We start from the raw sequence: 72,089 nt of genomic DNA, 5'->3' as shown, positions 1-72,089 counted from the left end.
TGGCAAATCAAAGCCTGGTTTAGAAAGTATAGTGTCCTCAGTAGGTGATAGTCTGAAGATGCTGATAGTCATTCTATGATCCACTGGAAAACTTTAATGAGATGTGCATATCCAGTCATTATGTTTCAATTTATCACGAAAGGTACAAATCCCTATCTTCTCTATTATGCCTTCTGCTTTTATGAGCAGGTACTGTAATTTTCCTGAAATTAAGGGGAATGTTCAAAGGAAGATGTGACTCAAACTGGAAACACCTAGATTTACCACCTCAGTATACTGATAATAAGTTTTCGTTATAATTTGTGCATTGCAAATTTCTAACAGAGGTCCTCAATAAAAATGCATGCCAACCTCTGAGGTTCCACTTTCCCTGAAACAGCTGGGTCTCCCATTTAAGCTAAGATCAGTCTTAGAGATTGTATAATTCACAACCCCCTCCGTTTAGTAAATCTTCACCTTGCTAAATCCTACGGTAAGCAGTTTCTTCAGATTAATCAAATGCGATTTCCTTTTATTAACTGATCCCCATGCTATTGAATGTAGCAAAGAGAGTCTGGAAACCTTCTGAGATAGGTAGGCACCAATAAGGAGAATGCTCAAACTACCCAAGACCTTATGCTCTTTGCAGTATTGATTGCCTAGCCTTGCAGAGGGAACATTTCCAATTCCCCCCATGCCAAATAATTAAAGTATAATATTTTACAGCCTGATAAAATTTACAGGGACCCTTGGCATGTAATTATAGTGCTTCTTTAAAAGAGACCCCATAAAAGATACATGATTAGAAAGTTAAGGATCTGGATAGAATTACAACAATGTGACAAATAATTTACAAGTGATAAACCATTGAAGGGTGGAGGAGAAAGTAGGACCACTTAAAATAACTGGCGATGAAGTCCTTCAATTAACGGAATGCTTTCGCCTCCATCTTCCTTTCTGTATAAGGCACAGTGGTTTTCAACAAAATAACTGTGCTTTTCAGAATATTCTGGGCATACTGTCCAACGGACAGCCAGTTTATGCTTGAATGCTAGCTAGAGTTACTGAAATTTGTTGTGTTGTGTGAACTGAGTGTACAATTTCCTGTGACTGCAGAATCTAGTTAAGAAGAAGATGGTTAATGGTGGGCAAGCTGTCTTTTAGGGAAGTTTTCTGCCCTTTCTGAGGGCAGAGGATAAATTTCAAAAGAAATACAAGCTTTCCTCTACAAACAATTTGAATAATGCCAGCCTAAGTACTTGTCATGAAATGTCTCTGATGCTGACGAAGAAAAAACCCATCATTTTTACTAAGAAATTGTTAAAGTCATGCAAGCAAAAAAACAACAACAAAAAACCCCTCACAAAAAAGTTTTTGTTCATGTTTTTATTTTGTTTTAATGTATCTGTAGGCTAGGTATTCCACACAGGTGTTGTGTAATATTTACGATAGCTGAGATCACAAATCAGAATCTACTTACACAAATTTGATCTGTCCCAAAATTTGAACAAGAAGAAAATTTATAGAATGCATATCCTGGAACAGCAGTAGGGATGGGGGAGGAATCTAAAGGCAAAGCTACCTAATTCTCACATTCTGAAACAAGGTATGGACTGAAACAAAGCCATCCTACTAAATTTGATCTTCTCCCAATTTTGGAATGCAGTTTTCCATCCAAGTGATGTGTAAAATAATAATAATCACATACTACGGTAAAGTGTGCATAAAAATGCATATATTAGTAAAACAAATGCATGAAAATGCATTATATTGGGAGAAATTTCTTTGCAAAAATGTATGCTTTAGGCAAAAGTTCATACCAAATTGTGCATATTGGGAGAGTTTCCAATATGAAAAAAGTTTGCAATACAAGAGTCTCCATTATGAAAAAACTTAATGTAAGGTTGCATAAATAAGAAACTGAGAGGAACTCAAATAGACACTTTCCCCCATCTCTAAGGCATGGAAGTTTGCCATGCATCTCACCCCTGCCCTTATACAATGGAAGAGCCCATTCATCCATCCCTAGCAAGCAGGTTCAGAAATTAAAATTGATGAGACATATCCCATCCATGCCTTTCATATATCTAGAGAAGGTTCAGGCCTCAAATCAGGTCTGTCATCCTTGCCCACCAGGCCCACGTCTACTAAAAATGGCATTAGCTGAATAACAGCTGTTTGCAAAATTGCATAATAACTTTGCTGAAATGTTCGTTGTTTGATTCTCTGAATGTAACTTCAGATTTCTTGAGGATATGGTGCGTAGAAATATTGCAACAACTGCATGAAGTCTCCATGAAAGGAAAGAGCTTCAAGTCATAACAGTTGGCCCTAATGATGATCTTAATAAGGGAGGGAATTGGTACTGTGACCACCAAAAACCTTTCTAATCCATTGCTGTCTACTTTGCTAGAGCTACACAGGAATCAAATCCTATTCCAACAGAAGAATAAAAATATGTGTAAGCAGACCTGTTGGCTCAAAAGGTACATTGCCATCACTTCTAGGATGCCACACACCCACATCCACAAAAAAACCCTTCTCTTTGGGCTCCATGTTAGTGCATTAATAGTAATCGCTTACATAACCCAGATCATGTTGTTTGTTTCCCCCACTGACCAGGCAACTGTTTCTGTGACTGTTAACCCTGGCATGGGAACAGCCAGAAGTAACTCAATGGGTGAGGTAGAGCTACTATGCTAGCTTCCCAGGAGGTGTCTCACTGTTGCTTGCCAAGAGGGGAGAAGCAGAAGGGAGACTGGTGTGGTGCAAATGTACTGGCAGAGCCAATCCTGCACTCATAGAGTTGCTTTTGCAACACACCAACCCTCATTTCACCTTGCATCTCCCATGTAATGGTGTTGGGATCAGCCTAAACTCAAGAATAAGAGACTTAGGTAAAGGTAAAGGGACCCCTGACAGTAGGTCCAGTCGTGACTGACTCTGGGGTTGCGGCGCTCATCTTGCTTTATCGGCCGAGGGAGCCGGCGTACAGTTTCCGGGTCATGTGGCCAGCATGACTAAGCCGCTTCTGGCGAACCAGACAGCGCATGGAAATGCCGTTTACCTTCCCGCTGGAGCTTTCAAACTGCTAGGTTGGCAGGAGCAGGGACCGAGCAACAGGAGCTCACCCCGTCGTGGGGATTCGAACTACTGACCTTCTGATCGGCAAGTCCTAGGCTCTGTGGTTTAACCCACAGCACCACCCACGTCAGACTTATTTCTGAATAAATTTAGATATGTACATAATTGCACCTTTTTTTTCAGAGCCAGCCCTCCTGTTAGGCAGAGTGAGGCAATGTCTGCAGGCAGCAGATGCTCAGAGCCCACTGGTCATTCCCCACTGCTGAAGATCAGAACTATCATATATCCTGAAAGCTAGCCTGATGCCCTCAGGTAAAATGGAGGATTCTATCCCATTGTCAGAATTGAAGTAACATTCAACTGCCAGTACAACCAGTACATTGAATTGCAGGTGGTGATGTCTTGCATTTTGCCTCAGGCAGCAAAATATCTTGAGCTGACCCTGATTCTTCTGATGTTGTACCACTTGTAGCATTCACAGTTCTGTGGTTATTATATTTATTAAATATTGTATCCAATCTAAGTCATGTATTGAGTAGACCCATAGGATTTTGTGGTCATCATGAACTTAAGTCCATGAATTTCAGTGGGTCAGCACTGAGGGGAACTTAGTTAGACATGACACTGATATTTATCCTTCAGTTGGGTAGTTTTCCATCTCAGTTCATTAATGCTTGTAGACGGAGGAAGGGGGTCTTTCACCATCTGTAGGTTTTGAAAACTTAAGACTGGAATAATCCTCCATATCTTTTTTCCCCCTACCTTCACAAACATGAATCCTGTGGGCGTAGTACCTTGTGAAGATGAAATGTAAGAATGAGTCAAAGGATTTAGTTGTCACTTGCAATATCAATCAGAACTGCCTTCTCTGTTGCCTGTGTGTAGTGGAGTAGATGAACACCATCCTGAGTATGTAGGCAGAGCCTCTTGGAAAGATGTCCCAAAGAAACATTTCTTCCCCCTTCCTGCATTCTAGCCCTAGGATTCTGATGTTGTAACCTTCTGCTGTGTTCTTATGGTTTGTTAAGTGGAAAATGCACATGTGTTGAAACAGCTGTATTGTTTGGGGCTCGGTCCTAAACACAGTGCAGCATCTGTAGGGCATGACGCACAGGTGTCAACTGAAGTGCATAAACCTCATGATTATGATATGGTGTTGAGTGTTGCCAAAGACGTCTGTTAGAATAAAGGTGTCTCGCGGCAGATTTGTGCACAGTTTGACATTCTCCAGCTGTACGCGTAAAGAAACGTTTACAGTCGGATTTTTATTCAAGTCCCTTAGCAGACAAAAACAGCATTTACCATGATCAAATTCTGTCCATTGGCCTTTGCATCTGAGAAGCCAAGTCATAACACAACTTACGTTTGGAGTCGTGGTTTTAGAGACGGTGATGCCTGTGCGTGGATTTGTTGAATGTGTGTAGATCAGTGCACACTGACCAATGCACAATTTTCACAGTAAGGCTCTGTTCTGATGGCATGAATAGTCATGACGACCGGTAAATTCTTATCTGCTGCAGCCTTCATCTGCCTTCACAGCCATTGTAACACACCCAGGGCCGTCTTACCCATAGGTGCTAGGGGTGCAGGGCACCCGGGCACTGGGCTCTCAGGAGCACCAGGTCAAGAGTCCAGGGCCCAAGAGTTGGGTCCGGGGAAGAGCCCGCCCATCAGTAGGAGTGCCGTGGTGGGCTCTTCTGCTGCAGGTGGCTCTACACAGCAAGTTCAGGGGCGATCGAGCCAGTGAGACACTGAGGCGGCTGGCTGGCTCCACCCTCCTGCACGCCTGGGACTGGGCAACATGGAGGGGGCACCGGACGGATCTTTGCACCCTGGCACCGCATATGCTTAAGACAGCTCTGAACATCCACCTGTTCTGCTGTTGAGGACTTCTTGAATCATTCTTTGTCTGGCTCCTTCCCTTTGACCTTACTGCCTTGGGTGACCCTGCTGGGATTATGAGATTCCTGATGGCTTCACTCACAAGGGTCTTAGGAACATGCAAGCCCACTCATCCCGACAAGGTGATGATCCAGCGAGTGTGTCGTGGTTTTAGCAACTATGGCAGGGCACAATTGAATTTTAGAGTGCCACCCCTCAGATAGCTTATTTCCCCCCTCCCCTCAAGACACAGAAAGAGAACTCATGCTCTCCCTCTCACACATCACTTTTCCAAGTAATCTGAGTAAAAGTTGGATCCAGTAGTATTAATCTAGCCTTAAAATCATATAGAGCTGAAAAAGGAAGTGAGAAAGATTGTCTCTCCCAACTTCTTCATTCAGTATGATGAACTATGAAAGGAGGGAAAGGCAACCATCTTGAATGCTTCATGGCCAAGGGAGCGTAGAAGAAGATGGAGCTCAGAGGCTTCACAGGTGCCAGAGGACAACCTTAAGGTTGCCATTGTGTACCACATTGGTGACTCTTGTATTAAAGCTTCTACGTTTCGATTCTCTCCTTCTCTAAGGATATCATTGGTGAAATAGATTAGATTGCCCACTGAGCTTCTTTGACTATTAGATCAGGGCTTTTTTTCAGCCAGAACTTGCCAGAACTCAGTTCCAGCACCCCTCAGATGGGCCCCACTGCCATTATAAGGTTTCAGCACTTATTTTTCTAGAAAAATTGTTGCTGTTGTTTAGTCGTTTAGTCATGTCTGACTCTTCATGACCCCATGAACCCCATGAATTAAAGGAATGTTTGGTTTATAAAGGGCTCACAAACCTTCAGAAGGAACCACAGAAAAGCAGCTCTTGAATTAATATATTTGTTCTAAGTTTTTTCCTATGATTCTCCCTTTGGGAATATTTTCTCACCAGGTACTCTGATGATCCCTCCTGATTAACTTCCTGTTGAAACCAAAACAAGGGTTTAGTTTGAATTAGAGATGGGATTAAGGCAGAACTTGGATCTTAACTTTCTTAGAAATGGTGAAATGCAAGTCTAAACTTGGTTCACACCTATTACCTTTATTGAACAGTTTGAAAAATGTTCTGGGAACCAAGCACTTGTGGAATACCAGGTGTATTGGATGATATCCCATGTTACTCATACTTAGAGTAGACGCGTTGAAATCAATGGGCGTAAGTGACTTAAGCACATTAATTTCAATGGGCCTACTCTAACATTGAATCTCACACATGAAATCATTTTATCTCTGGTGGCTGCAAACCAAGGGCACCAACTTGCTGCCCACATTGGGGGGGGTGCATCACATGATGCATCCCGCCCCCGCCACTGAGATGCAGCATTGACCGGGGAGAAGGAGGCAGCAGAACACGATGTGAGCTCCCTGCTCAGCTTCCTTCTCCATGCGGCATGAGCCAGGCAGGGGTGGGATGTGCAGAAGGAGATCTTTGCTCTCACTCGTTCCAGCCCCTTCCCAGCTCCTGGGTGGGGGCCAGGGTGTGTGGAGGGCACCCGGCAGTGGCGGAGAATGTCAGCCCCCTCAATATGGGGGCTGGGCCCCCTGATTCAAAATGGACATGAAGTCATGTCCATATGGCATGATGTGTGCAAAGGCTATGTGGGAAAATTCCCTCTGCCCTTGGCCAAAACTCATTCAATAGGGCTCCTGTCCACATAGTTATTCATTTAGCAGCCGAAGAACAGGAGCTTGGCTGTATAGTTCAAGCTTTGGTGGCTTTAGGAACTAGATTACTGCTAGCCGCTCTTTGTGAGGCTTCCATTTCTCTTGACCTAGAAGCTGAAGCACAGTTGCCAACAGGAGTGAGACCCTGTCAGCACACAGCACCATATTCAAGATGTTACTATTAGTATGTAAAGCACTTAACATATTGGGACCAGATTGCTTGTGAGATCGTCTTACCCCATATGTGCCCACTAACAGATCTGCAGAACTGGCATTGCCATTTGTGCCACATAATACTTGTTCCACAACTGTAAGAAATCAACCTTTAGAGAGCTAGTGTGGTGTAATGGTTAGAGTGCCAGACTAGGACCTGGGAGACCAGGGTTCAAATCCCAACTCAGCCATGAAGCTCACTGGGTAACCCTGGGCCAGTCACAGTCTCTCCGCCTAACCTACCTCACAGGGTTGTTGTAAGCATAAAATGGGGGGGTGGGGACCTTGTACACCACCTTGAGCTCCTTGGAGGAAAGGTGAGATATAAATGCAATAAAATAAGTGAAATAAACAAATAATGGAGTGGCAGTATTTACAATTTGAAACTGTCAGCCTGTTAACATAAGACAGGCTCATTTGCTGTACTCCACTGGCACCTGCCAAATACATTTTTGTTTAGGCAAACCTATCCACATGCACAGACGTTGACATGTTTGAATCTCCTCTCCTGTTAATTTTAATTAACTTCATATGTTTTTAATTGCTTTAGTTGCTTTAATTAATAGCACTAATCTTTCTATTAAATTGCCTAGAGGTTTCAGGACAATCACAGAGCACAGGGGTGAGATTCTGCCCAAGTGACATGTCAAGCCACCTCATTTTGCAGTAGCTGCAGCTATTGAGTCGTCTCTGAAGGCAGGATATAAATCAAAATCAACATAAATAACAAAAAGTGCTCAGCGGGCACAGAGGGCTTGGAAGCCAGGCGAGGCTTTGGATCCTTTGGGTCCACACCCGACCCGACCATAGTAGCCAGCTCCTAGGGGCTGAGGGGTCTTTGCCCCCCCAATAAAATATTTGAGGGGGCCGGGATCCCCCAAAGTTCATGGGCATTGCCATTCAAATGGTGTGCGTGCACTGCATCATGTGATCGATTATATGGTGCAGGGCTTACCTCTTGCCCCCCCATTTTTTATTCAAGTTGGCACCCCTGCACCCCACTTTTTAACTTTACTGACAACACAGTGCAAATGATGGTAGGGCTAGGTCTATGAAAGTTTCTGGAGCAACCAGAGAGAGGGGAACCTGACATCAATTTTTCCTCTCTCTGACATTGTCTCTCCCTTTCTCTGACCTCCAGGAGCAGATCCAAACTTTCCTCTGCCCTCTGGAATGCCCTCCCAGGGATCATAGAATTGCAGCCTAAACATGGCAATTTTACTCACCAGGAAGGTATGGAAGGAAAAACAGCCCCCCCCCTTTCCATTTAAAAGTATTACTGTTCCTGGGAGAATGAATGAAGATAAAATGTGGTGTTCCTCGCAGCTCCTCACACTGAGGTCATTCGGCCACAAATAGTTGAGGCAGCAGGTAGAGGGATTCTCAAGCAAGGGAGCAAACCCTTGAAAACACACAAGACAAGTTAAAAGTGAAGATGCTGCCCTTTGATGAAGGCTCTTTCCCTCACACACTTCCCGCCTAGCAAATATTCCTGTCTGCTGTGGTTTTTGTTTCACATGACTCCTCGAAGAGGAAACTGAGGACATTACTTAGAAGAAACAGAACAGCCATGTCCCCTCTGGGTGAATCATGTAACTTGGAAATGACCTTGTTCACAAGATTTTCCATTCACTGCAGATGATGTAAATGCAAAAGAAAGAAAAAAAGAAATAGAATGGGGAGAGAAAACTGTGGGATTTCATCTTGAGATTTCAGTCTTTCTTACAGCTGGACTTGGGTAAAGTTTTCCATTTTGGGGGCAGCTCAGATCATGGACTCAGACACGGGCTACCAACAGTTTGAGACCTGTCGGCACATTTGCAAGCTGGTCCCCTTCCACACACACACAACCATGCACACAACCACTTAACCCCCCACTTTCCTCACCTCACCAGCAATTGAATAAAATGTTTTTGTTGATTTTCTCCAAGCATAACTTTGGGGGGGAATGGGTTATCTTCTTAGAGACTGCAGCTGAGGAGGCAAGATTTAGTCTTCCTGCCCCAACTGCAATCTGCAAAAGGTCACCACCGCTCCCCACAACAGTTGGCACTGAAAGATGGCTTTAAAAGAGGATTATATCAATTTGTAATGGATAAGGCTATCAACATTTTGACCTAACATTTTGACCTACCCCATCACTTGACCTACTTCCTGTTGGCCAGTTGGCCAACTTCCTGTTTGTGAACCCCTTTCTTTTCTTGATTTCCCTTTGGCTCAAGAGAAAGCAAGAGCAGAGGTGGCTTTAATGGATGGCATGTTCCATTTGGCAGCGATGAAGACATGCCAAGGGAATCCTTGCAGCAAAGTATGTTTCTGAGCACAATTCAAAGTGTTGGTGTTCACCTTTAAAGCCCTAAACGGTCTCGGTCCAGTATACTTGAAGGAGTGTCTCCACCCCCATCACTCTGCCCGGACACTGAGGTCCAGTGCCAAGGACCTTCTGGCAGTTCTGGCAGTTCCCTCACTGCGAGAAGCAAAGCTACAGGGAACCAGGCAGAGGGCACCCGCCCTGTGGAACACCCTCCCATCAGATGTCAAAGAGATAAACAACTACCTGACATTTAGAAAACATCTGAAGGCAGCCCTGTTCATGGAAGTTTTTAATGTGTGACATTTTGATGTATTTTTAAACTTTGTTGGAAGCCACCCAGAGTAGCTGGGGAGACCCAGCCAGATGGGTGGGGTACAAATAATAAATTATTATTATTATTATTATTATTATTATTATTATTATTATTACTACGTCTCAGTGGAAGTTTCATGAGAGAAGGAGCATCATGGATACAAGGCCTCAGCACACAATGAAAGGCCAGTTTGCACTCCTGTCCCTCCCCAGAGGTCCAGCCCATGATTTCCAGTAATAGGGGAAGGGCCATAGCTCAGTGGTACAGCATCTGCTTCGCCTGCAGAAGTTCCCATCTTCAATCCCATGAGTCCTCAAGCTGGGCCAAGAATTAACCCTGCATGAAATGCTGGAGAGCTGCTACCAGCCAGCATGGACAATACCAGGCTTGACAGTCCAATGGGCTCACTCAGGATAAAGCAGCCTCCTAGGTTTCTTTTATGCCAAGAGGACTGAGGCTTAGGCCAACAAAAACAATCTAAAAGTTATACAAGCATCTTCATTGGTGCCGAAAATCCAATTGTGGAAGAAAGAACCCCTTACATTCGAGTTCCTGCCTTTGTTTAGCTTGGTTTCAGTGGTTCACTTAGCTGCTGTGACTCAATTTCTGTATATATAAAAAAGCCCGTAACTTCCAAGAACAGTGGGAGTCTCATAGCTGGCACCCAACCAGGTCTAAAGTGCCAGCCATGGCCAAGACACTCTCTTTATGGCTTATTATACTCAGTTGCACATGGGTGGGCCAGACGGGGGCAGACATTTTTTCCTCTGTCTTTAATTCATTTGATATTTGTTATTATTATATAACTTTGTTTTGGGTTTCCAGCATTGCTGGCATTCAGCTAAGTCACAGCAGTCCACGGATAGGCAAAGGAGTGTATTATTGGCTTGTGTGCTTCATTTGTGTTCTGGTTTTTCAACTTCTCTTTTATTATAAGAGCTCCACTGTGAGTGAGAGAGATGGGACTGAACCAAATTTACATGTTTTCAGCTGATCTTGTTATTTTAATTGCACTAATTTACTGCTTTGCTGTAGGCTGCCCGGGGATGAAGGGAGGATAGAAATTTAATCAATCAATTAATCAAGTATCCATGGGGGGGATTGGTTCAATCTGCACCGCCCTGCCATTGAAACTGGCACATCGCCTGTTACAACTGCTCTGTTCCCTCTCCAAAAAAAGAGGAAGTCTTTTTTCACTGTGCATACACTAAAATCCATTTTAAATCCACTGTGCATGCCCTAAAAATCAAGGTGAATTCTCATTTTGTCCTCTTCCTTACCAAATATCAAGCCAGATTGCTCGAATGTAGTAGTAGAGTTTACAATATAGCTGCTAGAGGGCCATGAACACACATCTTGACTCTAGCCACCTACTGTGCTGGTAGTCATTAATTGCAGATGTTTGGGGGAAATCACAGATTTCAGGACAGTCCCTGGCTGAACAAATTCTACCTAGCCTTGCGTATTTTAGTCTCCTGTCTTCCCTCCAGGACCTTGCCCAATTCCTTCCTCTCTGGTTCCTGTTTTTAACTTCCTGGATGGTCCAGCTGGTTGTATGCTTTGCTATTCTGGTTTCCTTGTTCTGATTCTTCTTTTGAATCAGCAACTGCATCCACGTTGTTTATCTAGTCCTGGAGTCTGGCTGCTTCTGAACTCATCTCAGAGTGCCCTTTGTGCTTGTTGCTCTGCTTTCATGGTTCTTGACTCTAACTTCCATTGATCAGTTTGTGCACTTCACTTAACCCCGTGGAAATCAAATCCTGCAAATACTTTTGCTGAGCTTTTACATGACACTAGCCCACATGCAACAGGGGGAATCAAGGGGCCAGCAAAGGGATGGCAGAAAGATATGCAAAACTCTATTCAACATAGGTTGAATAGCATTGAGGGCTGATGGGAGTTATAGTCCAAAACATTCTTTGTGTGTCCCCTGCAGGGGGTTGGACTCGATGGCCCTTGTGGTCTCTTCCAACTCTATGATTCTATGATTCTATGATACATAAGAGGCCAAGAGTGTGGCAATATGAGAATGGGCCTTTTCTGTGGTGGTTCCCTATCTGTGGAATGCTCTCCCCAGAAAGGTTTGCCTGGAGTCTTCATTAAATACAGTAGTACCTCGGGTTAAGTACTTTATTCGTTCCAGAGCTCCGTTCTTAACCTGAAACTGTTCTTAACCTGAAGCACCACTTTAGCTAATGGGGCCTCCTGCTGCCGCCGCACTGCCGGAGCACAATTTCTGTTCTCATCCTGAAGCAAAGTTCTTAACCTGAAGCACTATTTCTGGATAAAAAAAATCCTTCCAGTAGCACCTTAAAGACCAACTAAGTTAGTTCTTGGTATGAGCTTTTTTTATTTTGACTATGGCAGACCAACATGGCTACCTATCTGTCACTATTTCTGGGTTAGCGGAGTCTGTAACCTGAAGCGTATGTAACCCAAGGTACCACTGTATCTTCAAGTGCCAGGCAAACCCATTCCTTTTCTCCCAGGCCTTTGGCTGATTAAACAATTTATGGCCTTTTAATCTGTGGGTATGTGGGTATTATTGTTTTGTTTGTTATTATGTTATGTATTTTTGTGTTTTTATATTGTTAACCGCCCTGGGCAGTATAGAAATTTAATCAATAAGTCAATCTGGAGGGCACTAGGTTGGGGTAGACTGAGACTCCCAAATTATGGATAAAGAAGAAGAAGAGTTTGGATTTGATATCCCACTTTGAGGAGTCTCAAAGCGGCTAACATTCTCCTTTCCCTTCCTCCCCCACAACAAACACTCTGTGAGGTGAGTGGGGCTGAGAGACTTCAAGAAGTGTGACTGGCCCAAGGTCGCCCAGCAGCTGCATGTGGAGGAGCAGAGACGCGAACCCGGTTCCCCAGATTATGAGTCTACCACTCTTAACCACTACACCACCCTGGCTCTCATAAAGGTGCCAAGTATGTTGTTAACAGATATAGAGGTCTCCAGGGATAATGAAGATACCTATTAGCAAAATTATATTTTAAAGACACAGATAGTAACAAGAAGGGTGAAACATCAGTTATAGACTTCATTTATTTGCATTGTGTAACAGTTGCCATTCTTTCCCATTTGAATGCAGGTAATTTGTAGATTCTTATTCATCAGTATTTTATAAAGGTGTTTGTTGGCTGGAGTTCCACTAAAAATCAAAGATAATCGCCCCTTTGCTTGGTGGAGCCTTTCAGGGCCAATTCATGCCCGATGCATGCCCTACAAAGATGCAGCTTTTATGGAGGAAATCAAATGCACATGTGTCTATTTCAGGTTAAGCACACTTGGATGAGAAGCCATGTTTAGCAGCAAATTCCCAAAGCATGTACATGTGGCAAATACACTCATAACACATGTGACTTGATGCCGTTTCCTACATGAACATGATGTTGAGATTTCCATTCCACATTACGGAGCAGACATGGAACTGTTGCATGTCACATGTCTGTTTACATTCCAGCACAGTCTGCTGGGAACTTCTGCTGTGTATAGCTTTTGCTTTTCTCTACCTTTCTAAGAAAACAAAGAGAGAGACGACATGTTTCTTTGTCCTGATTTATGATTAATAAATCCGTATTTGCAGTATTCTTTCACAAGCCTCCCGCCTATTCTGTGTGTGCAGTTCACTCTGCTTATACAGTGTGCCCTGGTTTTGAAGCCCGGGTTGCTGATTTACATTGGACCGGAGGCCAATGGGACTTCGCAGCAGGGCAGCTGGAAGGAGTTGGCCCAGCTGGGGCTAGCCAGCTGGCCTTGTGGCCCTCTGCATGCCGACACGTGATACCCATGTTAAAAATTTGTCATTTGTGATGCTGCACCAGCTTCAAATTCAAGGACATACTTTTCACCCATGCCAGGCATGTTTATGTGTACATGTTTGTGTACAAAAGCCTCTTACATACCTCATTCATATATTCTGCATGAATATCTACAATTGTATCTCAAAAGTACCGAGTTCTTTTTATTTAGAAAACAAAACAGAAAGATGAATCAATTAGATTAACACAATTTGCAATTAACTGTTAAAAGTTAGTTTTTTAGTTGGTTTCTCCCTCTTCCCTTAAAATCCTATGGTGTGATGCCTAGCTACTATTTAGGTCCAGCTGTTGCACATGACAATCTAAGCTGCATGGGCATAACATTAGGAGGTCACTGTGGTCAAAAAAGGGGGGGGGGATCACAGCCATAACCACACCCTGCTGCTATGTTCCTCCTTCTCTTTTGCTGACAGTCGAAGCTGACTGACTGCACATGACTCTCTCTCTCTTACCCCCACCCGCCATTGGTTTCTGGTGTTGCACAATCGAAACCCATTGCATGGCCCAAACCTGTCACTTGTGGTAACAGAGCCTCGGTGTGGAGGAGAAGAAAAAAAAGCATGTGTTTCCCCTTTTCCTCCCATTACATTTGGAAAGAGTGCCGAGACAGGCAGCCCTCGTGTGTCGTGTCCCCACACGAGTTATACACTGTCACTGGCATAGTTAAAGGCAATTTGCTAAAATAAGAGGCCTCAAAGTGGCTTTGATTTTGCATCCTGGGCGTGAGCAGCTAAGCAAAAAAAGATGTGCATCTTTGGGTGCTAAAGTGAGATGATTTGTATGTTTTTAATATATTGGCGAGGAAATGAAATGTCTCTTTGGAGGGGAGAAAGGAAATCTTCTCATTGCAAAGCAAACCAACAGTCGCGCTTCTGAGGAAGAAACACCAACTCACATCTCTCTGCTAACTCACTCCTAACGGGTTCATTAACTACTACTAAATAATGATATAAAACATATGGGTGCACAGGTGGCCGCTCAACAAATACCAAATGAATTCAACATGATCACCATTAACACAATTAATACCCAGCCAGTCTACAATGATGGAACTATTAAAATTAAGCACCACTCTAGTTCCCTCGGTCCCGTGGCAATTTTACAATGGAAACCAACAAAAGGCAAGAATTAACTTTTTTTATTACAGTTATTTTATTTACTTACAGGCAGTTATTTAGTCTTTCATATGCCCTCCCTCACATGCAGCCTTGATGAGAAGGAACTGAAACAATTTCCACCAAAGAAATCAATTGAGGGATAGCAATAAAGGATTTTAAAAAAAATGTTTGGAGTTAAGAGTCTATTTTCACCAAAAAAAGAGAGCCCCCAAAAACAATTTCCAGCAAATTTGGGGGTTGGCTTTGAGGGCCTTCTGGATTACACATATGGCTATAAAAAGCAATGAATAGATAAGATTGTCATAACTGCTCATTTTATCATCTTCTCTATAAGTTCATTGTGCATTCTGAATAGTCCCATAAGGAGACAGGGGATTGCTGCTTGATCAATATTGTGTTCCAGCTTTCCCATGTCTCATGTCATGGCATTCTTTCACAGCATCACTTGATGCGTAGAAATTATCTATAGAGACAGGTCTTTTGTTGTTGTTTAGTCGTTTAGTCGTGTCCGACTCTTCGTGACCCCATGGACCAGAGCACGAATTATATAAATTCCACTGCCTCCTGCAGTTTGGTCAAACTCATGCTGGTAGCTTTGAGAACACTGTCCAACCATTTCGTCCTCTGTCGCCCCCTTCTCCTTGTGCCCTCCATCTTTCCCAACATCAGGGTCTTTTCCAGGGAGTCTTCTCTTCTCATGAGGTGGCCAAAGTATTGGAGCCTCAGCTTCAGGATCTGTCCTTCCAGTGAGCACTCAGGGCTGATTTCCTTAAGAATGGATAGGTTTGATCTTCTTGCAGTCCATGGGACTCTCAAGAGTCTCCTCCAGCACCAGAATTCAAAAGCATCAATTCTTCGGCAATCAGCCTTCTTTATGGTCCAGCTCTCACTTCCATACATCACTACTGGGAAAACCATAGCTTTAACTATATGGACCTTTGTTGGCAAGGTGATGCTTTTTAAGATGCTGCCTAGATTTCTTTAAAAGCAGAGACATCACCTTGCCAACAAAGGTCCGTATAGTTAAAGCTATGGTTTTCCCAGAGACAGGACTAGGGTTGCCCTACTTCAAAAAGTAAAAACCAGGACACCCCACAGGTTTTTGACTTTTTTAAAGACAAACTCCAAAGTTGTTGACTAGGCAGCCTTAGTCAGGGCCCTCGGTCCAATTCAAATTAATTGTGAAACCATGGCTGTGACAGATTCTCCGAGGCAAGCAAATTGCACAGTTTACCTATGTGATACCTGAGGATGTATTTCGGTTCATCTCTCCTGAAACTCCTGTCAGTCAGCTTCATCAGATGACTCTGAGTTCCTGTATTATGAGAATGGGAAAGTGTCTCCCAATCCTATCCTGTCGCCCCTTACTCACTGTTTTTTTTTCCTAAGTATAAATCCCCAAATGTTATAACTGTTCCTCATCATTGTTCCAGCATTCTTATCATTTGGGGATCCCTTTTCTGCACCTTTCCCAGCAGTGACCACACCTATATCCCAAGTGTTTACACACTATTCCTAGTGCCTAATGGTATCATGCTATTGGCAATTACGTTTTATTTTGGCTATTTATTTTTAGAAACTCTGGCCCATCTTTTTTTAATTATATGGCACAGGAGTACCATTTTAGAATTATTTAAAGCTTTTTCACAGATGCTATAATTTATGGCCTTATCAGTTTGTACTGTGTTTTACATATTTTTATATAAATTATATATTATTATAATTTTGCATTAAAAGTAAAAATTTAATGTATCATTAAAGATGCTATGAATTAATTATGCACTAAAGTGAAATATTTATTTTATCTATTAGATATGTTAACAGCTTTCCAGTGTGTGTGCATCTGTATTCTTATAAATCTTTTTTAAAAAACAAAGAATACCCCACCCCATTAGTTCCCTCCTGACGCCCTTAAGGTAAGGTTCCAAGAGCTCAGTGTGTGACTGATGAAGATAATAATAATAAAACTGATGAAGTTAATAATAATAATAATAATAATAATAATAATAATAATAATAATAATGTCATAGAAAAAGTGAAAGCACAAGAAGGATGCAAGAGAAAAAGGAATTGATGGCAGGTCATGAAAGGATCACCACCCACTTATTCCAGTTTCCCCAATATTGCATGTATGTCATTTTCCAAATGAAAACTATGGAATTGTACATAATTAGTCTTTTACACTTATGTTGTGCTAAACAGCATCCATATTTTTAGTCTTGCATTTATTTATTTATTTCCTTCCTGTCTTCCTTTTAAACAGCCTTTCAGTCCTATTCCCAGGACATATTCCTACTTTACGAAGAAAAAAATAAAACTTATTATTATTATTATTATTTTACAGAAGTAAAACAATCCAAAAATGCTTCTTAATCACTTCTCACTTTTTCCATTTCTCAATCGCTAACCAAATATCCATGTTACTCAGAGGCAACTCATAAATTGCTTCCTTTTTGCTTCCTTCCTTCCTTCAAATCTTGTGTAATGGGTGAAGCACTGGGGCATGGCCTTACATTAAGATCCCAGATGACACCCCCACATACACAGAACTTGCCTGACATATTTACATGCCCTTGGACACTTTAAGAAACTTCATCAAAGCAAAATGTGTGCCGTGATCAAGGGGCATAGCGAGGAAAGCCGTGACAATTCATATAGAAAACTCATTGCATTTTGTCTACGAGAATGTAACGTAGGCCAGCTTAAGTGGGCCCTAGGCCAACCTTAGACAACTTGGTGCCCCCAGATGTTTCAGCCTAAAAGTCCCAACAACAACAGCTGTGCCACCTTGGATGGATGAGAGTTATACTCCAAAACATCTAGAAGGCAACAGTTTGGCAAAGGCTGCTGCAGACAATGTAAAAATTCAAAAATTGTAGGATGGAGCTTTCACACGCAAAGAAAATTCACTTCTGAGATTCAGTTAGGTAATGCCAGGAATGAGACACAAGTGAAAAGAATGTGGAAAGGCGTGGAAGGGGAACAGAGGATAAATACCAGCTCAGCAGCCCAGAGTGCAGCGGAGTTATCTGAAATACTTTGTGAATCAAGACATCAGTAAGTCAATGTGTGCTAACAGCCAATAAGCCAGAAAGAAACCATGGTGTACTTAGCTTTCCTCACCAGCTCTAGTTGCAGATCTGATCATTTGTCCCAGTATCAGAAGGGGTGATCAGAAGCATTAAACTATGGACATGGAAGAGTCCATTCCATTCCAAGTTATCGTGATTTTAATAGATACTTATGCAAGTGATCATTGTGATACCAAAGTGGACCAACAGAACCAACAGGAGCTTGCTATGACAGCTGGTGTGAGTGATTTTATCCTCAAAATGTCTGAGGGTTGAGCTGCAAGCTCAAACCATTATATGGACACTTCACCACATTTCAAACACTGCCCAGATGCACTTCAACCACCTACATTCACAGTCGGAATCATGTAACTGGGCCCATCTTACATTGCGTCTGATGTTGGCTGCTTCTGTAGTATCTATCAGTCCAGAGAGCGGATCAATTTTGCAAGAACCTCTGAGGCAAGAAGGGTCTTTAGGAGCATCATTGCTTTGTTGAGAAGAGGGAAGTGAGGCTATGCACTGCTGGATAAAAATAATTGACTTGAGCAAGTTGTGGTCCGCTCACGTGTCAGACTGAAGAGGAAATAGAGGATATTACTTAGGAGAGGTAAAGAATTGCAGTGTCCATGTAGAATGAATCATGTAACTTCAGAATGGCCTGTTGTGCGTGGGAAGAAACTTATCTATTCATTCAATGAAATGATTTTTTAAAAAAATAATAAAAAAATACACTCACATGCTTACTTTTTCCATTACTTAGGCATATGGAGAATTTGAAGAGCAAGTTCAATCCTCTGTGTGATTGTAATGTGATTAGCCTTAGCTTTCCCTCAGCTGGTATGGCAGACATCCTATCTGGCTGCAGTGCAGAGGGAAAGAAGGGAAGCAGAACCAGTCCATCAGCTTAACTGAAAGACTAGGCGCCTTTGGTTCTTCTTTTCCCATATCTGTCACCTAGAAGTGGGCATTTCATCAGGCTACCCAAACTGTTTCCATTTCAGCTGGTCATTAAAACAGCTGCAGATTGGATCCAGATTTACAGTACCATCCAAAACTGAGAGCTGCTCAGATGAGAGAGTCTGGATTTGGCTGATCCTGGACTTTCCTGGGTATCCAGGAAAATAAGATATCCAGGTCAATGTATGTATGGAGTAGCCAGGCCTGTGAAAGATTTTAAGGGCAGGGCAGAGTGGAGGCAGAGAGTTTAGTCACATATTCCTGCCTTTCATTTGTCTCTGTCTGTACATTCCTCATCAAACATGGTAAATCTGCCTCCCAGGTATGAGGCAGGGAGGGAGTAAATTGGCTGCCCCAGGTTGGAGGTGGGATAGGAGAATATTTTTTATTTGAATTCTGAGGAGGTATAATATTTTGCCTAGTCGTTCTGAGGGGTACGGGTGGCTATGTCACTGTGAATGTTGCAGATTGAATAGCCGGATGTAGTTTTAATAGGTTTTTTATTTCATTATTAAGGTATTTGATTTCTGTTTTGTACATCATTTTGAGATTTTTTTGGGTTGCATTTGATTCCAGTCTTGTACATCACCTTGAGATACTTTTGAACACAAAGCAGTTTAAGAAATTTTACAAATAAATAAACAAAACACAAGGAAAGGCTGCCAAATTTTTACATAGTCCATGGACAGCAGCTTGATCTTCAGGAATGAGTGCATGATTATAATTATCTCCATGAAACACTTCACTTCTTCCTGCTGATCAAGCTAGTTTCAAAGGCACAGTGATGTGGGGCAGGTGAAAAGTTGGCAACCTTACATCTGCGCTGCGGAACTCTGAAGCACAGTTCATCATTGTGTCCCCATGTCCTTTAATCTTGTTCTGGTTGAGGGTTTATCAAACACAGATAAGAATTTAAACTCCTTTTTTTCATACATACATTTCAAAGGCATTTCCTCTAAAGGAAGATGAAGCTCTTCAACCTTTTTCCTCTTTTTTAGTTAGGAAAAAAAAGTTCTCCCCATAAAGAAAACTTGCGAGGTCTGCATCTTTTCTCCCCTAAACAACTTCCTTTATGCAATGGTAGAAACATATGTTGTACAGCTTTCTTTCATGCCAAGATGTTAACTCTTCTCTCCCCCTGCCTGCCCTGATTGGTTTGTTAGGCAGATGGTGTTAAGAGATGGTGGAACAGCAGGAACTAAGCATAGCTTGATCTGGAGTGGAGCTTGCTGGTTGTCAAGGAGATAGAAGGCAAAGACAAACTGGGTGAAGAGGCCTAGGCCTAGGCCCTCTACGTATCCCCCGGGTGCAGACCTGCTGGCACAGTTGGCCCTGCCCCAGGGAGGTCTTGCACAGAAGCCTGCCTACAACTGGCCATCTGCTGGGCCACTGTGAGAACTTGAAGCACTGCTAGATGAGCCATTGGCCTGATCCAACAAAAGGCTTTTAAAGAGTCCTTCTGAGTTTCTTTTAGCGATTCCCTATGGTTTAGCTGCTCATCCCATATCCACCAGGAGCCTGACATTCCATACTGTGGAATCAATTCTGTAGAACTTCATCCCAGCTAAGATCAGATGGACTCACACCCAACTGAACTTTTGGAATACCTTTCTATTTCAAGAGTCATTTAAAACAAGGTCGTGTGTTTTTTTGTTGTTTTTTTTAAATGATTAATTCAAATGATCTTTCTCCACTATATTTTCCCCACTATATTTTGGGGGGGGCATTTTTTATTGTACACTGCATAGTGATTAAGTGGTGTAATAGATAGTTGGAATAAATAAATAAATAATGACTTCATTTAATTCATGTAGATTTGGAAAGCACTTTGGAATGCTGAGAGATGAGCGAAATGAGTCAAATTAAAGCTGCTTATGCTACTGCCGTTCTCAAGAAAGCTGGAAATAAGATCAGATGTATCTGTACATCCACTGTAAGTGTCTCCGTTATGGAAGGATTTTGTTGCATGTCTTGAAAAGCTTTTGACCATTCTTCCTTTTAGGTGTTGCCCAGACTGTCTAGTTCTGTGGCTGTATGTGTTGGGTAGTCTCTCATGCAAGGCTGTCTGCTTCCATGCACTTACAGGAGAAAGGCACTCTGAAGGCTAACCTGAAAGTAAATGTGCTATCAATGTTTGCTGCATGAGATGGAGAAATCTGACGGAAAGGACCATATCTCAATGTTGGTAGACATCTCAAGGTAGGACTTGAGAAGTCTTGTGTCTGAAACCCTGGAAAGATGCTGCTACAATACCTACTGAGTAGAAAGACCAGTAGTCTGACTTAACATAAGACAATTTACTATGATCCTATGTCTAGGATGTATAAATCCACTGAGAGAGGGGAGGTCTACTCTTCACATGAGATGCAGCAGAGAGGAACAAAGGGTTGTATCCAATGATAGCACTACTGAAAGTAGAGCCATTGGAAATAAGGAACACAACTAAAGAAGGTGCATTAATTTCACTTTGTTGTTAAACTTTGACACTTTGAGTTAAACTTTGTTGGAAACAACCCCAAACTAGCTTACTTTACTGCAGTCTACTGCTTGAATGGGTTCAGCCTGGCTTTGGCACCAGTAGTGAACCATACTAGGAGAAGATGGAGTGCAGTGAGCTTAGATGCAAAAACAGCACATGTTTCGCCGTCTTCTTCCATGGGCTCCCTTTCATGTAAATAACAGGCTCCCTTCCCCAACCCTGCTTTATATATGAATGGAGAAGATGTAGATAATATGCATGTTTCCACCAGCACTCAGCACATTTAATTTGTCTCCGAGAAGACATACCTTTTGGTTACAATTGCAGAGATGAAAGGTGACTTAATTTAAACTGGGATGCTTCCAGACAACAGTTTATTGTGGATTCAGTGCTGCTCCCACATGCAAGTTTTGCACAGCATCACCCTCATCATCATACTGTCCCTTATTATTGTCCCATTTAATCCATGCTTACTGTTTCTGCAGGAAAACCATGGGAATGGTTAATTCATGAAGTCATGTGGCAGTCTTTGAATGATGCTAATTTGTCAATACTGGGGGGGGGGGATTCCTGTGTGAATAGCACCATAAAAACAGCATCCTGTTCTCACAGTGTTCACCCAGATGCCTGTGGGAAACCTATAAGTAGGACCCAAGGACAAGAAGACTTTCCCTTCTGTGGTTTCCAGCAACTGCTGCTCAGAAGCATTACTGCTTCTGACAATGGGGGCAGAGCATAGCCATGGATAACTTTATCATTCACAAATGTGTACAATCCTCTTTTCCCTGGTTTCCCCACAGAAACTGTAGTCCACCAGGTCCACAATAAACTGCTGTGGAAGCTCCCCGATGAGCCTCCATCAAACTGATAGGGGTGCTTAATTCAAAAAGCATTGATTTGAGATACACCAGTCTTCAAAGGTTATTCAAAAAGTCAAATGACGAATGTTTATTTCAGAGTTGTCTTCTGGTTTGAGTTTTTTTAAAAAAAAATAAAATAAAATACAACAGCATGACATTTTACTTTTGTGACACTCACGCAGAGAGAACACCCTAATATTGAGCAAGAGATATAGATGCTGTTGGCTGTTGCACCACAAGCCTGATGAGCTAATGGTGATTCTCCTTTGCATCATTGTGGCTTCAGTCAACTCACAGTGGCTGCAAGCAGATCTAAAGCAGGGGAAATCAGGCCTGTAATTTGCTTGTGCTCTTGCTGTGATTACTCTCTCAATCACAGTACTTGGATATGAAAATAAGGAGAAAAAATTACAGGTCTTTTGCATCAAGATTATCCCGGGCTATGGCTAAAAGGCACCCCTCATCAGCTGTTCACAGAGATGAGGTAATTGCATGAGCAATAATAAATAAACAAAAAAGTTTCAAATAACTTCGGAATCAAATCAATTTGTGTGTGATTCCTTGGATTTCATGCCTTTAACTGAGGGTGCATACAAACAATCAGTCACTAGTAACTCAAGTGGATATTTGTTGGATGCAGCTCTGAAAACTCAAGCATCCCACCCCCACCCCCCACTCTCTCTCGCTATAAGTACTGCTATGAAGTCACAGGCATTAGAAATTGAAAAGTGGAAATATCGAAAAGCAGCCAAAGATTGTTGTATTTTCAGTTCTATACGATTGTGTAGAAGACCCTGTCAGCATGTAATACCTCTGCTCAAAGATCTGTACATACAATCATACCTTGGAAGTCGAACAGAATCCGTTCTGTTGGAAGTCCGTTTGACTTCCAAAACATTTGAAAACCAAAGCACGGCTTCTGATTGGCTGTAGGAAGCTCCTGCAGCCAATTGGAAGCTGCAGAAGCCCCGTCAGATGTTCAGCTTCCAAAAATAGTTCGCAAACTGGAACAGTCATTTCCGGGTTTGCGGCGTTTGGGAGCCAAAACATCCAGGAACTAAGCTGTTCCAAAACCAAGGTATGACTATACTGGTTGCCAATTTCTGACCGGACCAAGTTCAAGGTATTTATATTGGGATATAAAGCCCTTAACAGCTTGGGACCAATATATTTGCAGGATCAGCTTCCCTATATATGTCCACCTGTCTGTCAGACACTGTTACAGATGCCACCAGTGGCAGACTTTGGGGGTCTCAAATTTCCATGGTTCCCTGTGCAATGGCAGAATTTGAGGGGTGGGTGCCTCTCACCTTCCATTCTACATAATAGTTGTCGCACCCCCTGCAGCACCCCTTAAGCTCCATGCCCAGTGTGACCAAACCAGTTGCGCTCACTAAGAGAGCCAGTGTGGTGTAGTGGTTAAGAGCGGTAGTCTCGTAATCTGGGGAACCGGGTTCGCATCTCCGCTCCTCCACATGCAGCTGCTGGGTGACCTTGGGCCAGTCACACTTCTTTGAAGTCTCTCAGCCCCACTCACCTCACAGAGTGTTTGTTATGGGGGAGGAAGGGAAAGGAGAATGATAGCCGCTTTGAGACTCCTTAAAGGGAGTGAAAGGCGGGATATCAAATCCAAACTCTTCTTCTTCTCTTCTTAAACCCGCCTCTGGTGTGACATAAAACTCATTCCGCAGTTGCAAGAAATCAATATGTTAGTGTGGTGGCCCTTACACTTTGGAACTCTCTGCCTATCGACATCAGGCAAAAGGCGCCTTCACTAAACTCCTCAGTGCCTACTTGAAACATTTCTGTTTAGGCAGCCTTATCCAGGCACATAGATATTGGTGTGTCTTAATCTCATTTAACATTAATTTTAATAATTTGTTAATGTTTTAAATTGTGGAGCGCTTAGCGTCTTTGTTACAATTATGCAGTATATAAATTTTGTTAAATTAATAAATAAATCCTAACTTGAGAATGATGAGTCAGATTCTAAGGAAAGCCAGTATAATAAGAACAATATTTTTATCTTCCACATTTGGTGTTCAGATATGCATTACTATTATTATAGATTCATTTTTAAATTTCCTTTTTCAGATATGTCTCAAGACCATTTACAAACATAATTTAAAAAATGGTTAAAATGAGTTTTAAGAAAATGCAAAAGGAACATTTAAGGCAAGGACTTTTCCCCCATCTAGCTGGAAAAGCCTATTGAAACAGAAATGAGGTACAGATATTAGGCTCCTGCTGTACCTCAAGAGGAATGCTATTCCATGGAACAGGGGCAGCCACAGGGAAGGCCCTGCTCTAAGTTACTTCTGCTTCCCTTAGCCAAATGGGGGGTTGACTGCTCAGTCTAATTGATATGCACACATCTGCCTTGAGGTCATGGCTTCAAAATGAAGGTTGATGCTTGTACTGTGGTCATGGCAAACTAGTCAAACAATGACTGGCCTGCATCTGAAGTCCAAAATGAACCCGTTCCCTTCTACATTATTGACATACATCAAAAGGAAAGATGCTTGTTAATATCCAGCATGTTACCCCATAATTCACCAGAAAAGACATGCCACATAGTGCTAATGTGGCAAATGCAGTAGGCCAAAACGTAAGCCAGGGTTCCCTGCTGCTATGTGGTTTGATAGTCATTTCCTCTTTCCTGTTGAACGCAGCCATTTGGGTGGAGATCAATGGCAGGAAATAGAGTGTTGCCCCATTGAAAGGGGGTGGTGGTATTTATTTATTTAAAACCTTCTCTTTTATCCTGCCTTTCTGTTTCAGAAAATCCAAGGCAGTCAACAGGACCAAGAAATGAAAAATAAAAAAGTCCTAAAAATAACAATATAAATGATTCAAATTGAAAAAAGGAGTAGCTAAACAACATAAAGCAATTAAGATCAGCAGCCAAACTGCATGGGCAGGCAGCAGCAGATAATGGCACGGGCAACTTAACTGCCAGAGATCCAAATGTCCTTGGAAATAGGAATGTTTCCATCAGCATGATGCTGAGACTCAGCTGACAACTTTCAAATGGACACAGGAAGTGAATGTTGTACATTATACTTGTCTTCTCTAAAGCCAAAAGAGAGACTCTGGAATGTTATCCTCATAAGTACACAATAACTGATTAGCACATATTGATAACTGCTGAGGTCTCCAGTGTGCATTTAAGGGTGACATTTATTTATTTACTGTTTGTTTGTTTGCTTGCTTGCTTGCTTCACCAGCTGTGCAGCAGGCTGAAATTCGACAAGTAAAACCCTTTTCTAGAAGAGAAAAACATTTTTTAAAATTTATTTGTATACTGTTCTTCATCCACAGTAAGCCTGGGGTAAAAATGACATGACAACATTTTGGGATTGAAATGGCCACAACTTCATTGATTGCAGATGTAAGTAAGCTTTGGCTTAGGTATTGGGTATGTATCCTGAATCCACCACCCCAACTGCTGGTTGATGATCACATCAGGGTCGATCCTGGGTTAAGAATTTCACCATGATGCACATCCAATGGTGCAATCCCCGCAGGATGCCATTTGGGGAGTTCTGCGACCCATTAGCCTCTATCTGGGCATTGGGACAGAAATCGTTCCCTGGACCCCTTTCCTGGAGTACCTTGCTACTTGATCCTGAAAAGAAGGGTAGGGCTCATTCCAAGCCCTTTGTTTAGATCTCAGACCCATCTCCATCTCACCCAGGAACAAAGGACCAGAGGAGATGATGAGCCAGAAGTTTCTGCTAGCTGCATGTTAAGCTATGCAGGACGAAAGGGTAGTTTAGACCAGAGAGGAGAGGCAGACCAAGCTGTTGGAATATGCAGAAATGGCAAGACTGACGGGAAATAGCAGAAACCAGGAAGACCAAGTATTCTTAAAAGATTGGAGTAACTTTTTAATATATTTAAAAGACCACTGTAGACAGTTAAAATCATTGGCAGGGGTACAATGACACTTGTGGTGTGAACTGAACTTTGATTACTATGATTGTATAATAGATGGATAACGACAAAAGATGCAGGAAAAAGATATATATATATATATATATATATATATATATATATATATATATATATATAAATGAAGCCCATGGAGGGCGGGGAGGAGGTCCAAAGGTTCAGTAGAAACTTTTTATTTTTATGTTGTGGAATGGTTATAGTTATTGTGTATAAATTTATGTAAAACCAATAAAAAACTTTATTAAAAAGGGAGGGAAGGGGAGTTTAAAGAAGAACTTCCCCAGATTAGGGCCCAGCTGAGAGCCAAGAAAGGGTGGAAATAGACAAGATAGTTACAGCAACCAAAACAGTTAGAAGTTTCATATAGATTTCATATAGTTTTTTTGTATGTTTCTCTTTGGCATTCACTGACTCATTCTTGTGATGTGGCAATAAGATGACATGGGCATGATTCTTTTAGTTCCTCCTTAGCACTGGGTGAAGGGGAACTGACAATGCCCAGGCTTTTCACTAGGACTTTGAACCAGATTCAGCTGAATGCTGAGCCAAATCAGGCCTACTTGGGTGAAAGGGAGAACATGCTAAGAGGAAGGCACGTTTGGCAAACCCTCACTTTGATCGACTCCCGCCCAGAAACCTATGTCCCCTCTGTGGAAGGATGTGTGGATCCAGAATTGGCCTACACAGTCACTTACGGACTCACTGTTAATACTGCATTCTTACTCAGCTACAAATGGTTGCCCCCCCAAAAAAAAAGACTTGGAGGAATCTGGATTTTGGCTGAGTTGGACTGAGACAGCCCCAGATCACCATGGGTTGGGTTGAGTGGCCCAGAGTAATCTGAGGCTGTCAGGGGGTAGGGCATCAGGCAAGAAGGAAAGGCAGTTGTAGATGGAAAGGAGAAACTATGAAAAGGAGGGACTCAGTGGCTACAACTTATTGAAAGATACTGGGACTAAGTGATTAAGAGGCTGTCCCATCCAGACTCTACTTTTCCCTACCTACTGAACCACCACCCTTACTCTAATTTGCATAAAATATCATTTGCATGTACATAAGGACATATTCCACACAGATCAAATCCTCCTACTTACCCAGTTGAATGTTACATATGAGTAAGTGTATGAGCATACAGGTCAGCTATTGCTGACACAGGTACATATATTGTATACATGCTGAATTAAACATTTTTTTACGGCTCATCTAATCAAATCAGGCAACTCGATACCACAAAGCCCAAGCCTGATTGTGGGAAATGATCCCTGCCTTCACTATTATTTATCTCATTTATTTTTTGTATTTATATCCCACCTTTTCCCCCCAAGGAGCTTGAGGTACATGGTTATCTCCTTCTCAGTTAATCTCCCCAACAACCATTTGAGGTAGATTAGCCTGAGAGACAGTAACTGGTTCAAGGTCACCCTGTGAGCTTCATGGCTGAGTGGGGATTTGAACCCTGGTCTTCCAGTACTCTAACCACTGCACCACATTAACTCACTATGAATAGTGAACATTGTTTCTCTAAATTTCAGGTTCTGAAAAGGATGATTCATCTCTCAGTGGGGTGAAGATTTACATCAAAGATTGACTCACCATTTGGTTGGGCACTGGAACTAAATGAAACTTCTCAGAATCCCATTTTGATGCAAAATACCTTTCTTTTTCTATTAGGGGTTGGGGTTTTAAAAAAGAATCTCAGAGGAAAAATTACTTTGAGAATCACTTCTCATGAATGCTCAACATAATGACTTGTTCAGCAAACACAGAAGAGACCCCCTCCTCGTTATATTTGTGTGTACACTCCAAGTTGAAACCCAGGTTAAGGAACTTCTTTGTCACTCTGCCATTGTTTATAGGATCTTGATGGCAGTATTTACGTTGCATGGTTTCAATTCTTGGATTTAAACATTGCCTTTGGAAGACAGGCTTTGGTGATGATAACCGCCTTTGGGTTCTGTTGCTGAGTCACCCCACTGGTTTGAATTTTCCTAACCATCTGTATCTTTGGTGACATTGCCAGCAGATGTTGTTATCAAGCTGTTCCATTGCTAAAAGAACCCAGTCCAATTCAAAATTTTGATTCCAGGTGGCATTTTGTACTGAGTGAGATAAATGTAAAGTAATTTCTGTTTTCGTTTGAAGCTATTTCAAGAAGCATCAGGGTGGTTTGTTTGTTTGTTTTTTTAAAAAAGATGGTCTCTATGTTATCCTTTTGTTGTGGGTAATCTAGATGACAAACTCCCAGCGAATTCTACAGCTGCTTATAAATTGTTTTCCAAAATTCTCTACTCTGTGTGTGTGTGGAGGGGGGGGGGCAGATATTTTACACTATTTCTTCAGGGGAAAGAGAAGCTCCCAACACTTTATTGTGAGTGCAATTTCAGAAGCATATGAATCTGCCTTATACTGAGTTTAGTATTGTTTATTCTGGCTGGCAGCAGCTTTCTTCAGTATCAGATAGGAGTTTCTCCTAGCCCTTCCTGAAGATACTGAGACTTGAACCTGGGACTTTCTGCTTGCAATGCACATCTACAGCACCATTCCTTTGCAATAGCGGGTGCTGCTGCTGCTGCTTCAAGGGCCACCAGCAACTGTCTTTGCAACTTTGCAACTGCTGTCATGATGTGTGCATTTTGGACCCCAGCTATGCTTGGGGCAGACCTATTGGATGGTACCTCTATCATTATTTCAGCAGGTGAAAGAAATCCCTCCCCTGCTTCTTAGACCATTCTGAAATACTTAAAGGTTCTCCCTCTTCCAGTAATCCTTTCCCCTTGGTATTTTTTGTCTGCCTTCCATCAAGCTCAGCGTTCCTGCTCTCCAGAAAGATATGCAACTGAAGCAAAGTAGTAAAATTAGCTGTCTATTTCCTTGATTTCGTTCCTCAGAAGATATCAAGTAAAACTGGACAGGCTCTTGTCAGTCATGCTACTTAAGATACAGGTTTTCATGTTGCTATGGCAAGAGATAGACTCTGAAGTGGGATGGGGAACCTCAGACCCAGGAGACAAAATGTCTGGCCCTCAAGACTCTCCCCAGCTCACAACACTTCTTCCCAGGCCACAAGCCTGCCTCAAGTGTTTCCTTGAACTCTGATAATGCTTCTTGGTTGCCTCGAAAGAGGATAGAGGGGGATGTTTGAGTAAATTAACATTTGTTGTTCTGCACACTTTTGTTTCTAGCCCTCCCCACGTATGACACAGAGCCCCTGGAAGATTGCCTAGAAAAGAATGTGGTCCTCAGTCTGAATATGGCTACCTATTCCTGGCATAGATGTTTGATAGGTTTCTTCCAACTTTTGTTTACACAGTTCTATGATTACTTGCTCAGAGGTCTTCCAGCAGTAATCAAATTAAAGTTAGCACCAGCTGAGGTGTGGAGAGATCATAAAAGTTCTTCACACTACCTGAAGGTACCATAAAGGTTCTTCACCACCCCCATCATTCAGCCCAGACACTGAGGTCCAGTCCTGAGGGCCTTCTGGTGGTTCCCTCACTGTGAGAATGGAAGTTACAGTGAACAAGGCAGTGGGCCTTTTTGGTAGTAGAGCCCGCCCTCTGGAACGCCCTCCCATCTGATGTCAAGGGAATAAACAACTATCTGACTTTTAGAAGACACCTGAAGGGAAGCTTTTAATGTTTGGCTTTTATTGTGTTTTTAATATTCTGTTAGGAGCTGCCTAGAGTGGCTGGGGAAACCCGGGCAGATGGGAGGGATATAAATATATTATTATTATTATTATTATTATTATTATTATTATTATTATTATTATTATTATTATTATTATTATTGTTATTCACCAGTCTTACCCAACAAGGTGCTTTCCAGATGTTTTAGACTACAACTCCCATAATCCTCAACTACTGACCATGTTGGCTGGAGCCACAACTCAATGATAGGAGAGAATGCTGGTGTTTGTAAGACCCAAAGTTTGATCCTTGCCATCCTCCCTAGCTCAAAGTTCCTTGGGTAGGATGGATGGAGAAGACTTCAAAGGAGACTGTGGGCAGCTACTGCCAGTGAGAATGGACAGAAGAATGATCAAGCTTGGTATAGCCTCTGCTTCATGTTCATAAAGGAAATCATTGAATTCAAGTAGCATTTGCAGAGCTTTGCCCCTCCAAAAGTAAATAAGGATACTTGTTACCAGTTTCTAATTTATGTCTCTCTCTTCCTTTATTCCATGGGCCAAAAGGGTTTTCCACCTTTTTGGCACAGATACAAATGCTGGCTTTATTTTTCATGTGGTTCAGTGGTAGGAATGGTTTTGATCATTATAAGAAAAGCAACGGGGGCGGGGGGGGATCAAAATCAAACAGAACTTCAGAGCCTGCTCCACATTTGTCTTTGTCCTGGTTCCTTAAAGAACTGCTTGTTTATTTGCTGAGAGTACATGCTGTGTTTGCCATGTGTACAGAAGCAATAACAAATCAGTTGAAGCCAAACGCTTGCCTTGGAGGCAAGAAGGCTACTCTTGTGAATGCAAGGTTGGAGCCATACATTTATAACAGAAGCTACAACTGGGCCTGTTGTCGTCAGAGTTGCACACCAAGCAAAGAGGTAAGGTTTTGTGGCTTCAGCTGGCCAGTATCATTAATTATATCAGGGAGATGAAAACCATTTTCAGCCTGAGGGGCACAGTACCATCTACACAACTTTCCAGTGGCCACATGCCAGTGGTGGGCATGTAAATTTTCCCTTTGTGCAATAGACTAATTTCTACAGACACTCATATACCCCTCTGTGTCTTCCATCCACACACGGAGGCAATGGTGGCTGTGGCCTGGGGAGATTTCCAAGGGCCAGATAGAGGCCCAGGGTCCAAACTCAGGTCCTTAGAATTCTCCCCTGGACACATCCATCACTGGCTCTGCATGCTCTGGGGTTCCTCACCCATCCCATAGATGAATGATAAAACTTGTAGTGGTGTCATAGGATAGAAGTAGGGTACTGCCATAGCTTCTCACATGTCTATAGTCTACCACAGAGCTCCTCCAGATTACCTGTTTATTCAGCATTCATCCCGATTTGCCCGCAAAGTGTTTGTACATCCATTCCACACTTTTCAAGGCATTTCCTTGTCACTTTCCTAACAGCTGTGTGCCAGTCTGGAAGCACCCACAGTAAATCACACCCAGCCATTGAATATCTTCAGTGGAACAAGTGACAATCCAGATCATAGGACATCAGAGTGAAGAGGTCATACAGAAAGGGGAGAAATTCAGTTTGGTTCACATTTAAAGGAGACCATTCCCTATTCTAGTGAGGTAGGAGAGCAGATAATAGCACCAAATATTTCACATCTGGCCCCTTTGATTTCAGATAGTACATGAGTAGATGACTCTAAAAAGTCCTTGGCGGCTCAGTTACCAGAAGTAACATATTTATCATTAACTCTGGAAGTGTATACTTGATTCTGACCAAACTAAGCATAGAAATGACTAATTAAATGACTAAGGACAGGAAAGAAAAGCCAATGAAAGGGACTTGACATTTACTGGAAAGCAGTTCAACTAGTTCTGCTAAATTAAGTAGCGGGGTTTTTTTCAGATCACATCTGGAACTCCAGAAGGGCCAAAAATACTTCATGATTTTACATCTTCTTAAAATAAATAAATAAAATTAAGGCACTGATCACATCCTCGAAAACTACTGTACCCTTAATAAGCTCTAAGGTAACTCCATTCCAGTTGCCAGCTGTGCAATACATCCCTGTTGTATAACACATGCCTTTTCTATAACACGTTAACATTCCTACTGGCAATAAACAGCCTTCTAGAGATGGAACCATGAGGTTTGGATGTAAAAAGTCATATGGATATCACTTCGTTTATTTAATATACAGCTTTTTTATACGAGTGCTTTTAAGTTTGCGTTGCTCTTTGATCTCCACTTGGAAGGGAGAGAGAGAAACCTTTTTCATGGAGTTTGTTTTAAAGTGCAGTAATTGCTTACCACAAATAAGGACCAGCAAATGGGCCTGGAAAATAAAGGAAACCGGTAGGAGGGGAGATGGGCAATGCAAGACCTTTAGAAAGGTTTACATGCACACACACACACACACACACACAGAGAGAGAGAGAGAGAGGGGGGGGGGATATGAGAACAGGCCTTGTAGGACTGAACAATGAGTCCTCTGTCCCAGGAAAGCGATTTAGCTCAGTGGTAGAGCATTTGCTTTTCGTGCAGAAAGTCTCAGTTTTGATCCCTGGCATCTCCAGGTAGGGGTAAGAGACAGTCATGCCTGAACCCCCCGAGAGCTGCTGCCAATAAGTGCAAACAATACTAAGCTAGATTAACCAATGGGCTGGGTTGTAGTGAATATATGGCTGTGCTGAACCCAGTGGTGAATCTTGGGGTCTCAAATTTCAGTGGCACCCTTTGTGATGCCAAAATTCAGTGTGCTCCCCTGCCTCTCGCTTTCTATTCAACATCATAGTTGTGTCACCCACTGTAGCATCCCTGAGACTCCATGCCCAGTACGACCGAACCAATCAGACTCCCTTAAATGGACTTTGGCTGAACAGGTGGGGACTGTTTCAACCCCACCTTTCATCTTTTGTTTAACTGTCCAAACATTCTACTTCATAATATACCAATAACCAATAATAAAAGACACACACACACAAGAAATATGAGACTTGTAATTTAGGAGTCTCTTATTCATCTGTTAAAGGGAAAGGGAGAAATTTCACAAACATGTGCAAATAAAACTGCTTGGTAGAATGTAAAATCTCCATTTTTATCTGGTCCTCTTGGCTTTGCCTATACCGTGGGTGGGCAACTCTTTCAGGTCAGGGGCCACATTCCCTTGGAAGAAAGTGGTTGGGGACCAAATACTGGTTGTGGTGTGTGCAGGACCAAAACTTCGTCTTCAATTCCTCTTTCAACTTCATCCATCATCCATTCTCTCACGCACTTTCTCTCACACACACCCCCTAGTCAAATCCACAGAAGTGTAAACATACAAGGACCTACTCTCTCACCCCTTCATTCACACATCACCACTTCGTCTTTTCCACCCCAACTCCCTCTTGACACCACTTACTTTGTGGTTGGTTCAGAAAACAGTGAAGAAGATGGAGGTCCACCTGTGCCCACCTGTGACCTGGGCTATCCTAGGAATTTTTTTTCTCAGAAACATGCACACAAACAACAACAACCACCCTTGAATAGCAACATTGAGATTTTATGGAGGGCCTACATAACCCTGAGCTGTGTCACATTAATCAACACAAAATAAATGCCAATGACTTGCAGAGACATTTGAGACATTTTCTACCTATTCTGTGTATCATCCTCCCCCCGGATATTCTTGGCATACTGATTTCCAGGCTCAGTATCCTGGTAAAGGGAAATGGGAACCGAGAATGTTTTCAAAACGTTAAAAGTCCATTTTTTCCCTGTCACTAACATTAAACTATCACAGTGTAGAGTGGTTAATGACAGTGCTTCATGAGATAAGACATTAATCTCCACTTGTAATGCAAGAGCCATACAACCTCCTTCAACCTTAATCTCTCTTGAGTTATGGGCTCTTCTGTGATTCATAAAACAAATAAATCACACCTCCAAAACTATCAGCTATTTATTACTGTGTTTTTTTTAAGGCCTAGCATAATCTGAAAGGATTTTTTCCTTGCAAAACAGAAAGGGAGGGAGGAATAACCCAACCCTCTTAAAAAGTAGGCTTAATTTAAATGAGAGCCCAGCATTTCTAGTGCCCAGTCAAGTGACACAATCAACAGAATCCAAAAGGTTCACCTTAAAAGTTCTCTTGTTGATATCATAATAATTTATCTAGCTACTATCCCTCACCAAAGGTTCTGCTATTGTTCAGTAGGAGATAGATTCAGAAGTTAAGTGGCACAAAGTCCATTGAAAACCTATGGGCTGTGGGTGGCATCCAACTCTCCAAGTCTTTCCCTATCTCAGCTCCCCCTCACCAAGGAGAGACCTTTTGGAAGAAGAGGAGTATAGCATCTAGATCAATAGGAGTATAGCATCTAGATCAAGGGAAGTAATAGTGCCACTGTATTCTGCTCTGGTCAGACCTCACCTAGAGTACTGTGTCCAGTTCTGGGCACCACAATTCAAGAAGGACACTGACAAACTGGAACGTGTCCAGAGGAGGGCAACCAAAATGGTCAAAGGCCTGGAAACGATGCCTTATGAGGAACGGCTAAGGGAGCTGGGCATGTTTAGCCTGGAGAAGAGAAGGTTAAGGGGTGATGTGATAGCCATGTCCAAATATATAAAAGGATGTCACATAGAGGAGGGAGAAAGGTTGTTTTCTGCTGCTCCAGAGAAGCGGACACGGAGCAATGGATCCAAACTACAAGAAAGAAGATTCCACCTAAACATTAGGAAGAACTTCCTGACAGTAAGAGCTGTTTGACAGTGGAATTTGCTGCCAAGGAGTGTGGTGGAGTCTCCTTCTTTGGAGGTCTTTAAGCAGAGAGTTGACAACCATATGTCAGGAGTGCTCTGATGGTGTTTCCTGCTTGGCAGGGGGTTGGACTCGATGGCCCTTGTGGTCTCTTCCAACTCTATGATTCTATGATTCTATTCTATGATTCTATGATTCTATGAAGAGTTTACAGCCCTGTGAAGAACCGCACTCTGACTGAAAACCTGGAGGAACCCATGGTAATCCAAAGGCAGCCTAAAGAACCTCCTTTTAAGGATGTCTCTCCTGGCCCAAACCCCTCTGAACACATCCCAAACCCTACCTTGATCTCCAATTCTCCCTCCTCTTTGTGGGCCTTAGGAGTGATAGTGGCAGGAAGCCCAAAGTTACCAGATGAGTGCCCATTTCACAGCCAAGTGGCTCTATGACTCAGGAGGAAGAGGAAAGGAAGGAGGCTCTGGCAGTGACCTTATCCATACTTACCTTTCTCCACACTTACCAGGCACAATCCACACTTTGCTTTTCCAAGCACAATTCAAAGTGTTGACGCTGACCTTTAAAGCCCTAAATGGCCTTGGCCCAGTATACCTGAAGGAGCATCTTTATCCACATCATTCAGCCCAGACACTGAGGTCCAGCTTCGAGGGCCTTCTGGAGGTTCCCTTCCTGCGAGAGGTGAGGTTACAGGGAACCAGGCAGAGGGCCTTCTCAGTGGTGGCGCCCGCCCTTGGAACGCTCTCCAATCAGATGTCAAGGAAATAAACAACTATCCGACTTTTAGAAGACAGCCCTGTTTAGGGAAGTTTTTAATGTTTGAAGTTTTATTGTATTTTTAATCTTTTGTTGGAAGCCACCCAGAGCAGCTGGGGAAAACCAGCCAGATGGGTGGGGTATAAATAAATTATTATTATTATTATTATTATTATTATTATTATTATTATTATTATTAGCTCCATGTCCAAGCACCCTTTTTGTCGCTGTTGTTCCAGTGATTTCCCCAACAAATCCCACTTTTTACTGCTGAATCAAACCAAACTGATTCAGAGCAATCCACTGAAAACCCAAGTTGTTGTTTGCAAAAGTTAAGTGTGTATAAGCCCTCTCCTGATCCCCTCTGGACATTTGCTGGATTTCAACTCTCTCCTGAGCTCATTAATAACCAGTTTCTGAATTCCTTGGCTCAGCTTCAAACTTCCAGTCTCATTTTCTGCTCCACCTACATGCTAGTCATGAGGACACTCATTTTTTCCTTTCCCGCTGTTGCTTCGGGATGGGAGCACAGAATGCTGTAGGCCAGAAGAGCCTAATGTGGCTGATTCCAGTCACGTCTAGATCGGAAAATGTTTGTGTGATGTCATGAAGTCAAGTATTACTAAACTATTTGAAGAAGCTGCGTGAAGTGGAACTCGAGGTCACAAGCTTGCATTCAAATTGTTTATTTAGTTTTAATTTTTTTAAAGGACCGTTTTATTTATTTATTTCATTTGTAGATTGCTCCCCATAACATGTTTTCTCCAAGTGACCTCGGAAGAAAACATTGGTAATAAAAACAATGACACAATCTCTACTTAAAAGCCTTGTTTGAAAAGGAAGCTCTTCAATAGGCATCAGAAAGACAACAGAGAATGTGAAAGTCTGATACCCTGCTTCAAGCATTCGGCAGCCATCTTGGAATCTGATGGTGAGCAAGTCTGATATATACCAGAAAGGAGTTTTAAAGGGTAGGTGCCACCACACTAAAGGCCCAGTTCCTGTATCATGCAGAACAGACCTCCTGAAGATATGGAATCTGCATAAAAGTGACACTTTTTAAAGCTAAGACATACTTGCGAAGCCTGGCGCAGATGGAAGTTGCAGTCCAATACACCTAGAGAGAACCATGTTGGAGAAGACTAATCTAAGCCGCTGAGCCAAAAATTGGAAGGAGGAAAAAATCACCAGCACCTGCTAAAATTCCCTCTCCTGCACAACTTCTAGTGTTGTGTTAAATTCATCAGCATAGCTGTAGAGTACAAACTGGCTGAATAAAGAGTTCAAGGAACATTTTCTCTCTCTGCCTTGATTTTCTCTCCTCCCTGCCCCCACCTCACCCCAATCATCCATCCTTGGTGCCCAAGATGGTTCCATTTATCCTGCAAATATTAATTCAAAATGCAAACAGAATGAGGCAGCTACAGGAGGATATAAATGGAAAATTAATTGAGAAGTGATGTGTAGACATGTATTATATGGTTTTGATGACATGCATATTCAAGGAGAGGTTCAACAGCTAATCACTGACTTGATGCCATCCAGAGATAGATGAGAGAGAGAGAGAGAGAGAGAGAGAGAGAAGGAAGGAAGGAAGGAAGGAAGGAAGGAAGGAAGGAAGGAAGGAAGGAAGGAAAGAAAGAAAGAAAGAAAGGAAGGAAGGAAGGAAGGAAGGAAGGAAGGAAGGAAGGAAATAACAATGTTATCTGGAAGGGATAATGTGTACCATTCATTTTATGACCCATGCCTTATAATATTGATTTAGGAAAAGAGAGGCTAAGGTAGAATATAAATGCTGTGGCAGGTGCAGTGGCGTAGCGTGGGGGGTGCAGGGGGGGCCAGCCGCACCGGGCGCAACATCTGGGGGTTAGGGTTAGGGGGCGCAAATCCACGGGTTAGGGGGCGCAAATCCACGGGTTAGGGGGCACAAATTACTTGCCTTGCCCCGGGTGCTGACAACCCACGCTACGCCACTGGGCAGGTGGTGTCTGAGGCTTATTAGCAGCAGTGTCAAAAGAAATAGTTCCTTCCAAGCTACCTGGGCAGCAGTTTTCAGAGATTACCAAAGTCATTTTTTCAAAAGATCTGGGGCTGAAATTCAAAAATGTAGCCCTATGTGAAATAAAAAATATACAATAATAAATTACTAACAATATGCAGATCTTTCATATATATATATTTTTCTTTTTGGGTGCTGAGTTGGGGTAATGTAAGTCTGTGGATTCTTTATTCCTTATAGAGTTGTTTGCAATGCGCAAGTTCTCCACAGACAACCGATTCCCTGTAATGTGAGCTATTTTGCTAGTGAACAAACTTTCCTAAAATGACACAAAAAGATGCCAGTATTAGATCAGTGGATCTAAAATCCATAACTAGGTATGCTGGATTGGGTCCACTATGCCAGTGCAAATTACAAAACAGTCCACCAAGACTAAGGATGGGGAACTCGTTGTCCTCCAGATTGTGTTGGTCTTTAACTCTCTTTAGTCCTAGACAGCATAGTCAAGGGTCAGAGATGGTGGTAGATGTCTACTCCATGTAAAAATTAGTTGGCTACCATCCAGGGTTCCTCCAGAGTGACCTGGTTTGGGGAGTGGAAAATACAAGTTGCACAATTAAAATGAATTTAGAACTCTTGCCCAATAGACCTGCTTCCAAAAAACAAAGGAACAAAAACCACCCTGGACTTTTCTTTTTCTTTTTAATAATAAGGGAAGTAGTGGGGAAATGCACTGGAAAGTATGAGATAACAATTGCTTGCCACAAAGTTGTCATAGAGCCCCATTGCAAACAAATCAGGAAGAGTGGTCCATAAACAGCCAATGTGGTATTATATCCTGGCAAACATGGGGCCAGCAAATCAGGACGGATGCTTAATAGACAAGCTGTCCAGAAGCAGCCATGTAATCAGCCAGTATTTCATGCTCACTGAGCATGCTCAATCCACATTAGAGGTTTTAGGTTTGTGGGGGTTTTTAACTTATTCTGGGGGGACGGACTTGGGGGAACTTCCAAACCTCCTCTTTGTGCATGGGTAGTTCTATTTTTTGAAAAAGAAAAAGGGAAAAGAGAAGAAACAGAGGATGGTTGAGAGAGAGGGCAAACCATCATGAGCCAGAAATTTCAGCTTCCCCCCACCTTTAAAAAAGTATTCTTAGGTATAGAGCCGGTGGAAAAAAATTCTGCATAATCTGAAAGCTCACATGCTACCTTGTGCAACTGCAGTTCTTCAAATCAGCTGGGGACAGCCACAATTGCAGCTGAGAGGATTTCCTTCCTCCTGTTACTTGCTTTCCTTTTATCTGGTTCACTTTGCTCTGCCCTCCTTACCATTTCTCCTGAATTCTGGGTTTAACCAGGAAATATATATATTTATCACTGAATTTCAGAACTGGAGCATGTGTGACTTGTCACAGCTTTCAGTCTCCAAACTGAGGGAAAAGGCTGCAAAACACAGCATGTATAATTGTATGGTTGCACTGAGATTATTTTGGTGCACTGTTTTGCTTATGTACAGAACACTGGTGAAACACCACTCCAAAGAATATTGATATGTAGATCTCAATTATGCTTCTTTTCGTGGTGTTTTACCAGTGCACAAAACCCCACAAATTTTATCAGTATGCAAGCACCTGCATACTGGTAAAACTTCACTCAGCCACAATTTTGATTCAATCATGTTTAAATATATGATCATGTCATGGCTGCTTCTTATTTTAAATCAATGTGCAGATGTGCATTGCCAAGTGGGCAAGGAAGACACAAAGGAATTTAAAATTGTACCAAGTGGTGGATACAGAGTACTCTGGTGAAAATGCAGAAATAATGTGTTGATGCAGCACATGGATGTGAATATGGGAGCATTATTAATAGTATCATGTTGACACTAGGCTACTGGAAAAAGTTAGACTTTTCAAACGTGATATAATTGGACCAGGACTGCCACAAAACATTGGCTTAATATTGAAACATGTGCATTTACTAAACCACAAGGAAAGAAGGCAATCAGATATATGTTCACCGCAGACATTTTACAAAGTGAACTTAACCAGTGGTACATCAAACAGCAACAGTTTGCAAATCATATTTATGACATACTATGGGAGTTGGCTCAGGACTTCTCCACATGACCCATCTTGGGTCATTCTGACCCAAGATTTGTAATGTATAGAAGTACACAAGGAATTCTTAATAAACAAGTATTGTGTAATGTGGGTGGAACTACAGTTCAGAGGCAGTTCACCACAAAACTCTTCAAAATGTGAACTAATGTGATTGGACCACAGCTTTCTTCTCCTTCCTGGAACCTGCCTAAGCTATCAGTTCACCTTATAGCAGTATTCTATTATAAATCCTAGAACATTAGAAATTGCAATTGCTTTTCTCATGACATAATTATGGGCAGTACAGAAGAGCTTCTTCATAATAACTGTAACAAAGTCAAATGGGGCAAGGGCACTGGCTAGACATGGTAATTAATGTAAACTTTAGCTCAATACCAGCAAAGGCTATAGACTGAATAGGGCACCCCCTAAGGGCTACGGGGATATCCTGCTAGTGGGTGATTTGATCATTGGGGTCATAGATTTCTGGGTGTCTGGTTGGTGTGCAGAATGCCTGGTGACTTGCTTGCCTGGTATGAAGGTTATGCATGTTTTACATAGTTCAGTTAGCTTGGTAGACAGTGCTGGGGAAGAAACAGTGGTCATGGTGCATTTTGCTACTAATGATGCTTGTAAATGTAAATGTGATAACCAAGGAGCAAAATTTAGACTGCTAGGTAGGCTGTTGAAAGCCAGGACTCCACCATAGAACCATACTAGGCCCCAAGCGTAATTTAGTATGTGGGCCTTGTTATCATCCCACTGATCAAAACAGGGCTATCTTGAGATGGAGAATCAAATCAAGGAAACATCCAAATGAGGAAACGCTGGGTCATTTTGAAACTGGTTTTTGGTTGTTCTTGGTGCCTGTTGTCTAGACTTTCTCTAGAAGCAGACAATGAATAAGGACTGTCTGGTTCATTTTGAAGCTAGTTTTCATCATACCTGGCCAAGAAAGGAATGTTGTCCGGAGTTGTAATTGAGAAATCCAGGATCTTAGTGTGCCTGGACAGTAGTGTGTCCATTCAAATATATAATGTAGCAGCAAAGACAGGAAGGAGTTTGTGCTCTTTATAACTCATCTTTGATTTTGGAGGGGTGGGGATTGATTGATTTTTATGTGTATGTACACATCACTAAAAAAAATCTTGCTAACATTAATGCAAATAATATAATTAGTGCATCACTATTGCAGAGATGAGGTACTGATGTTAAGAAAGTGTTTGATATGGCAACCCTGCCCAAAAACATTGTCTTGCTATACTAATATTGCTGGAGCAGGCAGGATGAGAGAGAGTTATATATGACAACCCTGCAGTATTGTTGGAATATAAAGGAGAGGCTACTAGGCAAACTGTAATAGCAACATGGAGGGGTGCGTGATTAATTACTTTCCCACCCTTTAGTGAAAATTGGGATTCTTGGCAGTGGGCTATTGCTGCTGGTATAAAAACACATGGGTCTATTATTAACAGAAGCTCCAATCCATTTTGCTCAAAAATAAAAATAAAAACATGTGCCAATAATATGTTATTATTTATAAGGTATCAGTAAATAACCTACTAGGCCTACTACATGTCTTGAAGGGACGCGGGTGGCGCTGTGGGTTAAACCACAGAGCCTAGGACTTGCCGATCAAAAGGTCAGTGGTTCGAATCCCCACGACGGGGTGAGCTCCCGTTGCTCGGTCCCTGCTCCTGCCAACCTAGCAGTTCGAAAGCACGTCAAAGCACAAGTAGATAAATAGGTACCGCTCTGGCGGGAAGGTAAGCGGCGTTTCTGTGTGCTGCTCTGGTTCGCCAGAAGCGGCTTAGTCATTCTGGCCACATGACCCGGAAGCTGTACACTGGCTCCCTCGGCCAATAAAGCGAGATGAGTGCTGCAACCCCAGAGTCAGTCACGACTGGATCTAATGGTCAGGGGTCCCTTTATGTTTAAAATAACCACAACAAATGTTCTTAGAATACACTGCTTTCTCTTTAAAAATTCATTGTTGAATTTATCCTAGCATGGACATCTGAACCTTGGTTCCTATGAATCTTAAATCTCATTTGACTACTCTCCACACAGCCACCTGAAATTTCCCCTCTGATATTGCACTGAATAAAAGATTTTTTTAAAAAAAGTAAAAATTTTTATCTCCCCTTCATTGTAAGGTCCCAGCATTTGATAGACAGTCTACAGAAATATAACTTGTTTACAATTCAGGAAACTTGAATTGGTTTGGGGCAGGCTCACAGGAAGCATGGTTCTCACCTGTTGCCAGCCACACTCACTTTAAGACCTGCATGGCAATCAACAGGTTAAGCTTTTAGTTCAACAGGTTAGGGTTGTGCCTTTTCTGCTATGGAAATGCAATTGTATTAAAGGTTTCACCTGCTGACATTGTACCTCTCAGGGGCCCTCCACTACAACTGTAACAGAGGACGCAATTTTCATATGATACATATCATTTTCTGGGCAATGCTCTGGGCTCTGAAAATTCTGTTGACACCCTTGACACTTCAGGAAAAAATGACACTTTGTTTCCCATCACTACCATTTAGTACGGGGAAAACAATGAAACCTCCCTTCATTGTGGGGAAATCAAAGAATGACGAAAGTAAGTGAAATTCGCAGGCTTCGTAGTCCTTCTCGATGGAATAAATGAAGATTAGGAGTTTTGTGCTGAACACCTTTAGAGTTTGTTTTCTTTTTTATTTTATTTTTATTTATTTTAAAAATATTATTTTCCCCCATGGTTTTAACAAATGAGTGGGCTTTGTTGATGTTGTTGTTGTTAGGTCGCTTTGAGATATTTGATGATTTTTTTTCTTGCTGCAAGTTTAATAAATAATAAATAGAGTAAAACAATAGCTTCTTTAGATTTTTGGAAGAATTTAATGAAACACTCAGGCATGATAGATACTCTTGAGGGGATGAATCCTGCCAAACCAAAAGGATAGCTGTAGTGGTTTTAGTGCGGGTAAAAATACAAGAATTGCACAATAAGAGGTGCAAAATGGGTCCATGTTTTTGGTTGTGTTGTTTGTATATATACTGGGGTGGGGGCTAGATGCCTTTAAAGTTTGTTGTAGGAAAGAATTAACAGGGACTTGTTTTCCACTGTGTGTTTTTGTTTATGGGCACCAATTCATGGGCATTACATAGCTGCCTCTAGCTGATGCTGCAAAGCAAGGAAAGTGCTTTCATTTGAGGAATAGGCTGGTGTGCACATTGAAAACTTCCAACTCGTCAACTGTTAAAAGCACAGGAAGCCTACTCTCCCTCAGTGCCAACACTTAACCATACAATGTATGCAAGCTTCATGAGTTGTAAACCAGTAGTTACTGCAGGTTTTTCAGCAGTTTTTTGATCTTTGCCTGGCAATACTTTGCTCTATGCAAGATAAGTAGTAGTATTTTAATATTTTATTTTAATTTGGTCATCTGAATCACCAAGGCACCACAAAGTACTTGCGGAGGAGGGCTCACTTTGGTTCAGGGCTCCTCTTACAGATCCCATTTCACCTTTGACAAGTCCAACTCGGGATTTGTCCAAATCTGCCGCACTCCTCAAAGCAAATGAGTGAATAAACTATTCTTAGTCTTTGCTTAATTTGTTCTGACTCACAAGGGATTGTGTGTGTGTGTGTGTGTGTGTGTGTGTGTACGTGTGATATTACACAGTGAAGAAGCACTGATCATTTGTCTAAATTAACTTTATATTTAACCTATCCTAACTTAACTGGAAATTCCATTATCCAGAATACTATTATAATCTCGGTGAATTGACACCTGTCAAACCTAGTAGTGAGAGGTGATAAGAAAGGCTTTGTGATTAGCAGTTTATATGGCAAGGGTTCTCCCTTTATTCAATTGAGCTGGGTTAGATTTTATTTTCACCCGGAATGTTTTCTGATGAAGAATTCAGGGGGAGGTGTTCTGCCCCCTCCTCCAATGCACACACCCTGCCCCATCATTTAAAAATAAGGTTTCCAGAGTCTATGGCTTCATTCCCCCCTCCCCACCTGAAGCCTCTCTACCCTCCTAGACGTCTCTGCACTTAGTAACCTACTAGCATTACTGCAAAGCCTTCCAGTAAATGTCTAGTTTAGCGTATGAAGAAGCCTGAATTAAAAAGGACAGAGGGTCTCACTGCTCTAAGTTAATGGAGATGTCTTTTAGCTAAATGTCAGCTCTGGACAGTTCCAGCCTTTGCCAGAGACATGACACAAGCCTCCCAGACAACTACTTAACCGTGCAGGACCGATTATGGAGGTATGTGATGGCCTTTGTATTGGCCTGTTTGTGGTTCACTGTTACACATTATCTCTCACTGCTCTGGTTCAGTTCCTAAAGCCTGTCTCTGCGAGATGGGAGACAGCAAGAAAATAGACTCTCCGTGAGGGAAAATTTTCAAGACAGAAAATCGAGTGCTCTCAATAACGTGCAATTAAAATGCAGAGTGGGTCAGAATGGGCCACCCCACACTTTAGTCTACTGCTGTCCTGAGGACTGTCTTCTCCCACATACCCCTCTTTATTGCCAACACGGACAACTGCGACTGCTAAGCCCTTATTGTCAGCTAGATTATATCCTTATGGTACTTTTGAACGTCTTAAGGCTTCCCTAAATGCAATACAAAGAATTCAAAGATTTCTGTTCTTAAAATACTGTCAATTTGTGTGTTTCCTCTAATAACATTTGTACTTGACCGAAAGGAAATGCTCAAATAGTGATACTGATGTAGAATGTCCTAATTTTTATCAGAGGAAAATTGGAGGGTATGCATGACTAGTAGCTGTTGATAGCCTTAGCTTCCATAAATTAGTCAATCTTCTAAAGCTTTGTAGTTGGCAACCATTGTCACATCTTGTGATAGTAAATTCCAAAGTTTAGCAGTGTGGAGAAGTACTTCCTTTCATCTATCCTGAATTTCCTTTAATTCAGCTTGCCACCAGGGGTGGAGAAAGGGGGTACGGTGGGGACGGGTCACCCCGGGTGTCACCATTGAGGGGGGTGACAAAATGCCGGGCAGCACTCACTACAGAGCCTGCAGTGCGCCCGAGCCATGTGTCTGTCCTGGGAATGACACGGTGGCTTAGGCGCCAGCAGGCTCTGCGCTGCCCAAAATGGTCCGCCCGCCGCTTCCCCCTCAGCTGTAGGGCGGCTGAGTGGGAGGAGGCAGGCAGACTCCTCAGAGGCCCTGTAGAGTGTCCTGCCCCGGCTTGCCCTGCCCTGCGGGCGGCTGGCCCCACCCCTGCGGGTGCCCTACACCTGCATCGCCTCAGGCGCCCGATCGGCTTGCTCTGCCACAGCTTGCCACTGGATGAACTCCAGTTGTACTATTATGAAAGAGGAAGAAAACTTCTCTCTGTTCACTTTCTTCTCTGTGCTGCACACAATTTTATACACCTCTGTTATGTCCTTCCTTATTTCCCCTTTTTGTCACCCTAAGCTAAAAAGCCCCAAATGTTGTAACCTTTTGCCACAGAGAAGATGCTGCAGCCCCTTGATTTCCCCTTTCAGCCTCTTCTCAAACTCTATGATATCCTCTTTTTTTGCAGTCCAATGAAGAAAGATGGCGGCCCAGAAGCAGCTGACAGGGAAGGACAGTGCCTCACACTTGACCTTCCAGCAGCAGCATCGGTACAGCTTACCGCGAGGAAGAGGATGTGCCAAGGATGTTGCTGCTGTGTAGGCACACTAATGGAGCCAATCCGCCATGCCCACACAGCACTGATGTCATCAACGTCTCCACCGTCTCTCCCAGTAAGCTGTAGCCTCACTGTCGTCAGGGGATCATCTGCAAAAACCACCCTTCCCCACTGGACATGATTGTGGTAATTTGGGCTGAAGTACCAGCTATATTGCAAGCCGCTAATAAAACTGCTAGGGCAATGAGAACAAGAATGGCAGAAACTTTGGAGCAGTTATAGAGGTTCAGTGGTCATGAAGAATGGTTTATTTTGTTCTGCAATGCACTTCAGATGCAGAGTGCTAGATGCTAATGTTGCTGAAAGGATCAGTATCGTATCATCTGTTTTCTTAAGAACAGAAAGTGAAGATATTGTACTACTTAATCAGTAACTAAAAGGAATAGAGAAGTCAATGCAGTTGACAATGGGTCAGTTTAGTTTCCATATGGATTGCTTAATTCATTCTCAAAACGGATAATGAAAGCTACATTTCCGGTGGAAATTTCATTTCTAAAGAAAGAAAAAAGCAGAACCCAACATAAGTAGATAAATATAATACACATGTACAGGATGCTAAATATTTCATCTGCGTGGCTGTGGGAGGTGGTCCCACTACCAAAGTTCCTGGACAAACAGCAGCATCACATATGGAAGACAGGAACGGAACTGCTTCTATTTTAGGGGAAGGTAGCACATATTGTTATCACAGACAGGAACAACAACATGCCATGATCTAGGTAGCTCAGTCAGTAGAGCATGAAGCTCTTAATCTCAGAATCATGGGTCTGAGCCCCACATTGGGCAAAAGATTCCTGAATTGCAGGAGGTTGGACTAGATGACCCTCATGGAGCCTTCCAACTTTACAGTTCTATGATTCTATGAATCTGGTTTCCAGTGCAGCACCTGTGACAATTTGCAGATTTGTTAGGATCCCAATTTTTATTCAGAAATCCCCCAGAAAGGTTTGGGTTGCAATCCTAAAATCTAATTATGCTAGCTAGCTACCCTCCATAGTGAGGTGTGTCTCTTTTTGTCATTATTGAATTCCAGGAGGAATTTGAAAATGTTCATAAAGAATACTGTTCCTAATAACTCTGAGATCACTGGATGAAATGCTTTCAATTGTAATGTTTTTTTGATGCCTTTAAGTGTAACTCTTTATAGAATGTTTTAACTGTTTTAGAATGCTTTCCCCCTCTCCCATTATGGATGTGCTTGCCTTCCTGAAGTCTTTGGAAAGAAGGAAGGGATATGAATCCAATCAATCAATCAATCAATTGTTAAAACACCAGCATAATAATGTGATAGCAAAAAAAGAAAGTAATGTAAAAGAGAGGGGGGAGAGAAATACAGTATCCAAAAAATGGACAGAAGAGGAGGCAAGTTCCACATAGAATTTGCACATGCTAGTTTATATTTACAGATGCAAATTTAAAAGTAATAATAAGAATTTAAATAGAAATACAGTTCATCTGAACACAGCAGGGAACACTCAGAGCAAGTGGCCTTTATCCTTGCTCAGTCTACTTTGCAGATGCTAACTACTGATGGCAACTTCAAAGCCCCTGATCAACTTTCTTGGGCTTCTTTATTTGTAAGGCAGACTTGGATCACAACTGGTTAAACAGAGGGTTATCTTCTGTAAAAGGAGGACAGGTCTTATATGTAAATTACAACACTCTGGTTGAACTCAGTAGTGATCCAAAGCATATTGCCTCACTCACCTTCTTCCCCTCCAGCTCTCATGGGTTGAGCCCAGTGCTAATCCTTCATTCATTCTTATGGTTAACACTTCAAACCATTTAAAATTGCTATGTTACAAAAAAAAAAAAAAAAAACTTTAGTTAAAAACTACATTTGTTTTCATATACCTAGTATTCTTCATTTAGTCATTTATTGTACAGCCATTCAAATTAAGACATGGCTCACTTAGATTTATTAATTTTAATGGCTCTACTCTGGGTAAACCTTGGTTGGAGACCACTCATTGTTACAATGTATTCTGCCCAACTGCATTCAACCTTAATATACCCATATCAGTATATGATCCCTGCAAGTAAGTTTGTTGCTCAGATGGCAGTATGAGTGCTTATCTCAGGCCCCATGATACATACATTTGGCATACACAGGAGGAAGCATCATTAGAAAGTTTTCTATGGGAACTATTGGGTTGGGCATTGGACCACTAAAAATATTATCTCAGGGATGCTTACACATTTGTTATTTAAGTCTCTCCCCCCCCCCACAAAGGAAGCTGGCCAGCTGTTGAACTGAACCGCTTGCCCTTCCTTTCCTGAGTGTCAACAGTCAAAGCTCTGGTTATACACAACCTCTCTGTGTGAGTGGTAAAAGGGGATCTGTTCCACAAGACACAGGAATCCCTGGAGTCTCTCAGTTTCTTAGTTCCTGATGCCTATGCTATAGTGGTTGCTGCTGTGGAGGGTTGCTTTGTCTTTGGCAGCTTATGTTTGGTGGGTGTAATGTGTTAAGCTGTTGACACCATTAGGGTGTTCCCTCGTTTCCATGCACATGGATTGTCTCCATCTGTGTCTGGCTGCTCGAGGGGTGTCTGCAAGCCCTATTAAGCCTTCACTCAAGTAAAGTCTCAGGTTTAGCAAAATCGCCACCTGGGAATTGCTCCAAAACATTGTGGTGGCTCTTAGAGTAGAACTCCTTGCATTTCTCAAGGAACAAAGTGTATCCAGACATGAAACGCTCCAGAAAAACAACTTGCATAGCCCGAGAGTGGCTAACCTAAGATCACAACATCCAGGGACCAATTTTAAATTGGTTGCATTTAATTCTTCTGAAGAAAGGTGCAGGGCTCTATTTCCTAGCCACAGAAAGGCAGGCATTTGGCTTTGTTGCTGTCCAACTCAAGAGAAGGAAAATATAAAAGAGGGCAAAGCTGTCTTGTTCTCATCAGTTTTTCATTTGATTGATAGGGAGGGTTGGTTCTATTAAGTGAGATCTGGCTTGAGTTCAGTGTATTTGGAAGCTTAGCCACAAAAGCATTAAAATGGCTTTAACTAAGATTTTGTCAATCTATCAAAGACAAATCAAGAGTGATTTCCCCGATGCCTATGCTGAATTGGGTAGATTTCATTTATTGACTTCAAGAACTGCGTGCCAGTAATTTTTCTCTTTGTCTTTTCCTCCAGAGGAATTTGAAATGATCAGATCTACTCTGATGCTTCATAATCACATTTCTTTCCCCTACACACTCCACACACCCCACACCTCCAGCATGTTTGTGTGTGTGCGCTCTCTCTCTCTCTCTCTCTTTCTCTCTCTCTCTCTCTCTCTCTCTCTCTCTCTCTACCTCCTGGCTGTTTTTTAAACATGCAGAGCACCACTTTGCATTTGCCAATGGCTATGATGCATTAGTGGTACATAAAATAAAATGTCTGTGAAAGTGTGATGAGTATAAGTGACACTGCTGAAGTTGAAACTTCCCTTACTTATATATCTGTTTTCTATTTGGAAAGCAGATAGATTATATCCATTATAGACTACAAGTAACATGGGTTATCTATTTGGAAAAGCACTCATAAAATTCAGCATATATCTTTCAGCACACATGATTTGTTTCTGTTTCATCTTTGCATCAAAACCAGAAGGAACTCAGGCATTGCAGAACGTTGCGGTGTGAAACCTAAGTGAAACTGAATGGCTATTGAGTAAGCATTGTGGTTGATTCACATCAGAAATCTAAAGTGAAACTTGCTGAATTTAAAATAAAGCAAATGTTCTCACTGATTGGGATCCCCATAAATTGGGGTTTCCCAATAGGCAAAGGTACAAATGAAGACAGTGACAATCACAATAGTTTATACTTTGCACTAAGAGAGGTTTTATTGTTACTCATGTAACAATATTGGGATATTGGTTATTTCTGTATAACAATTTTATGCAATACTTCACAATGGATTCCACTGGCAACTCCCATCTAGATTACTAAGCACTGTGGCAGCTCCTCTGTCGACTAGCTTCACAAAAACTTGCTGGCTGGAAGCAGGAGAGCCTCAAACTTAATTTGAGTTGTGCCACTGAGTAAGAATTATGACTTAAATCATATTGTTGCAGAACAAAAGGCCAATGCTCCAACTGTGTCCCCTTCCCTTGCTAGTTTTGCCTCTCAGGAAGAATTCCAAATGCTTGTTGTTTAGAGAAATATTCAGCCAAAGACCTTCATGTGATGAGGGTGAAAGTAGAAGTGTGCCTAGGGGTGGGGTAGGGAAATGAACCAATATACAAATCGGAACACATTTCTCCTTGAAAAATTGCACTTCTCTCAGTTCTATGATGTGATACTCCAGCCAATGCATACAAAAATGTACATAACCATGAAAAAAACATACCAATAGGAATCACACAAAGACCTCCAAAGAATATCTTAAGGTTTGGGTAGGTATATGTGGGAGCAGGTGGAAACTGGGCTTTTATTAAATAATTACTAATAGCTAGGAGCCACATCACAGTTAAAATCTTCCCCAGGTGATGCATCAGAGACAATTATTATCTGGGATGCACATATGCTAGTAGGTTGCCAGCACCCAGGGCCCTGCAGAGGGGAGTGGGTGGAAGGGAGGGTAATGGACAGAGTATGCATGCGCACTCAACTGCCTAACAGTGTCCACATCACCCAGGAGATTGCATCCACAGAGGTCAGAAAAGTAGAGTTGTTCCATTGTCTGGAGATGTTACTTCCTGGTTTGAATGGAGAAGTCATCTTCAGTGGAGCCCAGCAATGGAAACGAGCAGCTGTTTTGAGGCAGCACTGGGTTTTGAAATTTTGCACCCCTAACAATTTTGCGGTTGGGACAATCACCTCTGCCCCTCCCTGAAACACTATGCCACTGACTGGCATTCAGAAGCAAACTGCCTCCAACAGTGGAGGCTCAGTATATTCATCATGACTAGTAGATGTACAAGAAATAGCATGTAGTTTCCCAATGTCCCCATATGTAAAAACATATCTCTACATGGGGCCTTGGGTAACAGGAAGTATTTTGTCATCTGAAATGTTTGCATATTTCCTTTTCCTCTGTGTCTTTTGGTTATTTTGGTCAATCTTTCTAACAGAACAATGTTCCATACCTGCAAGTAGCACATTTTCCAACATGTTTGTGTCCAAACAATTACTAGCTATGCAACAACAATTAGAAAAGTTATCAGTTCTTTCCTGGACAAATCCATTATTCTTTATGGTTAGAGAAATACTTTTCTCAGCTGCTGGGATCATAAGGCCAATTCACATAACGTTCACATTTATGGCTGCTGCAAGTTGAGCTTTTTGGCAAATTGACATAATACCCAAGTCTTGTAAATGCTACACATGCTCAGCCATGCAAATCCTGAAAAATATTTGCCAAATGGCTGGGTTACAACATTTATAAATACTTGGAGTATCTAAATGACTGGTTCAGCCTATCATAATCACTGAAAACTTCATTTTATGGTATTATCATGTCAAAGCAAATTGTGTGGACCAACCCTGAATTTTCAGTAGAAACGTCTTTCATGTCTATCTGAAGAAGTGTGCATGCACATGAAAGCTTATACCCAGATCTAACTTAGTTGGTCTCTAAGGTGCTACTGGACTATTTTTTAATTTTTTATTTCATGTCTGCTATATGTTTACGTGTGTGTTTCACAACTTCACTTCCAGTAGCACCAAAATCTCAAGAAAATGAAGAATTCTGGGTTGAGAGGGAAAAGGACCAGTAGTGTACAAAATTCAAAATGTTCAGCTGATCTTCCCTTTACTCCCATTTTTTTCCTGTTCATGCTGTTTAAAGCATTATCCCTGATCTGAGCTGAAAAGGCAGCCTACAGAGATCACCACAATGTAAAATGTAACACACTGGCCTGGAGCAACTCTTCAATTTTTCACATTTATGTGACATAAAGAGAGTAAGTAAGAGCCATGATTTTATCTTGTGGCCTAGCAGCTGGAATTTACATAAGCTTATAGGAGTCTTGAAATCACAAAATGCAAAGTGAGGCACTGCATATCATTAAAATAAATCACACGATGTCACAGAAGCCTGCAACTTAAATAAAGACAGGGGAATTTTGAGAATAATGTGTTGGCCATGCATCTCAGCTAGTGAATAGCTTTCCTTTAAATATACTATAGATCATATGAATTATAGCGATTTCAATTTTTATGCTATCCCATAACGCATAATATGGCAGAGTTACCTCCAAGAACTATTTAAGTTGGCTTTTTTATTAATTACTTCTCACATTTATCTCTCTGAACTGCATTGCTTGAATAGAGTACAAAAAAAGTTTTGAATTTTGTACCATGCAAATGGTTGTTGTCTGGGGGGAAAAACTCTCATACTCAGACCCAAATATGTTAGAGAAACAGTGAGAAATCATTTCTGCTCAACCATAGATTTGCTTTTGAGTTTTGACCTTGTCAGGCATGATGGCACAAGCTGTAGCACGCACCATGAAAGAGAAGGGAGACAGGCAAACAACTAACACCACCTTCTCACGTTTTTGGTCTTCACTTCAGCCATCACATGGATATCTTATCTTCCTGGCTCCTCTCCTATTTGTCACCTCTGCAACTTACTTACTGGCCCAGCCAACTCTGTACTGGGTAGTATGGCAAGGCATTTAAGTGTGGGGCGAATGAATAAGCCAAACATGTTAGGTATGGCGAAACAAATTCATTTTTTTTACTAAAGGTTTTGTAATGCAACTATTTAAACCCTTTGAACCATAAACCACAAGGATAAATGAAATTAAAACAGGGAAACACATTCGTCCTCGTGTAATTTAGAGTGTTTCACTACCCACTTTCAGTGGTGAACACTGCAGAAATGGTGACACCCCACTTAGGATAGGTTCACAGTAATTCCAATGATTCCAGTTGTAATAGTAATAGTAATTTATTATTTGTACCCCACCCATCTGGCTGGGCCTCCCCAGCCACTCTGGGTGGCTTCCAACAAATATTAAAAATACATTAAAATGTCACACATTAAAAACTTCCCCGAACAGGCCTGCCTTCAGATGTCTTCTAAATGTCAGGTAGGAGGGACTTTGGAAGCACTTAGGAAAGTCAGCAAGGAACGGTAGTTGTAGAGAGGGAGGACAGTGTGGGGCTGCTTTGTTCATCTGACTTGCCAACTACAGATTACTAAGAGGGAGGGACGAAGCAACAGAGAGGTTGGTGCAGTGCAGAGGCAGTGGCACTGGATTAGCTTCACCACTGCACCCCTGCATCCATACCACACCACTCTCCCTGATATCTCACTCCTCTCTGTCTCCTTCTTGCTCACCAGCAGCAACCCGAAAGTTGGCTTGGCAGGTAAGCAGCACAGCCCCACCCTGCCCTGCCCTGCCCTGCTGACCACTGTCGAGAAGCTGCTTATACTGGATCCAACCACTGGTATATCTAAACCATTACCATCCATACTGCCTAGCATCAGCGCTTCAGAGTCATAGAGAGCAGCATTTCCCACCTGAAAATATCAAGGACTGGAGCATTCTCTGACGTCCCAAATTTCAGTTCAGAATGAATACACATGGCAAGTGCAATTCAGGGGTTCACAAGCCTTGGAGAACAAGAGCAGGAGTGGACTATTTCCTGCTGTCCTGCTTTAAGCCTTCCCATGGGCAGCTGGTTGGCCAATGTGTGGAAAAAGTTGCTGGACTTGATAGGCTGCTGGTCTGATCTAGTGAGGAACTTATAAGAGTAATGCAATGCAACTTTAAGTGTTAGCCCCAGTTTGTCATTAAAGCAACATATATTTGAAGGTCTGAAAGACTGAGTCTATTGTCCCAACGGACTCCTCATTTGTTTTGGACTTATGATTGCCATGTTCACTGCACTGCATAATTCATTATGCTGTCTCTAGGTAACCTCATTTGGCGTTTGGGTTATGGATCAGAGAAGTCAGTCTGTTCTGATCTTCCTCTTACTATGTCATAGGAAAGTCTTGAAATAGCCCAGTAGTGGCTGAAATGTCAGAGGTTTTGCTCCACACAGATAATGGAATCAGCTTACATTTCCCCTAAATGCTATAGTAACATCTTCCCTATTAGAGTCGGCTCTCATTACATTTTATGCTGTCCAAGTCTGCTTTAAATGAGTTCCCACGATAGGAACAGAGCTGTTAAAATAATTCAATTTTGGTATGATTGGTTTTTCCATTAATAAAGAGCTCCCCCCCCTCTGTATTTTTAGTAGTATAGCAGGTGTCTGCCATCCATTTCATGATATGTTAATGATTTTAAAGGGCATTAGGGTGTATTGAGTAACATAGCTTTGCATTGATATTTCAATAAAGGGGAAAAACAGCAGTGGATAATTAAAAGCAATTAAAATGGCAGGCAAATGGGGAATCCTTTTGTCTTTTGATTACTTTGCATGGCCAAGGATAAATGTGCTGTGCTTTCATAGTTCCAAGTCCCAAGTTTTCTGTGTTTCACTCTTTCTTTCAAGCACACACACACGTTTGTTTGTTTGTTTGTTTGTTTGTTTGTTTGTTTGTTTGTGGTCATATTCCTCCACCCACTTGCCCGTGACGCCCTTCACTTAATTTTACAAACGGTCTCAAGGTAACTTAACCATTAAAGAAATATCAAATTGCATTACATTTTTTTAAAAAAATAAATGCTGTCAAAAACACTACAATTAATCAAGCAATAATCTCAATACAGTAATAAAAAATCCACATCCACTCAGCAATATAAGTATGATCACCATTAAATTAATCAGCAAGCATAGTCTGCATCATCAGTTCTGAAATACAAACAATTAGATGCCTTAGAGAGAGAGAGAGTAAGTCTTCAGCTTGTCTCTTTGGGGAAAGCATTCTAAACTAGGGGCCACCACAGAGAAGGGCCTCTTTTTTCACCACCCTCCAAACATCTTGAATCACCACTCCCCAAAAAGAGGTGCCTGCAAGGTGAAATGTGGGACCAGAACAGTTACATGCCCTTCCTACTTTGAAGGGACCCCTCTCTTTCATGGGCATCATTTTACCCATCAAAGAGAGAATTCAAAGTGATAGAATCATAGAATTATAGAGAGAGGTGTAGCTAGGCTCCCCAGACAAGGAGCTGTATCGATGCCTCCCACCCCGACCCCTTGTGTCATTGGCAGAGATGTATCATCATATTGGCATCTCTGAAGCCGGGAAAGACCTGGACCAGAAACTCAAAAAGTCTGCTTTTCATTGCCTTTCATCCTTCACCAGTGACGACGACTTCTTCTTCTTCTTCTTCTTCTTCTTCTTCTTCTTCTTCTTCTTCTTCTTCTTCGTTAGATTTGTGTACCGTAGATCTTCATCTGTAGATCTCAGGGTGGTTCACAACATACAATTACAATATACAAAATATACAATATACAAACCACAAAATACATGAGAAAAATAAGAAAAAACAACAAACCCATACCCCCCCCCCTGCAGCACATTTAAAAGGGCTTCAGATGTTGCTGAAAGGAAAATTTTCACCTGGAGCCTAAAGGTGTTTAATGAAGGCGCCTCCTGAATCTCCCTGGAAACAGCATTCCACAAATGTGGAGCCACTGCAGAAAAGGTTATCATTGTTGCCACCCTGTGGACCTCTTGTGGAGGAGGCACAGAAAAGAGGGCTTCAGAGGATGATCTGAGGCTTCAGGTAGGTTCATATGGAGGGAGGTGGTCCTTGAGGTATTGTGGTCCTGAGCCATTCCTCCATGACCACCAGGGTTAGGCCTGCTCTGCTGCTTCTCCTTCTCTCCTTCCCTCCTCCATCAGTCCAACTGTCTCCTTTTCTGCCTCCCTCCCTGCCCTCCCCCCACCCTCTGCTCTGCTTCCTAGCCACTCTCAGCCAAAGCAGAGAGGCGTGCTTTTTGTGACCCCCTGGGCCTGCATGCTTGGCGGAGGCTAACCTAGCCATCTGCTAAGTATGCCCCTTTGAAGGGACCCCTAGGGTGATCTCCTCCAACCCTCCCTGCAATGCAATAATCTTAACTAAGGCAAAATAAAAAAATTCCTTCCAGTAGCACCTTAAAGACCAACTAAGTTAGTTCTTGGTATGAGCTTTCGTGTGCATGCACACTTCTTCAGATACACTGAAACAGAAGTTGCCAGATCCTTCTATATAGTGAGAAGGTGGGGAGGGGTATTACTCAGAAGGGTGGTAGGAATGGGAGATTGGCAGATAGCTGAGATGAGCCTGTTGACGACTCTTAACGACTGTAATAGGTCTTACAGGAAAAGGCAAGGGGTGAGAAGGTGAGAAATGGCTTAGTCATGTATAATGGGATAAGAATCCAATGTCTTTGTTCAGACCAGGTCTCTCCATGGTTTTAAGTTTGGTAATGAGTTGCAATTCAGCAGCTTCTCTTTCCAGTCTATTTCTGAAATTCCTTTGTAGTAAAACAGCTACTTTGAGATCTTGTATAGAATGACTAAGAATGACTTAACCAAGGCATCTTTGACAGATGGTCACCCAATCACTCCTTTAAAATTTTCAATAAAAGAGAGTCCACCACCTTCCGAGGGAGTCTGTTCCACTGTTGAGCAGCTCTTACCATCAGAAGGCTCTACCTGATGTTTAGTTGGAATTTCCTTGTAACTTGAAGCTATCAGTTCAGGTCCTACCCTATGGAGCAAGAGGAAACAAGCTTGCTCCATCTTCCATGTGATAGCTCCTTAGATATTTGAAGATGGCTATCATATGTCCTCTCCAGAGGATGGATGAGTTTCTCACATCCTGTAAAGTAAAAAGCAGCACATGACTCCGCTGGAGCCTCCCTGTGGCTGGACGGTGCTGTAGCTCAGTAGCAGAAGAACTGCAGTACATTGGTAGAGCATACAGAAAGTCCAAGGTTCAAATCCTGGCATCTGCAAGTACTAGCTGTGAGAGACACCTTCCTGAACCCTGAATAGTTGGTGCCCGTCTGTGTAGACAATACTAAGATAGATGGACCAATGGTCAGACAGCTGCATGTTTTCCTGTTTTATCCCAGAGGCCATTTCACCCAAATCACTTCCACTTGATGTCTTCATGAGAGACATCAGCTTTGGGGCAGGTAAAGCTGCAAGGGAACAGCTAACTTTAAGTGCACTCCCAACTGCTCCTTGGCAAGTGAGGCTTGCTGCAGGCACCATTCAGCTGACTGGCACTTGCAGTAAGAAGAAGAAGAAGAAAAAACTTATTTTCTAAAAAAATAAGTCATGTCAGACTAACCTGATCTCGTTTTTTGACAGAATTACAAGCCTGGTAGATGAAGGGAACGCAGTGGATGTAGCCTACCTTGATTTCAGCAAGGCATTTGACAAGGTGCCCCATGATATTCTTGTAAAGAAGCTGGTAAAATGCGGTCTTGACTATGCTACCACTCAGTGGATTTGTAACTGGCTGACTGACCGAACCCAAAGAGTGCTCATCAATGGTTCCTCTTCATCCTGGAGAAGAGTGACTAGTGGGGTGCCACAGGGTTCTGTCTTGGGCCCGGTCTTATTCAACATCTTTATCAACGACTTGGATGATGGACTCAAGGGCATCCTGATCAAATTTGCAGATGACACCAAACTGGGAGGGGTGGCTAACACCCCAGAGGACAGGATCACACTTCAAAACGACCTTGACAGATTAGAGAACTGGGCAAAAACAAACAAGATGAATTTTAACAGGGAGAAATGTAAAGTATTGCACTTGGGCAAAAAAAATGAGAGGCACAAATACAAGATGGGTGACACCTGGCTTGAGAGCAGTACATGTGAAAAGGATCTAGGAGTCTTGGTTGACCACAAACTTGACATGAGCCAACAGTGTGACGCGGCAGCTAAAAAAGCCAATGCAATTCTGGGCTGCATCAATAGGAGTATAGCATCTAGGTCAAGGGAAGTAATAGTGCCACTGTATTCTGCTCTGGTCAGACCTCACCTGGAGTACTGTGTCCAGTTCTGGGCACCACAATTCAAGAAGGACACTGACAAACTGGAACGTGTCCAGAGGAGGGCAACCAAAATGGTCAAAGGCCTAGAAACAATGCCTTATGAGGAACGGCTAAGGGAGCTGGGCATGTTTAGCCTGGAGAAGAGGAGGTTAAGGGGTGATATGATAGCCATGTTCAAATGTATAAAAGGATGTCACATAGAGGAGGGAGAAAGGTTGTTTTCTGCTGCTGCAGAGAAGCGGACACGGAGCAATGGATCCAAACTACAAGAAAGAAGATTCCACCTAAACATTAGGAAGAACTTCCTGACAGTAAGAGCTGTTCGACAGTGGAATTTGCTGCCAAGGAGTGTGGTGGAGTCTCCTACTTTGGAGGTCTTTAAGCAGAGGCTTGACAACCATATGTCAGGAGTGCTCTGATGGTGTTTCCTGCTTGGCAGGGGGTTGGACTCGATGGCCCTTGTGGTCTCTTCCAACTCTATGATTCTATGATTCTATGATTCTAAGAAGAAGAGGAAGAGTTTGGATTTGATATCCCGCCTTTCACTCCCCTTCAGGAGTCTCAAAGCAGCTAACATTCTCCTTTCCCTTCCTCCCCCACAACAAACACTCTGTGAGGTGAGTGGGGCTGAGAGACTTCACAGAAGTGTGACTGACCCAAGGTCACCCAGCAGCTGCATGTGGAGGAGCGGAGACACGAACCCGGTTTCCCAGATTACGTGACTACCGCTCTTAACCACTACACCACACTGGCTCTCAGTGTAAGCACTACAGCACTACAGCTATCAGTTGCAGTGCAGAGTTCTCAGTTGGGAACTCCCAAGTCTGGCCTATGCTTTCAGCAGAGTGGCAGACATACCGTACTTAGAGTTGGGGCACCTGGCTCACTAGGGTGGGAGAGCTCAGGATCGAGCCCACTACCCCTGTTCCCCATCACTGCTTTATAGGGACCGCATGACATTTCACATTATACTTCACAGTATAATTTCATAATGTTCATGAATGCACTTGAACAAGGCCTATCAAGGTGGAAATGGGATGGTTTCCCAGGTAGATTGGTTAATAACCCTGTTGGTTTCATTTGATTTATTGTAGTTATCTGTAGGCAGAATGTGTCTCTGCCCATTTGCTTGAGTCATCAGGAATGGTTTGCTTTCTTCATTGAATGCACTGCCATGCAGTTGAGGGTACAAAATGTTCTAGGTTGTATAGATTCTATGACAGATTACAGGCAGCAAAGTCACCTCCCATCTTTCCCGGTGATAAATGAGAGGATGCCCAGAGGCTTCAGGATTACCACAGAGCCTTCTGGGGCTTCCGGTCCACACAGCTTGGCTTCCAGGCCATAAACGGTGCCACACAAGATGCTAGATAGTGTATGAGACTTTACTTCTGGCATAGCATCTTGCACAACTAGGGAAGGGTTAATATGTCAGCTGCTGTTTCTGTTGCTCATTGTTCCAACTTTAAGTTCAGTTTTCCCCATTTCCACATCAGTTCATGAATTTTTAAAAAGTCTGTCAGCAATTTTGTGGCATTTTCTTCTAGTATACTCATTCTTATATGCAATTTCCCCTAATACGCATATTTTTGGCAAAGCAATTACCCCTAATATAATGTAATTTTGTGTATCTTTTTCACAGATCTATGCATTGTCTATGCACACATTTCTGTATGCATTAGTTGGCTGGAGAACTGCATTGCAAAATTCTAATGAGTGCAAAATTTTAAAGGATGCCTTGGTTTTGGTTCACTCCCACCCCCACCCCCCTTTAAATGCAAAAATAATCAAATTTATCCTACTTTCCTCTGCATAACACTCACACAAAAATATACCCCAATAGCCTCTGGGGGGCATAATATGTTGAGAGTGTTCGAAACCCTTTCATCCACATAAGATGTCCATTAATAACACACTTCCAACCTGTTATTCACCCCAAAAGAGAAGTTCTTGGCATGTGAAGTCAGCTGAATAGTGACTCTGGCCAAACTGGCCACTTCCATCCATGTTTGGATGGGAAGGAAAAGAGTAAGAGAGAGGGGACAAAAAGTTAGGTGAGTCCTGAGCCGTGCTGTCCCCTTAGAACCGGACAAACCTCAATGCACTGTTTATGGCCACAGTGCGCTGCGGCCAAGTCCTGAATGGACCTAGTTAACCTTGACTATGGAGAAAATGTCAGAATGACGCCCTCTATGTACACAGTTCTCCTGCACCCACCAGGTTGGATTATAGCCTGTGTCAATTTGACCTGGGCTGTAGCCAGTCACCTACCTCTGAGAGTACCCTAAAATACTCAAATCACATTTTATGTCTTTTTCTTTTTTTAATCTGAAAAGACATGAACTATGCCCAAGCTGTCTGCTATGTACCTTCTTTCTCCAGTAGGACGGGCCAATAAAGAAATGAATTCAGATCACTTCTTACCGTATTATTTAGTCATGTATTCGTTACCTGTAGTTCTATCCCACCTTTCTGTACTACGTGCCCAAGATGGCACATAAAAGTGGGATGCAATGCAGACACAGATATCAAAAACTTATTTCAAAAGTGAAAAAAGTAGGTGAAACCACTCACTAATTAAAACTATAACCAGGCAATTGCAGGCAAATAATCAATATATGGGGCCAAAGGCCAGTTTAAACAGGAAGGTCTTTTGAAAGGCCGTCAGAGAAAGGGATCAGAATTTGTAACCTAGCCTACAGCTTGTGCTTTTATGCTGGCACAGATCCAATAGGGGATGAATTATCTGTTCATGGAAACAGATTCTCCTTCACCTGAAAAAGGTAGACCAAATATTTGCTATCTCTTCGTCAGTATTGACAGTGAAATGATTTAACCAGTGAATCTAAGCTTTGCAAAACACAGATCCACTTTGAACACCAGATCTGAAGAAGGCAGAGCAGGTAAGAAAATACTGCAGAAAACCGCTGTGGAAAAATATAACTTTGTGGGAGAAAGCAGTCCTGCCTCCCCCCCCCCAAAAAATGAGGTTGTTTTCAGTGAAAAATTTCCATTGGAAAAATCCAGTTTTCAAGTGGAAAGAGAAAGCTTCCTTTGAGCTACAACAAAAGTTTTGCTGAATTGTTGCACTACTCTGTTGGATGCTTATGTTCATTTTCTTCACATCTCACTTGGCTTCATGCAAGCATTTTCAATTCTCAGGGGTGCCACCTTCTGGGGGCTGAGCACTTTGGGGGGCACCCAATGTTTCTGGAGAGAGGGCTGGGGGCCGCCATGTCCAAAAAAGTCAGGGGGCGGAGGAGGCCTTGATTTTCAAGAAATTGTGTGTCATAATCAAGCACAAAAAAGAGAAATATTGTGTTCTCCACAGAATGAAGTTGCCACTGCCACAACCACTGCCACTTAACATTTTGTAGCAACAGGTACATTACAGGTACAGTACAGATCATAGGAAGTTGACTTATACTGAGTCATAGCATTCAGGTGGGTTCCAGACCCACCTGAAGGTGCAGGGGATTGAACCCGGAGACTTTTGCATGCAAAGTAGATGTACTACCTCTGAGTCACAGTCCTTCCTTTAATGGAGGTGTCATAATCCATGCACAGAGGGAAATTATTACAAAATTATTTCAGGCTGGTTAATGCATGAAAGATCATCGCTGCAGTGCCCAGGAGTGACTTTCAAAAGCCATCACAGGAACAAACCACAGGTACAGCTTTTGCATCACATTGAAAGCTAGTTTTCAATGGAATTGATTCATGCATAAAGTCAATATCAAGCCATTAAATATGAAGTAAAGTGCATGTAGGGAAAGGAATAGAGCAGGATCTTAAAAGAGATGAGTAATGGAGGGATCAGACATTGAGTGCCCATTGGCATTGGCAGCAGATGTGCAGATAAGAGAACAGAATGTCAGGGAGGTGGAACCTGCAGCCCTCCAAATATTATTGGACTCCAGATCCCATCAGTCAAAGACAGAATGGCCAATGGGCAGAAATGATGGGACTTATAGTCACATAACATCTGAAAAGACACAGGTTCTCCATGCAAAGGCAGATATAAGAGAATGCGAGCGGTTTGGTCATACCAGGCATGGAGCTTCTGGGGTGGTACAGCAGGTGTCATAACTATGACATCCAATGGAAGGCGAGAGGCAGGAGGCCACTGGATTTTGGTGTTGCATAGGGTGCCACTGAAATCTGAGATGCCATGGTCCACCACTGCCCCATACCTGTTTAAGATGGTTTAGCAAAAGTTTTGGTGAAGACTTGAGACAAGACGCAAAGGAGGAGTGAATATGGGTATGGTCAACAGAGAGGAGGGTTGAAGATTTTCAGGCTCAAAGCTCAAAGAACACTTTGAACAAGTGAGAAGAGCACTTGTGCTTCTGACTGAGTGTGGGGTTTTTTTAGAAATTCTGTTATTTTGAGCTTTTTAATCAGAATAATTGACGAGCTGGGTAAATATAGAATGGCAGTTCCAGATGGCATCAGCAACAAGGGATAAATTCTTTGCATCGGCAGTTGTGAGTAGACGAGCTGTGGATGCTAAAGCAAGATCAGAAGGAGAAAAGCGCTAGGAGCCAAAACAAAATTTAAACAACGACTCAATTAGGCTCGCTGGCTACTGAACTTGTCCACTCTGGTGTAGAAAATCTGGCAAAGCCCATAGTTTCTCTTCCAAGGCTCATAAATTGTTACAACAAAAAAGAGTCTGGAAGAGCTCTGTAAATCAATGAAAAACATTAGCCGAGAAGCATGTTTAGCAAGTGAGAGTTGGCAAGGGGAATATTTTCTGCTTTGCTTTAATCGCTGCTCTGGAAGACCTTTCACGTGTCTGCCAGGAATTCCCCGGGAAGCTAGAATTTTGTTTAGTTTTGTTGGGGGGGCCCTCTTTTCTGGTATATTTAGCTTTGCTGCTCTCTGAAACAGCTGACAGCGCTCTGTTTACTCTGTAGATTCTCCTGCATATTGACAATGTTAAGCCATTTTCTGTGGTTTCTGCCATGGAACAGTCTCCAGTGTCTCTTTCATTAAGGGAATAAGATGTGAATAGCCGCACAGGGTGCCAGTTACATACTCAGCATGGATGGTGTCTTTGCACGAAAGCAGATGTCGTGGATGTGACCCAAATCAAATAAGCCAAGCAAGATTATATCTGTAACAAGCAGGAAAAGTATTATGTGCTCTACACTAAATAGATTACAAATGAACTTGCAGTACCTAAGTAAGGGAAAGCCCGAGCCATGCAAAATGACTCATCATCGCCATGATTGGCAGGTGTCAATATTGTTTTAGTCAGTGTCTCTTATATAAATACTATTAGGGTGTGCTTTCAAGAGCAAAGCTAAGTGAATCATTCTAAAATGGCATCAGTTATGCTTCCTTCCAGCATGTCAATCACACTGATTTAAAGATCATCTTTTTTTACATAGAACAAATAGTTACTTACCTCTGCCATAGGCATATACAATTCGACTCCAAAAGGTGGAGTTGCCAGTGAATTTTTTACAGCAGTATTGCATAAAAAACAGAACTCCATTGGTTCCAGTAGAATGTGAGATTGCAAAAGTCACAAACCACATGAGGTGGACCTGTGATGATTCAGGAAAAGAACCTTCTATATTTAATCTCTCCAACCACTAATCAAGCCATTTCTGCACCAGCTGAAAGTTCTGAACCATCTTCAAAGGCATGTATAATGCATTGCAGTAATCTAACCTAGAGGTTACCAGAGCACAAACAAAAGAAGTTAGGACATCCCTGTGCAGATAGGAGCAGAACTGGACCGCTGTCAAGGGTGCTTCCCAGCCAAAGGAATGCACACCTCAGATACTTAACTCTTTACTGTCAAAGATAACACAGTCACTTCTAAAGCTTTGGCTACCTACACACACCAATCTAGCATCTAAATAGCTATTCCCAGGTCTGCATTCTATGGAACAGTTGCAGCAACAGGAGACCACTCTCCCTTCACCAGTTTATGTACCTTCCCCCAATGGACTTCACATGCAGCCAAAGACTATGCCTGCATGGAAATTCCTCTGCTCATCCCCCTTTCAGTCCCCTCCTGGTTCTACGAGACAGTAGTGCAGGAGAGGATGGGAAAGCACCTGGCCCTTTACTTGTCTGACCTGCTTCCTCTTCTTCCTTTTCTGCTTCTTCCTCTGTGCTCCACCCACCAGCTCTGCAGTTTCTCCTGCTCCTGACTCTTGCCTTGGGCCAATGGGCCTTTGTTGACCCCAGCATGATCATTATTTCCTTTTTTTTTAAGTAGGGTCTTCTGTCGCAGTACAGGAATGTGGGAAAGGGGCAATCCAAAAAGCATAGGCAGCAGAGCTTTTACCTTAAGATGATGGAGATGATATTTTATACATTGTTACTGTTATTATCCTCAACATCTTTGAATTTTCTATCCCACCATTCATCCCAAAGAACATCCAAATTCATTTAAAGACAGTCATACACCTTCACCTTTCTACCATCAAATGCCTGGGTGAACTGGATTCTCTCCCCCCCCCCCCCATTTCTACTGAATGTTAATGAGAAAGACAGATAAGTTTCACTAGGGAGGGCATTCTTCAAATGGGAAGAATAACAAGACAACTGACAAGACCAATATCTAATTTTCTTTTTCAAAAGCCAAATAACTGAGCTTCAGAAAATAAGTTTGATAAATTTTCTTCTGAGAAAATATGTCAATTGGACTTTTTTAAAATAAGAAGTTAATATATAATAAATGTAGGCCTACTACACGTCTTGAAGGGACGCGGGTGGCGCTGTGGGTTAAACCACAGAGCCTAGGACTTGCTGATCAGAAGGTCAGCAGTTTGAATCCCTGCGACGGGGTGAGCTCCCATTGCTTGGTCCCTGCTCCTGCCAACCTAGCAGTTCGAAAGCATGTCAAGTGCAAGTAGATAAATGGGTACCGGTCTGACGGGAAGGTAAATGGTGTTTCTGTGTGCTGCTCTGGTTCACCAGAAGCGGCTTAGTCATGCTGGCCACATGACCCGGAAGCTGTCTGCGGTCAAACACTGGCTCCCTCGGCCTATAGAGCGAGATGAGCGCCGCAACCCCAGAGTCGGTCACGACTGGACCTAATGGTTAGGGGTACCTTTACCTTTATTTTACTACATGTCTTACATGGGATGACAGAATCCCCAGCATACTCCTAGTGTTTATTCACTATCCAGGTACAGTAGCGTCAACCAGAAGTAGCTCCCTGGGTGTGGCAGAACCACCATACTAGCTTTCTGTTGCTTGCTGGGAGGGAGAAGAGTGAGGTGGTAGAGTTGTTGGCATGGTTCAAACACAATGGCAGAGCCAATCTGGTGCTTCTACCAGTTCACACTGTGACATCTTCCCTGCCACCTCACCCCTCTTCATCTCACTTCTGGTCAGTAACAGGGACCCAGCTGCCAAGAAGCTAGCATAGCAAATCCATCCTACCCAGTGAACTACTTCTGGTGTCAACTCATCAAATTAACTGGGATGGCTTCACTGTAAGCAGGCAGAGAATCACTCTCTTGGTAGTATCTTTAAATTGTTTAGGATACAGTCGCAATAAACAGCTGAACCTGTGCAGCCTTTTGAAAATCATAAATCAATTCTCTTTTACATCAAAAACTCTCAGTCCATTGATCTGACATTGGAAAAACCAACTGGGAAAAAGCTAAGAATGTCCTGATACGTCAAATACACAAGCATTCTGGGAACTGGAGACAAAGTGACTTTAGTTAAAAACACTAAGACAAATTTGCCCTATCAGTTGAAATATTGGAGTTACCTCAGGGATATATTCCTTCCCTGTGCCTGAAAAGAAATCAACTCTCTTTTACTTTGATCAGATTTACAAGTGACAGTCCTAATAGCTATTCCTCTGAAATGCACAGTCCACTGATAGTGCTTGAGAATTCCTACCTTGGTATGGAGAGGAGGAAAATCTAGAGAATTATGGATAAGGTTGGGTAACACCAATCTTGCATGTCATGGGCCTGGTCCAGTGGTATGCTCAGGGTGCCCAAGCTTTCTTGCTCATAGCAACTTTAATGTTGCAACTAACAAAGAAAGTAAAACTATGCATACATTCCTTATTCTCATGTTGTAAATGTGGAACTAGAGCTGGCTTGCCAATCTGTTCAACACTGAGCTTCTATGATATAAAGTTTGGTTCTCTTAGATTTCCTTTTAAAATCAGTCCCAGGTACATTAATATGTTCCAGTTTCCTGTTCCGCTTGCGCTTTCTGAGCCTATACCAGAGATGGCAGGTGATGACCACCGTTTGAATCACCAGTGGGAGTAGAGCCAGCCTTTGCAGTCTTGCAACTCCTTTTATCCATTCTTTCAGTCCACATTGGATCATCTGCACCTTCTCATAGAATCACAAGTGGGGAGAGCACTATGGCACTCATGTCCTGCTTGCAGGCTTCCCATAGGTCTCTGATGATGAGAATGGATGAGACTTTGGCCTAATCCAGTAGGACTGTTCTTATGTTCTTACACAATGTGCCTCCATAAATCATTAATCCAGCACCCACCCAGTTCACTCCTGGGCCCAGTGCCATCCATGGCTTTATCTGCTTATTCATTCACAACTCTGTGATCTTCACTCCTCCAACTCCTACACTCTCAAACTGTATGCCCAAAGGTCTCTCCCTTTCCACCCTTATTGCTTCATATGCTTGGAAGTGATTTCAAGAGCACCTTCATGGTGCCACCTCTTTTCCTAGTCTACCAAATCCCCCCTTAATGCCCACTTTTTCTGAAGAGCCTTTGGCACGCCCTCTGACACAGTTTCTTAGTTGTATTACTTTGTCTATATATAGTTTTACGAGAAATACGAATGGTTTATTTTATGATGAAATTGTGCTAGTGTGGGTGCTTATGTGCAGCAGCACAGATAATATTAGTCATACCATTTTGCTTCTTTTTCCCCCAACTGGTTTTGCATTGATATAGTTTGAGATTGAAATACATCTTTGATGTTGCCAGGAAGCATTAAGCTTGCTTTGTTGCAATATAAGTTGCATTATAATGATAGATGAATGTGATTAATACACTTATGCTTATGCCCTTCCTTTGATGTACTTGGGTTTTGCAAAGGATCTGAGAAGAGCCTCATTTTCACTTTACAGTGGTACCTCGGGTTAAGAACTTAATTTGTTCTGGAGGTTCGTTCTTAACCTGAAACTGTTCTTAACCTGAGGTACCAGCTGATGGGGCCTCCTGCTGCCTCCGCCCCACTGCCGTGCAATTTCTGTTCTCATCCTGAAGCAAAGTTCTTAACCCGAGGTACTATTTCTGGGTTAGTGGAGTCTGCAACCTGAAGCGTCTGTAACCTGAAGCACCTGTAACCCGAGGTATCACTGTAATGAGTTTTTAAGAAAACTGCCCCAATGGTAAAAATGGGGAATATTCACAGCTTTTGGAGTGATATGAGTTGCCTCACTAAATTTTCTTTCCATGGACCAGTAGAAGGAAAAGCAATCCAGATAGGTTTTGCCATCACCATGTTTTAAAAAAATGCTTTTGTTCATGTGCAGTTAGGTAATTTTAGACTCTGGATTTAATAGTCTTATGCCTCTACTGCTGCTGCCTCCTCATTGTCACCTTTGTAGAACTCAGCAGGTAGGATGATGGGAACAAAACCATAATTACTTGGCTTTGCCTATCATTAATTCTGAAGCCACCATCCATTTGCTCCAGTTCCACCTGATTCCTTTCCCCACCCAAAATAAAAGAGAACATATCTCATGCACATTCAGTCTGTGCAGAGGTGTAGTGAGGGGGGTGCCAGAGGGGCCATGACCTTGGGCACACAATTTTTGAGAGGGAGCGAACTAGGTGCCCCCAGCCCAGCCTGACCCGGGGCTCCTCTTTGCCCGCCAAGGGCCATGACAGCTGGCTAGGCTCCCCCATCCATGGGTGGACAGGTGGCTCAGTGCAGCCATGCTTTGGTCTGGTGAGGTTGGGGTTCCTCTAGCAGTGTCAGAGCAAGGGTGCGGCCTCATTTCCACCTAGCGCATGTGTGCACGCCCACCCTGGGCACCAGCAACCAACACTACACCACTGAGTCTGTGCACAGCTGATAACTGAAAAAGTTTGATAACTTATAAAGAAGAAACTGGCTTTTGGAACCAGGAGATCAAGAAGCCATCTATGAATAAAAATGATAAGAACCCTACTAGAGGCTAATAGTTGGACAAAATGAAGTTTTAAGTACAAAATGCTATTATGCTGTCATAGGGGAAATCAGCCCTGAGTGCTCACTGGAAGGACAGATAGTGAAGGTGAGGCTCCAATACTTTGGCCACCTCATGAGAAGAGAAGACTCCCTGGAAAAGACCCTGATGTTGGGAAAGATGGAGGACACAAGGAGAAGGGGACAACAGAGGACGAGATGGTTGGATAGTGTTCTTGAAGCTACCAGCATGAGTTTAACCAAACTGCGGGAGGCAGTGGAAGACAGGGTTGCCTGGCGTGCTCTGGTCCATGGGGTCACGAAGAGTCGGACACGACTAAACGACTAAACAACAAAGGGGTACTTTTTTCCCCTGGAGGAGACTGTGCAGTCACATCTTCTTCAGGCAAGTTGTGCAGCTCTGACCTATATGATAGGAAATGCATCCTTTCACTGTAGGTCCCTCCATTCAGGTGAAAGGCTTATACAACATATTATCATTCTGCTCTTCAGAATCATAAAGAAGTACCATGTTTAAACAACAGTAGGCTTTTGCTATCTATTTAACCTGAAGACAAAAGAAAAGTCAAGGCAGCACATAAGGAACATCCAATTTGGGCAATACATGAAAGAAATAATTGTTGGCTTAGCAGTGTGTCCATATTAAGTGCTTAATTCAGAGAATTCCAAAACTCCAATTGTCCCTTCCATACTGGAAATATGGATGTTGGTGCCTTCTGTGCCCGTTCAATAAGATCCAAATAAATCGTCAGTTTTTTAGAGATAAACTAAAAGAAATTAGAGAAGCAATACTTGCAAGAATAGGTTCCACATTTTGCCAGAGTTCCAAGCGTCAGCATCTCAACTTCCTTTGTAAGAAATGCACCATCTAAACAAGAGACAACAAAGGCTATATTTGCTGGTTGACAGTCAAGTGATCTAAAAAGACAGTATTTGAGTGTCCCTGTGTGATTTTCTAGCCTAATGCAGAGACAGCCAAGATGGTGCTCTCCAGATGTTTTTGGACTACAAGTCCCATAATCCTGGCCCATTTGTTAAGGTTGCTGGGGCTGATGGGAGTTGTAGTCCCACAACATTTGGAGAGCACCACAATGGATACCCATGGTCTAAGGAAAGCTGAATGAGCCCAAAATATATTTGAGTAGTTAGTGGGCAAATTCAGATTTAGATGTTGCAATGGGAGCCCATGGAGCAGAGTGACTAGTATGTCAAGCTTCAAAGTGGAAGTTATAGGTTCTAGTCCCGGCTTAGGTATCAAGATGGGTAGCCTGGGTCATATCATTGCTTCTCAAAGTCAAATTAAATGGATAATGGTAGGCACATTTCTCATCCTCCTTCACCTTCTGTAATGTCCTAATGTTATACTTCTCCACATTTCTGCACCATTGACAGCAGCAGTGTTCTAGCAAAATGAAGAATGTCAGGACATCAGAACACAGAACACAGAGTTAAGTTAAATGATATGAATGAGGGAGAAGGGAGTTGGCAAGGGACTGGCATTTTTGGCAGTCTGAATTAACTCACAGTTTTCTTAATCTGGTTAAAAATTCAGCTCTGAGCTCCATGTTATAATGCTAGTCAGTTCCAAAATTACAATGAATGTTGACAGTTAGCACTAGTTCTTGAGGATTTACCAAAAATATTTGAATTTTCTGGCAAGCCAGACTTCTCTGAAACAGGTCTGTGGATTACTGATTGTCAGCATTTGCCAAATGTCAGACATTTACCATAACATAGTGAAGCTGCCATGTAACTTGTATTCTCAAACAGCTGATTTTCTCAACAGTATGATCGCCACGTATCTTCTGGGATCACTTCAATGTGTCTATGTTGACATTTAAAACCCTGAATGCCCTGGAGCCCAAATATCTGAGAGAAAGCCTTTTCCTGTACCAACCTGCCCTTGCGGTAAATGAAGGGCATTGCTCTGGGACTCATAGAAAGCATTTTTGATGGTGTCTCCATGTCTCTGGAGCAACCTTCCCGCTGAAGTGAGTTTCATCACAGTCTTATGTTCATTTTGATTTTAAAAAACCACCTTTTTGTCAAGCCTATACAGACCAATGTGTCAAATCATTTGTATGAGGTTGTTAATTAATCAATTTATGTTGATTATTTTCATGTTTCTGTTTATCCTGATTTTACATTACCTTGTTTTTTGAAAACCACTCTGCAACCCTTGCCTCCATGCTGCTTTATCTGCCAGTTCATTTGTTCTGATAGGCCTACCACAGTGTGATGTAATGGTTAGAGCAGGCATAAGCAAACTTGGCCCTCCAGATGTTTTGGGACTACAACTCCCATCAACCCTAGCTAACAGGACCAATGGTCAGGGATGATGGGAATTGTAGTCTGAAAACAACTGGAGGGCGGAGTTTGCCTATGCCTAGGTTAGAGTGCCAGTCTTAGATGGAGAGACCAGGCAAAAATATTAGCAAACAAAAGGGTTGTTGTGAGGGTAAAAATGGGGTATGGGGAGGAAATTATGTATGCAACCTTGAGATGCTTGAAAGAAAGGTGGGGTATAAATGTAAAAAGAGGGGTTGGATTAGATGACCCTTGTGGTCCCTTCCAGCTCTACAAGGCTATGATTCTATGATCTGGCACAGAGTTAGGAGTCCTTAAGCCCATTTATTTCAATAGATTTAAGGGCACCCAATTCTTGTGATGTAAAATGGCAATGAACTACCTTTGACATTGCTTCATATTTAAATTTGCCAATTTCACATCCACTTTTCATCTTCACTTAAATGTGTACAGATTGTATTGTACAAAAGTTATCTCTTACTGTTTTGTATTGTATTAAAAACTCATTTATTTATTTATTATTTTAAAAAAGAAAGTTATTTTATTCTGCCCTGTGATGCATCGAAAATCCCACCCTTTAAAATAACATAAAGTGGCTCTGTTAGATAGCAATTCAGGCACTGTGCACCAATACAGAACTTTCCCCATATCTTGGCACTCCAATTGATTTTCTTTTGTAATTTCCATAATTATCTGACTCTTCAGGTGCAGTGTGTGAGATCACACCCTGTAATCATGCCGATGATCCTTAAACAATTATTCATCCTGCTCCTTCTTAAGCTTTCTGGGGCTCTATTTGCCAGGGTGACAGACTTGTATCAATTTAATCCTTCTGTCTTTTACTTTCATGCTTTGGTGCATTCAGTACGTTTGTCAGGTGTAATTATATCTGGTTAATGAGGAGATGAATTCTGAGCCCAGGCTAAACAGTTAAGAGGTGTGCGTGCATATCCCACACACAAAGGCAGAACTTTCTCACCAGCCGATGAATAAAATACGCTCATGTCTGGTGTCAGCCATGATGTGTCAACAAGATTAATAGCTGTCAGAAATAAACCAGTCTAGGGCCTGATGCTACAAGTTTCACCCATGGAAGGGGCTCAGAGGATCAGAGCTTTCATTCTTGTTTAAAGAGATTACTTAGAATAAGATGGGACAGCCATGAATGGAGAATTGGGATGTATGTGGGCAAAGATGGATTTAAACCTGATGACAAATCTTCCTGGAAGCAACCTGGGACCAGTTGACCCAAGTTCATCCTAGGTGGAAATTTCAGCCCAACACAGTGCTATCCTAACTAGCTGAAATTGGTGTGTTATCTTGATGGTATTATCATTATAACCACCATCTTTTATCAGTGTACATAGATTAGATATGTCACTATTCAGTTTCTCAGACCATACTGTTACTGCTTTCTAGCTTGTGGTCATCATATAAACTATAGGGTTGCAGCCAATGCTAGTTTTACGCAGAGTAGACACACTTAAGTTAATGGGCATTACTCACTTGGGCTCATTGGTGTCAACAGGGCCTACTCAGACAAGCGTTGGATATAACCCATATGAGTGAATTTATCAATCTAGGAACAGATCTTAGAACTGGAAGAAAATAACTTTCTGCTAACTAGGGATGAGATTTTGCCTAGGGAGAGGATTAGCATGTTCTAATTCAATTTCTGTTGAGTTTACACATAATGCATTGCCAAAAATTAATATTCCGTTTTGCTAACATAAGGATCACCTCATTTTTTCTTACTACCGTTCCGTGTCTTACAAGGGACCCATATGTTCCAATTACTGCTGGAGGCAGAACATCTTGGTGACTTTTTTAGTTGGTCCTAATAAAGGTTTTATGCTACTGTTGCTTTGGGATTTGATCATCAGAACTTTTCAAGTAACTTCCTAGTTAGGTGAAATGTCTGAGGGAAATTGGCTTCCATGTTAGGAACAAAGCTAGATAGGAATGTAGAAAAATAGATAACGATAATTTAATAAGTTAGAAAAATAGGAATTGGATTATGATAATTTGGACCAGACATGATATGGAAAAGACTACAGTAGAAAACAAATCCCTTGAAAAGGAATGAGTGGTACAGTAGCAATGATTCAATAATGCAAATGCAATGCCCAATAAAAAGTGCTGAGATTTTAGATTGTTTAAAACCAAATTCAAGAGCTTCAATTGAATAGCAATGGGGGGGGGGAATCCACCTGCCAAATTGCTTGAGTAGTGGGGCTATGCAGAATTTCCTCCCCATGCAGCACCAGGGGGCATCATGTTGACCCACCTTGAATCAACCTGGAGACCACCACCCACCCACCCTGGATCCAGTCCTGGAAGGCTAATGTTTAAGGACAGCTTTAAAACCCTAATTAATCATACAGCTGTAAGAAGCAAGAAGTTGATTGGATCCCCTTCGGAACTTGAAAGATGGGTACCCCCAACAAAAAATTAAAATTCGGCTGTGTAATTTGGAATTTATGTAATTTGGTTTGATTTGATGTGATTGGTCGGTTAATAAAAAAATATTCTTAAAAAAAAAGAAAAGAAACCCACCCCACAGGACCTACACCCTGCCAGACTGATCCCTCACTAAACAGCTATTGAGTGGACATTGTGATCCCAGTGGAGGGAAGCATCAGGCAGGAAGGAGAATATTGGGCCTGCCTTCTCCCAGAAGACGCAGCCAGTGATCAAAGATAGGTTTTGCTTCTCCATTGCATTTTCCTGCCATGACCGCCTCTCCTACTTGCTTGATGCCCTGCCCTTTGACAGCCACTGATCACGCAAGGTCAACCAATCTGATCTGTAGTGATCCACGACTGTCTGGACCTGACACATCTGACACCCAAGTCACTCTGAATAGACCCAATTTGGCTTGGGCCTCAGCCAAATCTGGTGCAGATCTCTACTGAGTAGTATTTCCCCCACACAGAAACTCCAGCCATGCCCCTCCCACTACTCCAGTACAACCCCACCCCCACTGACCTACC

The sequence above is a fragment of the Podarcis liolepis genome (assembly GCF_965112155.1).
Source record: "Podarcis liolepis genome assembly, chromosome: 6".
In the NCBI taxonomy this organism is placed as follows: domain Eukaryota; kingdom Metazoa; phylum Chordata; class Lepidosauria; order Squamata; family Lacertidae; genus Podarcis; species Podarcis liolepis.
Note: the sequence above shows the minus strand (reverse complement) of the source record.